This window comes from Mya arenaria, chromosome 2 (assembly GCF_026914265.1).
Source record: "Mya arenaria isolate MELC-2E11 chromosome 2, ASM2691426v1".
NCBI classification, from domain to species: domain Eukaryota; kingdom Metazoa; phylum Mollusca; class Bivalvia; order Myida; family Myidae; genus Mya; species Mya arenaria.
The window spans coordinates 54,373,782-54,445,669 of NC_069123.1; the positions used below are offsets into that span (position 1 = coordinate 54,373,782).

The window sequence follows — 71,888 nt, forward strand, 5'->3', positions numbered from 1 at the left end:
GATTTGACCTTCACAAGGGAAGTCCCAACATGCTTTCTGAATAAACGGATAAAATTCATAATGCGCAGAAAATGCATGGCTCAAATCAACTTAGTTTGGTATGGTCACTTAATTATTACTAGTTTTCTAAAACTGCAGGTGATACCCAACTAACACAAATTGCAGGGATCCTCCACCTTGTTCAATGACATTGACATTAAGCCTCCCACGTTAAATCATGTTTCATACAAATTCCTTTCATATGTGACACACAATTCTTCATCCTTGTATAGCGTCTCTGACCTTGAACTAACAGTTCAATGGTTTATGTACATCACCTGTATGAATAGAATACATTTCGTTTTCGTTTAGACAGAATGACGTTTACACAGTAAATCAGCTATTAGTGTTCGTAAATAAAATAAACCACACAAACAAATAAAGTTTATTATCTGAAACGTTTCGGCGTGACGCCTTCATCAGTAGATATAAACAAACAATATAAACAGGAAGTTAGGTCAATGGCATAGAACTGCGGCACGTCATTTGGAGCAAAATAAGTGACAATGCAAAAGATATATGTGTTTGCAAATAAATCTAGGAAGATGTTTTTGTAAATCAGTTAAACCAAACCGATCGCAATCTCTTCGAAGACAGTCATTTTGCAACAACTCAATGGCAGCTTCAGACAGTGAGTTTCAAACACTCCAAAGCATTTTTTTACAAGCGTATTTAAAGATTCAGATATATTGACCAGTTGAAGTGAAGTCAATGCAAGTTGCATGTATCATCGATGCTTTGCAAGATAATGAGTAATTTGTTGCATGCGCACCGTAAAATAATACGCCATTACTGACAACGACAGACATTTATTCTTTGATTTGTGAAGTTGATAAACAATTTTATATGGTGTATTTCTGTGGAGCAAAAGCCACGATCATTCAATGTTGAGAAACCTGGATGAAACAAACTTGTACATTAAATGATATATGTTGTTTATTTCATGTAAATAGAAATCAGAGTATAAACATGCAAAGTGAATATAAGTCAATTAAATCAACCTTAAAGCTGCACTCTCACAGATTTACCATTTGGACAACTTCTTTTTTGTTGTCTTGGAATGAGCCAATTTTTGCAAAGTATCTGCAAAGCAGTGATGTAATACTACTGACAAAGGATCAGATGGCAGATTTTCATATTTTTGTTCAAAAATGTATGTTTTATGGCTAAAAGCTAAACTAACACTCTAAGAAAAATGCATAAAACATCAACTTTTGAACAAAATATGAAAATCTGCGACCTGATTTTTGACAGAAGTCTTAAATCACTTTGCTGTTTGCGGATTTTTACAAAAAAATGGCTCATTCCAATACAAGAAATTTATATAAAAAGATGAATTTAAACAACTTTGGTAGATTTGACGCAAGTTGGTATTGAAAGTCTGTAGAAAAACACCCATAAGAAACATGCATTTTTTTGTGAATGGTCTTCAAAATCATTTTAGCCATTGCTCACATTAGTATCTATGATGTTATGAAAACCCAGTAGCTCGACATGAGCTAAGGTTAAAAAAAGATAAAAAAAAGGGTTAATTAAACTAAATATTCTCTTAACAACATTTATACATGTATCATTCACGACTGGACTACACTGTGTTTGCCTCATCAAAAGTTTCCCTCAAGCGTTTAATTTTAGCTCTGTTGTGTTCAATTTGTATTTTCAAATTATATCTCTGTACATTAATATCTAGAGAAGACAATTTTAGCTTTTCAATTTGTTGAAGGGCACGCTGAATTATTCCTTTCTTGGTTGGTCTGTTCAGCATTATCCATTTGATAGGAGAATATACCACCTTTCCAAGTTCAAGAAACAAGTTTGACATCTCATGTCGTCTTTTGCGTTCTAAGGAATTATGCATTACTCCTCTTAGTTCCCTGTCACCACACTGTGCTTGCTCCTTTTTCATTTTCTTCATTCTTTTTTCTGTGCATAACTCCTGGAAAAAAACACACAACATAAAGCAGGTTTAATAGTGCTAGTTTTTTTTGTATTAAAGTACAAAATTATAAAAACAACAACAACATTAATTACGACCTAGTAGGAAAAGGCCAGCCAGGCTAGTAGTTTCCCAGCCAAGAAATAACACTTAAAGCCGGAGCCATTTTTTTTTTAAAAACATTCATTGTATAACAAGAGCCCCGATTACAGTCATGACATATGCTCCTGATTTGGCTTTGTCAGAAAGCCATTATTATAATTATTACAGCACGAAATATATATAATTTGCAAATTATTTATGCTACCTAATGGCAATTAATTATTCATTTCGTATGAAAGGTAAATTTATGGCACAATTTAAAGGGACTGTACACCAAATTGGCACCAAAATAGTTTTTTCTGTAACTAATCTCAGGACAATTATTTAATAAAATGTTTTACTCTTTGTTATCATAAATGTAAAAAACACAACCTAAATGTAAAAACAAATTGAGGCAGTGACCGGGTTCGAACTGGTGTTGCCAAATTTGCAGTCTGGACAGTGTTGTATCCACTGTGCTATGAAGGCTTACCCTAAACAGTTGGAATATTTAAGCTATATACCTAACTGTATAGTAATATCACATGATAACATCAACTAGGCTAGCCAATCACACATAAGGAATAAATTCTACTAGGTAGACATTCCTAGTAAACTTTTTTTAAATGAAAACTAAGAAAATACTGCGAAAACAAATTAATTGTAAAATATGTGGTATTTCAGATAGTAAGGTTCAATGCATTGTACACATCAATACCAAGTTTATGTCATTTTTCGACAATTTTCCTCTCTTTTTTTGCTATTTCATCATACGGAGTACAGCCCCTTTAATGCCTACAAGCACTGTCTTAACAACCATGTTAAAGCTATCAACTGGACACACTCCCAGTTCAATGACTATTGACATTCTGACCTGAAAATCAGTAGAGTTCATCAGCTGGTCCTGACCAACATGCCTACCAAGTTTAAGGACAGTAAGACCAAGCATACTGAAGAAATCAATTGGATAAACTTTTGGTGTCCAAAATCAACAGAACCCTGGCATTTTTTCCTCTTCATAAATACATATGTAGGTGTTATCTGCTAGTCAGAACTAACCTCCATGCCAAATTTGGAAACCACTGGACAAAGCCTACTCTAGTTTTAAACTGAACAAGCTTTTGTTTTCAAGGTAATCATGACCATGACATTTAACCTACTGACAACAAAATATCAGGGTCATCTCCTTGAAAGGACAAGTTTGTGGACTGTAGGACCAAGTCAATTATTGTTTATTGAAGGATATCATATTATATTAGATGTATATTCAAATGCATGGGATTGATGCAAAAAAGAGTACTTTTAATGCTTAAGTTTGTCTTACCAGGTACTTGATTTTTATGATCAAAACAAAAGATTGTGTGAAAGAAGGATATTATAATTTGATATTTTGGTGTTTTGCCACTTGGCCGCATGTCATTACTTAAAAAAACACACACTAAATATTGCTTATATTTTTATGTGTACACATGCGTCTGATTTTTTTAATCATTTAAGGACAAGTTTAGCATAACATCAAACAAGAGGGCCCTGAAGGCCCTGTATCGCTCACCTGATCCAATTCAAGTGTGAAAGTGTGATCTATGAACTTTAGATCATATAAGTCAAAGTAAGATGGTGAATTGGTTGTATGGGCATTACCGCATACCAATTCAGGTTATATGGTGCCAAACAGGACTCAAGATTTGGGTTTCACATTTCATTCACATCTAAATATAATCAAAAATTAAAAAATATGTATTACTTAGATCCTTCCTAGTGACAAAGTTTTTTTTTAATATCACAGATGATTTTTTAATATCACAGATGACCCAGTTGCAAACCTTACCTTGCTGTAATAAGTACATTCTGACCAGGTTTCATATAGATAAAGTAGAAAATATGGCCTCAACAGTGTTTTAACAATGTTTTCTATGATTTGACTTCATGGCCTAGTTTTTGAACTCAGGTTACCCAGTTTCAAACTTGACATAGACTTCATAAACACAAACATTCTGACATAGTTTCATGGTGATCAAAGAGAAAATGTAACCTCTACAGTGTTAAAAGGTGTTTTTTTATGATTTGACCTAGAGGCTTGGTTTTTGACCCCTGATTAGCCAGTTTCAAAATCTACCTAAAGATCATCAAGAATAACATTCTGATAAAGTTCCATGAACATATGGTCATAAATGTGGCCTCTAGATTGTTAACAAGCTTTTCCTGTTATTTGACCTGGTGACCTAGTTTTTGAGAGCACATGACCCAGATTTGAACTTGGCCTAGAGCTAATCAATATTAAAATTCTGACTAAGTTTCATGAACATACAGTCATAAATGTGACCTCTAGAGTGCTAACAAGCTTTTCCTATGATTTGACCTGGTGACCTAGTTTTTGACCGCACATGACCCTGATTTAAACTTGACTTAAAGATTATTAATATGATCATTCTGACCAACTTTCATGAGGATATAGTCCTAAATGTGACCTCTAGAGTGTTAACAAGCTTTTCCTTCAATTTGACCTGGTGACCTAGTTTTTGACCGCACATGACCCACAGTTGAACCTGACCTAGAGATTAATACTATTAACATTGTGACCAAGTTTCCTAAAGATACAGTCATAAATGTGACCTCTATAGTGTTAACCAGCTTTTCCTTTAATTTGACCTGGTGACCTAGTTTTAACCCCAGATGACCCAATATCAAACTCATCAAAGATTTTATTGAGGGTAACATTCTGACCAGGTTTCATTAAGATTGTGCCCAAATTGTGACCTCTAGAGTGTTAACAGTCAAATTGTTGTCGACGGACGACTACAACAGATGACCCACAGGGCAATCACAATAGCTCACCTTGAGCACATCGTGCCTCTATTAAGTTTATCCATTTTAATCACTCTCATTTGCCCGATGTTGCGTGGTCATGTGATGAGAGGAAAACCAGAGTACCCGGAGGAAACGCACTTGTCCGACTTGGTGACCACAAAAACTATTTTAAAGTAAGGGGGGGAAAGATATAAATGCAAACCAAAGGCTATAACTAGGATGGTTGTGATGGTAACAGGTTATTACCTCCTTTTCGTTAGGTATATAATATGCATAAAAAAATTGAGTACAATATTTTATTTTTTTATAATTCTACAGAAGTGCCAAGTAATTTTAAAATCCTACAGTATATATTTTTCCTTTTAAGGTGGCAAATACAAACAATCAGTTGTCAGTTGTCATACCGTTGGCTATGGTTTCAAACTTAGGCTTAAAAAAAACAACATTTGGTTCGGGTTACCCGACCCTACCTACGGAATAGGTGCCGACCCTACCATTTTTATAGTCATTTTGAAAAAAAATAGTGAAAAACTAAAAAAAAATAAAAAAAAAATTTAAATTGCTTTTCACTTTGTTGAAAACCTTAAATGCATATACCGAAGATAACTTTAACACCATTATCCAATGATGAAAATGACATTCTTATATAAAGCCTAATAAAAAAAGAAAAAAAAAGCCTACCTATGTTTTAAAAGGATGTAACCCTAACCAAACTTTTTTTTTTTAGGCCTTATGTAAGGAAATGAGCAGAATTTCAAACACTTATATGCACAAGAACAAAACAGAACGGCTGATTGGTAAGAAAACGCAATGTAAGCTTTTGCTAAATTTTGTATTAACAGTGGCGACTCTTACCTTTCCATGCTGAGGTAATTTTGCAAGGTGATTTATCGTTTTCTTTCCCGAATAATCATGCTCAAGAGCAATCCATTGTTTCAGCATTTTTGACCTGAACTCCTTTGAACCATCCCAGTCTGTTAGGACATCAACATCAGAGTCAAATTCATCGTGAACAATTTTACACAGCTCGTCTGGCTGGTCAACTTGTTGCTTCTGTTTCGAGTTTGATTTTGCTTTCTTTATGTTTTTTTTACCCTTACTGATAATAATGGGTTTTTGCCTGGATTTTCCCACCTTACGAATGTGTCTACACTGAACCTTAAAAGATGAATAAGGATTTTCTTTGCAACCATCAGATGATATTTGTGAAGCAACTTGCTTGTCAGAACAATATGTTTTGCTGCATTCAAAGTCAAAGCTAATATTTGGCACATTTAAATATTTTTCTTGTTCCTCTTGCATTTTTCGATTTTTTCGTACAGTTTCATCGCCATCTACATTATTGGACTCGCCATCTACATTATTGGACTGAGTAAGGTCATTGTGGGATACAATATGTTCAATACATGGTCGTTTCCTTTCTCCTTTCGCTGAATCCTGGACAACAACATGTTTAGTGCTATGACGATCACTACGTTGATTATGTACTAGACGTATACCCTCGTCACACCTCGGGATCTGTATGAAAGGATTCTTTCTATCTTTATTTTTACATTGCAAAGAATGACACTGTCCAAACAACTCAGCAAAGTTTAAGTTAGCTAATGAGTCTAATTTCATATTAGTATTAACTCGCTGTATACCAAACTGAGAGAAGTTCTGTATTTTGTTTTGTTCTAAGCATTGCTTTATTGATGATATTTTGCCAAACGACTGATCAGTTGAATTGAGACTTTCTGAGTTTTTAGCTATGGAATCATTTAATTGTGATGCTGACAGGATGCCTTTGTAATTGGTGACTAATGGCTTGGTGTTTCCAATTAAAACTGTTCCATTGCCATTATCATAAAGATTATCATGTTCTTCTTTTATTTCGGGCTTTATAACGATATTGGTCCACGTTGGTTTGGCCCATTTATCACAATTATTTTCATCACCAATGATATCGGTAAGATAACAAGATGGTGCTGACGACTGTGCGCCTATGTGCATTTCATTTTCGGACTTTACAAGCTGATTACAGTTGTCAAACACTGTTTTTTCCTCATCTTTTAGTCCAAGATCTATCTCTTCATAATCAGACGAATCATAATCGCTGGCTACTTCAACCTTGAACTGATAGCGTGGGTCAAGGCACTCACTAAACATTTCATTACTATTGTATGTAGCCTGTGTCATGTTTAGATCTGAAAAGATATATTGATACAATTTAACATCAACATCTATGGCACAAGTCATCGAGCTAGAAGCTCAACAAGAAAAGTTGAAAAATAAACAAATATTAAATAAAATGAATGCATGCATTCTTTTATCAAGTTGCAAATATCGCTTTTAAAGGCAGGAATAATTTGAGATATATACATGTATCAAATCATGACTATATAGTTTATTTATGAAAAAATGGCAATAAATGTAATTATAAATGTACAAAACAGTCATGTATATATATATATAAATGCTGACAACCTTTGATTTAAAATTTAAACAAAGATTATGTTTATTTTTGCCTAACTGGTTGTTTACTACAAGCCCTCCAGGAGCATCACTTTACCGGCTAAATGGAAATATACCAGACTAATACCTAGAGAAGATATCTGCTCCTTGTTATATTATTTTTCTTTTATTACATATAACATAAAATAAGAAAAGCATATATTAAACAAGAGATGTTTGTCATACATTATGCCCCCCCCCCCCCCCGGAGCGCCATGTTGTCAGGATTATATGGACCATTTAAAGTGTGAGGATAGAGTGTAGAGTGTGTTATGACCATGACCTTTGACTCTATGACCTCTAAATCCATAAAAGTCCTCAGTTGGTCACCAAAAATCTAAATGTCATGTTTGAGGGCCCGATGACCCCATAAGTCAAGAGGGGTCATCTACTGGTCAGGCCTGACCTTCATGTCAAGTTTGATGACCATAGGTCCAGGAATTGTTGAGTTTGCTTTCAAGATCACTGTGGCCTTGACCTTTGACCCCTAATATCAATAGGGGTCATCTACTGGTCAGGCCCTAACCTTCAAGTCAAGTCTGAGGGCCATGGGTGCAGGCATTGTCGAGTTATCACTCAGACAACCTTTTACCATTCAAGGTCACTGTAACCTTGACCTTTGACCCAATGACCCCCAAAAACAATAGGGGTCATCTACTGGCCAGGCCCAACTTCCATATCAAGTTTGATGACCATAGGTCTAGGCATTGTTGAGTTATCACTCGGATAAACTTTAAAATTATTTTACCATTAAAGGTCACTGTGACCCTGACCTTTGACCTGATGAGCCCTAAAATCAATAGGGGTCATCTACTGGTCAGGCCCAGCCTTTATGTCAAGTTTGATGACCATTCATCCAGGAATTGTTGAGTTATCACTCGGACAAGCTTTGGTCTACCGACAGACGGATGGACGGACCGACCGACCGACATGTGCAAAGCAATATACCCCTCTTCTTCACAGGGGGGCATAATTACAGTCACATTACATCAGCATATTAACCCTACAAGTGCTCATGCTGACATCCTCATTATTTTAATGTAGCCTTATTGTTCTTGTAAGAACAATGTCAATAATTGTGCAAAATACTGAGTCAATTGAATAAAGGGTATAGAAGTTCCCAATTTGCCCTAAAACTTTAACATGCCCTGAAACTTTAACCAAAGTTCCTATGTAAATCAGGGGCCATAATTTGTGTTGAAGATAATATGGAGTTATGTTACCTCATTTTGTGATGATCATGAACTACTATGTGAAGTAGTACAGTAAGTGAATTGAATGAAGTGTATTTAAGTTATTACTTAATACCTCAACCTGCCTTTAACTTCAACTTTAGTCAATCAGGGCTGAGGGGCCATATTTTGTATTAAGGATAATATCGAGTATTGAAGGGTATTGGGAGTTATAAGTGAAAAGCCAACCTGCCTTACAGCTTCTTCAAATAGTCGAGCTAAAATGCTTGGTAGTAATGATAGCCATGACTGCATGTCATAAAGGGGGAAAATCTTCCTGTATAAAACTACAAGGCGCAATGCGGAACGCTACATTATAGCTTTGCCATTGACAATTAGGTTCTTTTTCCAAATGGATGTTTGGTTAGTATGCAGTAAAAAAAAGCTTTATATCACTTAATTGTTCTGTTTGGAGCTGACCTATAGTAAAAAAAGATCAAATATTTTAACCAAAATTCATGAAGGTAAAACTTTTGAAAGAAAAAAATGTGCATTCGGATTTGTGTTAAACTATTAATAGATTAGCAAGTGACTTAGCTGCAGGTTTAATTATTATGATGGGGGTTTGTGTCTCTTATATTTGACGTTATGACCTATATTTCTGACCAGATGTGATCCATATTCATAACTGTTCAAGACAACGTGCAGACAAGCAATCTTACCAAGTTAAATAACAAATGGATAACAAGAGCTGTCACAGAGACAGCGCGCTTGACTAATCCGTCGCTTTTCAGTGTAAGGATTGAAAAGTTATGGCGAAACATGCATGGATCACTTTAAAGTTGGATTAAAGTGATGCCCTTATTTGAATTTAATGCAAACTAGAGTTATCTTACTTGGTTATTTAAGTAGATTGGATGGTTGAGTACCATTGTATAAAGTCTCAATTACATCAAGTAGTTGCTGAGATATTAACCTAGGTATGCTTACATGCGAAACCTTAACCAGAAATTCCAAGTCAAATAATAAAGGCCCATAATATTCATTTTATTTTAAGTGTTATCTACCTTATTATTAATTTAGTAGGTAAGATAGTTGGGAATACATATGTTAAGTTTCAATGCAATACATGATGTATTTGCTGAGATATTGACTTAAATGTGGTAACATGCAAAACCTTAACCATAATTTCTATGTCGAATGAAAAAGGGCAATTATTTTGCGTTAAATGCAAACTAGAGTTATCTAAACTTGGTTAATTTTAGTAGGTTGAAAGGTTGAGTACCATTGTATACAAAGTCTCAATGCAATACATTAAGTAGTTGCTGAGATATTGACCTGTGTGTGCTTACATGCAAAACCTTGACCAGAATTTCTAAGTCGAATAATAAAGGGCATTTATTTGCATTAAATGCAAACTAGAGTTATACAACTTGGTTAATTAAGTAGGTAAGATGGTTGAGTACCATTGTATAAGGTCTCAATGCAATACATCAAGTAGTTAAAGATATTAACCTATGCGTGCTTATATGCAAAACCTTAACCAGAATTTCTATGTCAAATAATAAAGGCCCATTATTTGCATTATATTCAAATAATCTAACTTCATTTATTTGGTAGGTTAGATAGTTGGCAATACATTTCCAACGTTTCAATGCAATAAATGATGTATTTTCTGAGATAATGACTTAAAGGTGCTTACATGCAAAACCTTAACCAAGGTTGGACACTGACATCAGGTTGAGTAGTATAGCTCTTCTTATTCTTCAAATAGTCGAGCTTAAAACTATTGAAATATTGACTTGAATATAATCTTTAACGCAGAATTATTAACAATATCTGTCGGCCACCGAGTTTTTGGCATTTTATGACCCGTAATATTTCCTTGTAAAATCCAGTTAATAAAAGCACTGCATCAGAGATGTGTTTATTAACTTTGATGGTTTATTCTACATAGACACACTCGTCTAATGGTATTTATTGTGAATTCCTAAAAGTTGATGAGCATTTTTTTTCAAAGAAGAAAACATTACTCTTTCAGGCGTTTTTTTTTTTTTTCAGTTTATGTTTCAGCCCTTTTAGCATAGATTAAATCTAGAACATTATCTTCAAGAAAAGCTTTGGGGTACAAATTAAAGGCAAAGTTTCAGTTTTCCTTATACGCAGACCTATTATACCGACATTCTTATCTTCAAATATAATTTTGGGACTGAGATACTATTATTTTTTAATAAAGACCAATCCTTTTATATGCATCATTCTGTAGTTTACCAGGGCTTTTTCTATAGTACCCACGGGTCCGAATTTCGGACCCATTCCTAAAGCAAAATATAAGATTTTTTTAAGACTGTTAAATTTCCCAATTTCAGCATTTTCACGACAAATTATCCAAAATGTCTAGGGTCTTTTTCCCAAATTGGGCAGAAAAAGCCCTGTATACATGTGGTGAAAAATGAAATATAAATTATTTAAAGAACTATTATTTCCATTCATATGAAACATGAGATTTGTTTTCATATATAGCTTATGTGACAATGTAACGATTTTGATTACCATGAAATGTTTTTGGTGAGTGCTGTAACTGATGTTGGAAGAAGTTGTGGTCAAATCCTTACATGTATTAGTTTAGTAGGCAAGTGGCATCCCATGCCCCTGAACAACTCGTTTTGTTTGTTGCATAAATGATGTAGAAAATTGCTGTGTTTTTTTCATTTACAGAAAAAATGTATAAAATTTAAGATGGCCACCAAGATGGCCACCAAAAAAGGAAAATAAAGCCATTTTAAAAAGATGTATCTCAGGTAAACAGGCAAAAGGTATATATACTAAAATGTATACAACTTATATGATACTGCAATGTAAGATTAAGCCAAAAACAAAATTGTGTTCTTTGGGGTTCTTTGCCTACAATATCTTCCATATTAACTAGCCTGCAATACTTAATAGTACTGTATTTTTTTATACGCATTTAAATATGTTACATTGCCTTGTTTTCTGTTTCTGTAGTGTTTTCTTTGTCTTTTATATTGTCTTAATGTATTTGCATGCGATGAAGTATTTTCATTTAACTTGAACGCGAGAAGCAAATATTTAAAAAAAAAATGAACACAGATTAACACAGGAACACTGTCACGCTACGCCATGTGCTATAACCTCGAATTTGTGTGACAATTTTAATGACCGTTTACGTTTCAACTAGATCCATTCTATTTTTATCTGAAATAGAAAAATAATTGTCCTATAATACGAAAGACCTGAAGAACAACAATCATGCAGCGCAATTATATATTTACCTTGGTTTAATAGCTAAACCTGATCTTCTCACGCATGTCAAACTTTTGACTAGGGGGAATAACTTGCAATACTGTAGGGCAGCAGATTTCTGATTGTGTAGAACGTTTTTGACTTGTTTTGGAAAACAATGAGGTTTCGTTCAAAGTACAGTACGTACATGTATGTTTACTCGGTTAGTAATATGCAAATTAGCAAAGCCCGGGCTCTGTGTGGATTGAGTGTTTACTGTATATACTGACCAGCGGACCCCTTCAGAGTTGAGCATGCTTTTCTCTGGATGGATCTGTTGGCCTTGTTTGACGTCGCACGTAATACAACATTGCTTTCTTATTGCATATATACAGCCCTTACTGCCTTAGCCTTCTATTAAGTAATCATGATATCGAGATTTAAAGTCATTGCTCGAAAGTGAAAGAACATTTTTTTCTTCTTATTTAAATTCTGGTCCAGTGGTCCATTAATATTTGAGCATGCTTTTATGTTCTTACATTATTATAAAATGCACACACACACACACACGCACGAACGCGTGCACACGCACACACACACACACACACAACACACACACACACACACACACACACACACACACACACACACACACACATCAGTCATTCCAGAAATTTATGCTGTTTTTTATAAAATTGATGTCTTTAATATATTTCTTTGTATATATATATATATATATATATATATATATATATATGTGACAGACACACAACTTGTGCTTGTGGCACAAACTGGAACATGCATGTGCAAAATGATGCCTCTTTGCTCTGTTTTAATAAATAAATGGGCAATTTAATTGTTAAAAGGTAGCAAAACACCCTGTCGCAAACAATACGGGTTCAATTTAAACGAACCTCAAAATCGTATTCATGCTTTGATTCAACAAAAATAATGTGGAACCTTTGACGCAGACTTTTGACAATAAGTAATAATACCTAAAGCAGAAATCAAGCGAGAAAAATAATTTGTATGTTTAATTTTCGTATGTCTCAAAAAAAACGTTAACATCCGTTACCCATCTTTGATATCATATATATAATATTTGCATATTTCTTTAATGATCATTGTTACTTGTCTAGAAAAGTGTTCAGGTTCATACACGTAAGTATTGCTTTTTCTTAGTCTATTTTTAAACAGAAGTATGCATTGTAATAAAATATATCGATGATTATTTGATAAACTGCTTATTTATTGATGCATATATGCCTAGGTTATCCAATTTGGCTTATAGTGTACACTATTTCGGACATAACTAGAAGTTCGGATAACAATAACTCTTTCAGTAACGGAAGATATTTTTGGATACGGCAAACATTTTCTTGATGCTTATGAAAAGCATAACCAATAAAATTTAAATGTCTTTAATTATTTGTTATTTTAAAATGTTAAACTCATGTTATAGCATTACATTAGAAAGATTAAATCAACTAACCTAGCTATACTTAAGCGATGGTAACGAAAGTTAATAAGTGTAAAAAGACACAAGAAAAAGTTGTACCTTTGATCATTGTTGCAAACCATAGCAGCCTGCAAAGATTTTTACACATGTGTTGTAAAATAGAAAATATTTATTTTGTAGCTTAACCTTCTTGAATCATGAAAAATGAGTTAATCTATTTAAAACACTTTTGGTAACGGAAGTTAACAAGTCTCTATGTTTTTCTTTCTTCAGAATGTCGCAGTCAAGGGGTTAAATCCAGCGAAGATACAGAGAAAAGATAACAAGGAGTCGAGTGCCTTCATGAAGAAGGATAGAGAACGGAAGCAGACGGACTATGTAACAGAACTGTCAGAAACTAAAGCCAAAAAGAGAAGAGTGTGGCAATTATTGAGTGTAACTATGTTGTATGAAGTATGGTGATTTAGACATAAAATGACTTTGAAAGTGTTGATTATATGAACTCGTGTTCATGTTTTATAAAGTATGGTGATTCAGACACTCAATTATTTTGTGTTGATTAGATAAAGTTTTGTTTAAGGAAAAATATACTTTAAAGCTCCAATTGGTTATAAAATAATTACATTGTATGAATAGAACCATTACATGCATTTTCCAAGGAAACAAAAGCTAAATTTAAGTAAAGACATCAGTGGTTTACGTAGTCAAATACATGCTCGGTATGAGCCAATTGGATTGTCCAAAATAAAGTAAATCGTTATTTAGAAAAAAACAACACCTTTTTGTTCAAAAGATTAAAGGTTTGTGTTCTGCAAAGGAAGTTGATAAAGAAAAGTTGCATGTAAATTTATTAAACATTTAGACAGGTGGTTTTCAATTGATACATTTCTGATAATTTACATATAAGCTCTTTGCAAACAATTACTGTTAACCCCTTTGATGTCATTTAAAGCTCTTACAGTATATTATTTGCACATTGCTTACGTTCATATAATAAGCAAATCACAAGGTTTGCAAAATGATTTAAAATCCGTTACTTCATTTTGTAACTTGATATGCTATCGCAAAAAGACAACAAAGACATAAATTCTAAACTCTGTAGAAAGATGAGTTTTGGCAGCTAATCAGTCATCTTTCTTTAAGAGAAAGTGTGAAAAATATGGAATGAACATGAATGTATATATAGTCAAAAGTAAACATCAAACTAATTGTATCTGTTCACCACGATGTTGTGAAGTTCCAATATGTATCAGCTTTTCTTTTCTGAGTAGTTGTTGTTTCGGCATAATTCTAGTCTTTTTCACATCTTTTTCAAATGGGTTTGCCTTTAAATTGTTTTTTTCAATTGCAAAAACAGTTGTTTGTTCAAAGCTGTTAAACCATGTTAACATCCGTTACTTTTCACAAATTATTTGAAACATACAGAAATCATATTATATCAGGTGAATATCATGTAAAATTTACTTTACATTGGCATATACTAATCAAGCTCAAGCATCAAATGAACTGTTGTTTAGTTGTACACTGTAAGTTGTTTGTGTTGTCTCTGTTACAAAGCCGTTAATTATTGTTGCCAAGTCAGTCAACCTACTATTAATTCATTTTAACAGTTACGCAATAGCTTAGCTGTGTACTGGGTATTTTTGTCTGTGTACATGTTTGTATATGACTACTTTTATAGATGAAACCGTAAAACAAGTTTTATTTTTTGTAAACCAGTTTAAAATGTAAATTAATCATCTGAGCACTTAATCTAACATCCGTTACATTGAAACTGCATCGGTTATCTTTGAATAGCCGCATTTTGTTTGGCCGACATAATAAGAAGACACAACTTTTAAACTAGTTACCTGAGAACACGTATATTGCAAATTTATTATTACGGGTGATTTTTGAAAACATCAATTTCACTTCATTTTTTCAATCTTAAAATCATAATAACAGCATACATTTCTGGAATGTGCGACATACGCCTAAGGAAATAACTTTTTTGACAGATGAGGTATGAAAATATTTCTTACTGCTTATCAAAGACTATGCTATATTCTGCTTTCTTGTTTGTGCGTACAATATTTTATTATTATATTATTTGCTTGTATTCTAATAATCCCGCAAAATATATTGGCCAAAATTTCAGCGTTGTATCGTTCTACTAAATTCTGAAGATAATGATGGCACTGAGCTCAATCGTCCTTTAATTTTTAAAGGAAACGGATCTAAAGCTAAATCTTACCCTGACCTTAAACTTTGACCCACTGATCTCAAAATCAATAGGGTCCACCTGATGGTCACTACCAACCTGCCTACTAAGTTTCAGCGGAAAACCATCGCCAGGACGGACAGGCGTTTCGATAACTATATATTATCATATGTGCCGTCCTTCGGAGGGCATAACGTTGTGGGTTTTTTTTTACTTTCAATTGTAAAAAACGAAAAACGAAAAGACGGTATATACACGGACATAACAATAAACCAATTTTATCATATGAAAGACCATATGTACATAGTTAAAATGCAACAATAACTAAAATAAGTACAATATGCAAAAATAGTTTAATGCTATGATAAACATAGTGATACTCTTGCTGTCATTGCTTCAAAGTTCTAGATTTTATATAATGCATTCTTCATTTATGTGATCAACCACATATGTGGGTTTACGTAATTAACCAGATTCATATATGATATAGATCTGACAAGTATAATTTGTAGCTATACAAAGTACATATCATTATGTAGAGCTAGTCCATTTAAACAGCCGCTTCAGAGTCTTTGACGATTTTTGATTTTGCGTTTAGGGAAAAAGCTGAATATCAAAATGTTAAAAAAGTTACCTAAACGCGCATTATTGTGGCTAATTAATGTAGAGCTATCTAAACAGTCTTTGAAGCAATTGCAGCAAAAGTATCAGAACGATTTGTCATAGCGTTAAATTATGTCAAAGTTATTTTACTAGAACTGTCTATACAGTCATCCAAATTTTAAGTAAAACCGTAAACTGAGGAGATTATTTAAAAGTTTCAAAAAGTATCTAAACTCATTTCGGGTATAACACAATGTTGTGTGTTTGTCCAAGGGAAAGCACTTTTTATTAGTGGGACATCCTTCAGCACATAATTATTTCCCTTATTTTTAAATTTGTCATTTTAAATAAAGTTTTATTCATGTGTATATCAAAGGAAAACTATTTATAAGAATGCATGGCTACATATATATATGTAAAACAAGCCCAGAGATGACTCAAATACATGTTAATATTTTAGTTAGAGTTGGCACTTAGCATATCAGATAGCAAGTGTTATTTATTTTCTCATATCAAATAGCAAGTGTTATTTATTTTCTCATAACAAATAGCAAGTGTTATTTATGTTCTCATATCAAATAGCAAGTGTTATTTATTTTCGCTAAACCTGGGTCTTACTCTGACATTGTATACCTAGCTACAGGTCTTGCGAAAATATCAAATAGGGACAACACAATAGATTTTTGGGGACAAATGTTTCTATATTTTTCCTCAAATCAAAATTGTGTATGAAAATCCTAATTGGTTGATCAACCCATGACTAGTATTCATGTAATTGTTGTTACAGTTGTGATTTATAGAAAACGATAAAAAATGTGTTTCTATGGAGACGATATTTAATCTTTAATTGCCGACCTTTATTCTATGTACTAAACTTAAGGTAATTTGGCAAAATGCAAAACTACAGCAACGAGGTTTCCGAGTTGTTAAAAGTTGTAAGTCATGTTTGTTTACCTATTTTTATGACTTATATAATTTAAATAAACTAGAATAAGGTTTTTGTATATTGAAATACAGGGTTTGGGTTCATCAATATTATAAATTTTACGGAGCTAAATTTGATGTTATAAGAGCATATATGTTGGTTCGATAAGAAGTAGTACTGGTACTCCTAGTATGCTTCAATCTTTTGTCAACTAACTTATCAAGAACAAGATTTACGTTCATATTTTTCGTAGGAATTAAAAAATATACTGTTTTGATATCTTCCTTTTGTTAAAACTGCAGGGGAAAATCTAACAAGATTTTTTTTCATTATTTTCCAGTGTTCGCTTTTAAAGGCTAAGAAGTTAGAAGTAGCGGTTATAATTACGTGTCCAGACAGTGAAGAAAGCATCTTTGTTGGGACTGATTTGGGAAGAGCATTTCTTGAAACAAGAAGTGATGTTGCAAGTGAATTCCACGTTTATTGTAAGTGTCCATGTATCTACTTATAATTGTAATAATTGATTCAATGCATTACTGAAACAAATCACTAGCCAAAGCAGTTAAATGTATTTAAAATGGCATTAATTTTATGAAGTTATAAAAAGGTGTTTATCAGGTGTTTACGTTTGTTGCACGCTTGGTATTTTAATGTTACCCCTAAAAAACACTAGTTTTCTTTCCTTTTATTCAGGCCAAATAGTCAATGCGCGTGAGGTTCCCAATGTTGACATCGACGAGATTCATCAAACACATAATGACATTAACAGTGATGTTCCCAAATGTAATTTCTTCGGCGTTATTGAGAACCACACCGAACGCAATGTAAATGTAGCGGTTTGTTCTAACAGTGAGGAGTTTGATGCTGAAAAAGAAATAGTTGAAATGGATACAGCAGACGCCAATTCTGCAGTTCAATATCTTAAAGAGGACGGCGATCTAAAGGCTATGCAGAATAATGATTATAAGGCTGATGGAACTGTCTACAAAGAAGAACACAGTTTCAAAGGGAATAGCATTTCCGACACCAGTTTAAACATTGTTGAAAACTCGGACACAAATAGGGGACACAAGAGAACAATCCGACGGAATGTAATAGTCAGTGATACTACTTTGAAATATGCTTTTTCTGACGATAAAGGAAATGAAGTCACTGGAACGTTTATTGACATGGTACGGATATCTAGAAAACATGGGAAAACACTTCATAGTTGCAATCTTTGCAAAGCAAGTTTGGATGACAAAACCGTTACAGAGACACACTTGCAAAAACATCTAGTGATTAAGTGCTTAAATTGCCCAATCCAGTTTACAAACTACAAAAAGCTTGTACTACATTTAAGAGAACACATAAGACGTCCGTATATGTGTGATATTTGCTATAAAAACTTCTGGGACAAACAAGAAAAAGAATGGCATGAAACTCTTCATTCGGACAAGTTATTATGCTCGGTAAAATATATCTAGTATATCTATAATGACATTACAATTGTCTGTCCACTTGTTCACTTGTAGTAATATGAGTGTTGCTGGATTTTAATTGATCATTTTTTCAGGTATGCAGCGCAGAATTTGACGACCTGCTGAAGTATAAATCTCACATACGAAACTCCCATTTGCCAAGAAAACATAAATGCCAGGTATGGCTATTTTGATACATGTATATCGAATAATATCATTCTTTGTACATTTGTGTCTCTTGTTCAGTGGCCTTAGCCTGCCTGTCTAATCAGGGTTTATATTTTGAATACTGGTTTTCTCCCTGTAGTTTTCATTGTATTATTCAAACGTTTGATCGAGTTTGTAATTCAGAAGCTTCAATTATGTACTTGTATTATAGTATACAGCATAGACATTGTCGAAATTAAAACGATTGATATAATTGATTATTAAAAACGTATTTAACAAATTGTATAAACCAATAAGTATTTTTTTTCAGTTTTGTCCGTGTTCATTTTCGCAAACAAAGAATTTGAGATTCCATGAAAAGTGGAGTCATAGTGAAAAACAATTTCGTTGCGACAAATGCGAGTGTAAATTCTACACAAACTACCAGCTGAAAAAGCACACGGAAAAGAAGCATGTGGATACACGTGGCACATGGGCATGCGAGGTGTGTCAGAAAGTATTCAACGACAAAAGGTACCTCAGTAATCACATGCGAATTCACACAGATCCTCAGATTTGTGAAGTGTGTGGAAAGGCCTTCAATTGTAGGGGACAGCTGAAGCAGCATCTTGATACAGTCCATGTTGATGACCCGCCTTTTAAGTGTGAGATTTGTGAACAGGCTTTTCACTTATCTTCTCGCCTTAAGAGGCACATGCGCACTATTCACGGACCGGAAGATCTTAGGAAGGAGTTTACATGCTCCTTTTGTGGAAAAGTGTTCAAGACAAGTGGCTCTTTGAAAAGCCACGTCAACGTACATACATGTGGCAAGGTTTTCAAATGCGAACGATGTGATAAATCGTTTCTTAGACATTCTTCTTGGTATATACACAATCGAGCAGTACATTTTGAAAATTTTGAGGAAGGCAAAATTAAATCGTCGTGCAGATATTGCAAAGAAAAGTTCAAAAACTCGAACAGACTCTTTCAGCATATAAAGCAGAATCATTATGAACAAGACTTAGCCCATCCGCAACCATATATGCAAATGTGTTCTATTTGTTCAAAAGTTTTCCTGAAAGAACACTACAAGACACATATTAACATGCACAATGGCATAAAACCCCACAAGTGTTTAATATGTGATAAAGGTTTCACGGACCGAAGTAATTTACGTGGTCATTTGAAAGGTGTCCACAAAAATGGAGAATTTCCTTGTATTGTTTGTGCCTTAGTTTTTACAAACGGATACGACTTTAAAAAGCATGTCGATGAACACACCGATGTAGTTACAGTTTAACGCATGTTATCGTATTATCCATATTATCTATATTGATTTTGCTTTGCTCGTCACGTTGTTTTTTTCGACTGTGCGCTGACAGCCCCTTTCATTTAAAAAAGTTTGTGTAATGCTTGAACTAAATCTGAGTTTTGATACCCAAATCTGTTTTATTTTGTATGCAATTATTAAGGAATTAATTGCTAAATAGTCTGTTAGTTTATTCCTGTAATTACCAATGCTTATGTCGAATTTCACAAAAATGGTCTTCTCCGATAGAAAACTAAACAAAGACTGGCTTTATAGCGCTTTTTTCAAAACAAATAATTAACAGTGAATACTAGCTTGTACATAAAGCTGTTGTCCATGTTCAAGTTATTATATGTGAATATTGAAGATAGTCTATTAAGGATAACGGTAACTGTAGTTTGTGCAAGTCTTGAATTCGCCCCGCGCCAACATGCCTTCGAACAATTTGCCTACACAAAAACTTTAGTTCTCTTGGCTGATCTGAAATTATAAAGTGCCATGGGTGTTTTCTATTGAGCAAGGCAAAACTAACATGGATTTCAGAAGAACGACGTAGAAAATACGTGATATACGGTTATTTTTTTAGTAATACGGTATACTTTAGTGCACGTAATATTGGATAAAATGGCTCGTCTGTCGACGCGTACCAAAATGTATGAAAATATTGCCAACACCAGACACTCGGAAATAATAGTATCTTACTTGGTTAAATCAGTATTTATTTCAGACGATAACACATTAAACTTGTGCGTTGAATCCGATAAATAACGAAACATATATAGTTGGTTTGAATTTGATGAAGAGCAATGCTTAACAATAAAATATTTTATACAGAATCGATAATTAAAAGAAACACAGGCTGAATGTGTTCGCTTACTTTCCCAGAAAGCCAATAACTGTTTTACTCTGCATGTAGCGCTAGGGACGACGTCGATTGCCCGCCGGTCATAGTTGTCCTTCATTGTGGGATCTGCTCCGAACATCAACAACAGTAGGGCAATGTTGTAATCTTGTTGGCGTGCGGCGGTGTGGAGAGGGGTACTTAGTATCTTGATGGAGTTCACATTGCAGCCTATAAAAAGCGATATAGTTCACATTGCAGCCTATAAAAAGCGATATGAGTCGGATAAACATAGGGACATTTTACCACGGTAATTCATTTCTGTTCTGGGCTTTATGACGATACGTTTTTGCCCAAATCACAACATACAGGTGGCATTTCAGAACATGCATTCATATCCACTAGAAAAACACCACAACTGATACAATAATTCGTGCATACACTAGGCAAACACGAGACATCAACTGCAACCAGCATTCATTCGTAGTTCAACTAGGCACACATGAGGCATTCGTTACAGCAACCAGTACAAACATTCGTGCATCCACTAGGCAAACACGAGGCATTCATTACCAAAACCAGTTAAATCAGTTGTGCATTCACTAGGCAAATAGGAGGCATTCATTACCACAACCAGTATAAGCATTCGTAAATCCACTAGGCTAACACGGCACATTCACTTCAGCAACCAGTACAATCAATCGTGCATTCTCTAAGAAAATCGGTCTCCATTACAACAACCAGCTAGTACAGTAATTCCTACCTACCCTAGGCAAACAACAAAACCGATGCATCCATTCGAGTATCAACTAGGAAAACACGAGACGTACATAAGTATGACCAGTACACTCATTTGTATATCCACAACGCAGGCGGGACATTCACTTCAGCAACCAGTACACACAATTGTGTATCCAATAGGCAAACAAGAACAATATAAGGCTAATTGTCAATCAGTAAATGAACATTACTTGTATGTTCAACCTACATCGTGTATTTGAAGTTTTAACCTATAGACATTTAAAAGTTTAACATAAATTAATAGAACAGTATTCAATATAATTATTTGAACCAAATATACCAGACATAATTCGTCGTCGATAATTCGTGTAAAGAAATACAGAAACCGTACCTGCTTTAAGCAAAACCTTCGCTGAGTTGATGCTGCCTTTGAACACAGCCGCGTGTAGAGGAGTTCCGAAATGACAGTCGGTGTGGTTGAGGTTCGCACCCGCATCCACCAGCAAACTGGCACACTCCCATTTGTCTACAAGAAAGGAAACGCAGGGTGAATGTGGATCCAATGCTGATGATGGCAGTTTTGACAAAGGTAAGAGATGCCTTCCAGATCATATATAAGGACAAAGCGGAAACGTTTGAAATCCAGATTTAACCAAAAATCAGTATTCAAACGTGCTAAACGGACAGTTCACAATTTCAAATCTTAGAAAGTAATTGTCGGACTAAATAGCAACGGTCCACTTGCCTCGCAAGACTGCCTCATGAAGCGGTGATGACAGCAATAGTTGCGGGTTCACATCAGCTCCGTTGGTAAGTAACATTTGTACACACTCGACGCTCCCGGACGAACATGCGTCACTAAGGGGCGTGGCTCCGTCGATGTTGCGTCCATTAACCTAGAACACAAATGTGACACATCATTTTTATTGAGGCTATCTCATGCGTTCCGTTTACTGGAAGGAGACTACAAAAATACATAACCTTGAAGAAAAATGCTCAACGTACATGACTGTTATAAATGGACCGAGGTCGTTTTCACATACGTTAAAAGATTATAGTTTGATTGCCTATCAATGCAAATATGCCTATCAATCTAAAACAATTGACGTTCAATATGGGATTCTTCTAATCCATGAAGGATTTGCCATACAAAAACTAAAAAAAATCCGTCCAGGTAAATAATTTGGACTAATATGCCTACATAGTAGATGCATTATGTATACCTGTGCTCCCGCATTTAAAAGCTGTTGAACGCACTCTATACTCCCCCGAAAACAGGCCTCGTGTAGGGGTTGGACCAGGTCGAAATTGGTCTCGTTCACTTGGTGACCCGCATGAATCAAATCATTAACGAGTGCAGCGTCCCCCTTTGCACATGCAGCGTGTAAAGGATAACGACCTGCAACAGAAGAATACTCTGAATAGACAGACTGAAGAGACATAGCATATTGATTTTTCAAATAGTTTCGATTGCACAACATTCCGTTTTGCACAAATCTATTATACTATACCTGTTCATAACATGTATATGAAGTATGTTTGAGAGACCTTTCGACTATCCGATTTAACAACTTGTCCGCAATACGATCACATAAGACAAAATAAGTTTAAATGTTATTGCCGCACGTATTAGTAGTTGACAGGCTTAAGAACTATGTATTAATGTATCTACTTTTGTTAGGGGTGTAAACTAGTTCAGAGCGACCATACAGATGTCTTAATTGGTTAAAAGAATACCTTCACGGTCATCCATATCCCTTCTTCTGTGAAGAGTCTTTAACTTTCGCGGGAAAGTTCAAACCGCAGAAGATGGTGGATTTGACATAGTGCTAAACAAATCCGGCCGTGGTTGTGTGCATCCAGGTCTTTTTATTCTATGGATGTTCTGTGCATGCGGGAACAGGGGTTTGCAAAATTAATCGTGTTTGTTGTTGATCTTTTTCAATTCAGTACACACCCTTCTCATGAAAATTTGAGTGGTTTTGGCACAAGCATATCCAATTGACGTCTCGTATTTTAAAAGCTTATCTGTGTGCTCACATTAAATTATTAGAGTTCGAACAATGTTCATTCTCATGAATACGTGACGCTGAAATCCCTAGACAGGGTAACAATACATTATTGGGTGTGTCACGTTATAGGTTCAATTATCGGGATCACTCCCTCGCCGACATTTTGTTTGTATTATGGAGAAATGATGGTAGATTGACGATTGATTTGTAACTCAATTCAATTCAATTCAATTCTATCATGTAATACAAACGTGCGGTACGGATTCGTACCCGATATATGTAACATTCTTTGCCAACTCGGCCTCCATTCTCTTATTAATAATGTTCTCATCAATCCTTCTTCGTTACCTACCAAGTTGTTGTGGAAAAGGATTCAATTGTTACTATAAATGGAATGGGGCTGAAACAAATTTCTAAAGACGTCATTTCCGAAATGACATTTAGTTTGCATACAATTCGGCTACATTAACTGGCATAGTATAAAATAAAAACATATTTCTTCTAGATCGCAATTAATTTCACCTCGCGACATAACTTGTTGCCAACAGCAAAGCATAGAGTTTTTATATTCGGACTGTAACAATTTTTTCGGTAGTAAAACCATGTACCTGACATAGATTAGGCCTGATTTGTATACCTTTGTCAAGTCGCTTAGTGCCGTTACAAGTCCCGCTTTAAGGGGAACGCATTTTACAGAACCCTAGTTTGATTGTTGCGTTGTGCTATTATCTGCAGTGTGTGTATTTTTTTAACTCGCTGTTGTGTGCACGTCTTCAGCCGATGGAACCTGGAAATAGTCAAACGATGGCAGCCTTTCATTCTTTACAAAATTCTGGCACTGTGTGACATTCAGATTTCATTTATCGCGGCTCTAATGGTGTAATTTTTCCTCTTTGCATCGAATTTCAAATTTAGGTCACGCTGGTGGACGTGGCAGGATCAGGTCATACTGCAACCCTGTAGACGCGGACAGACGATCACACATTGCGCGATAACAGCAAACAAGCATTACAAACGGTTTCGAGTCCATGCCAAACAACCTGTTTATATCCTAAAGCTCGTTAAAATAATGTGCAGGCTTGGTTCTATTGGCATAAAGGAAGCAACGCTGCTGGACTTTTACCTCAAACCCATAGGGGTCATATACTTGTCGAGGTTAACCTTAAACTAATGCTCCATGGTCTGACACCAAAGCATTCTCAAGTGATTGCACGGATTATGCGTTCATAAGACTGTTGACCGTAAACTTGACCGACATACATATACCTAAACATATGGGTTTTCTAAGGGTAAAGGTCAATCTACCACTACAGTTTCATGATCATAGGTTCAAGCATCACCAAGTTTTTGTGCAGACAAAGTTTTCACAAGTCTGTTGAACGCGACCTTAACCTACATCACCTAATGGCCTATCTTCCAAGATTCAATGGTATAAAACGTTGGCTTTTTACCTTCACCTTCGAACTACTAACCCCAGACTATTAATGTGTCCATAGGAGTCGTAAGGACACGGATGCCCCCATATGTCGCGTTTGTCACAAAAGCAAGGATCCTTCCCAATAAATGTGCAATATCACTTCAATAAAATTCCGCCAAAAGTTCTTGACCTTTGATGAAATAGCTATGATCGCCAGAAGTCCAGGAATGCCATTTTTGGAGCAAAATCAGGTCAGTTTTCATGTCTAGATGTGTTTTTTTTGGCCAAAACAACAATTATGTCATTTACCGGTCAAGGGCGACGTACCTACTTACTTTCACATCTAAGGCGGTTTAAAAATTGAATACATCGTTTCACATGTCTCCGTGGCCTAGTGGATAAGCGTCCGCCTACGGAGCGGGAGGTCGTGGGTTCGATCCCTGGCCGCGTCATACCAAAAGACGTTAAAAGTTGGTACAAGTAGCTCCCTTGCCTGGCGCTTGGCATTTAAAGGGTAGTGCTTGGAAAACTGGTGTACTCAGTACTGGTTTAACCCAGGAAAGTTGTACCCCGTGTATCGGTGCTTTACACCGAGCACGTAAAAGAACCAAGGGGTCTCTTCGAAAAAGAGCTAGGGTCTCGAACCCGGACTTCCTTGTATCCCACCACTGTCTCTTCAGCGTGCGGTCCCTTCAGCAAAAACAAAGGACCCCGTTGGAAATAAGTGCTTGCACTTTCACGGGTTATCCTTGATCGCAAGGTCTAAAGAAAATACATACATACACATGGAGACGAAGTCGATGAACAGCCCGTTGTGACTAATCGACGAACAGCCCGTTGTGACTAATCAACAACATTTATTGTATACAGAATGCAACTTTATGAGAAGTCATTTTTTCGGCAGTTCTCTTATTGAAAAAACATCCAGCAAGACCAGTAAATTCACATCCAATAATTTATTCCAAAGAATACAGGAATTTACAAAGCAAGGTATTAAATCTAAAACTCCAAGACCGATGTTAGTGTCAAGGGGCAGAATAAAACACAGTAATGGCTTGTTAGTCTTCCATTTCTTGAAAGTTTAAAGCGGACAGTGGCACACAGTATGAAGACTCCAATGCACGGTGAAAATGAAATTAATACAATGATACACAATAGACACCTATGATGTATATAATATATACAATAACAGTTACACGGTATGAGTACTAAGGACTGTGCATACATGATAAAACATTGCATAAATGAAACATATAGCAAACAAGCTTATCAAATAATCTAGTGAAAAATACTTAACAACACTGAAAAACACTGCGTAAACAATGAAGAGCACTTATGATTTGGTACATCGAGCTGAACAGTATTAAATTCCTAACAAACGTGTTAATCAATATTTGGACAAACTAACTGTGGGACTATTTCCATAGATATTTTTTTTAATTTAATTCATTATTAATTTTTAATTTGCCTCAATACAACAAAAATTCACAAATTGCCTGAAAATGTCTAACATCACATTCTTAAACCCAGTACTTGATTACAACACCTATTCCACATTTGCAACACCGTGCATTTCAATAACAACATGATGACACTTCCTAGTCCGTACGCACTATGCCACTGCCTGCAGCCTGGAAGTGGGCATTAAGATGGCAACAGTTAATTGTTGAACTCAAGTCCAACACCGATCTTGCGGCCTCCAGCGTTCAATCCATCCAGGAGTGTGGACAGGGTAAGCTTCACTCCTGTAAAACAAATAAACAATGGGTCCACAAGGGTAGGGTTCTATGGTACATTATTTTTCAATGGCTACTATAAACTTTCCTTATAAAATACTTCAAAGAAAAATGTGAATTGTGCTGATCTGACTGATGTTAAATGATCTCATAACAGTTGAACCAATACCAAAGTGCCTAAAAAAGGCATGATATTATCTTATCATTGAAATTATTCATCAGTGATGTCACTTGTTCACATGATGGAGACAAGAGAAGTTCATACCAGGTCTGATGTTCTGTGAGTATCCAAGTCCCAGCTGTCCTTTGTTGTTGACTTTAGCCTGAAAAACACACAAGTCATACAGGTGATGACAAAAGGGTCACCTACAATGTCGTTCTTATAAAAGGCTTTTAAGCATAAGTTTGAATGCAAGCTTGTTTTGCATTCAACATAATAGTATTTGCAACTCTAATTTCATGTCACAAGCATTGGACGTGAGAGTAATATATCAACAAGAACTGAAAAATAGAGTAAAGACAATACTAGAAATACATAAATGATAATCCAGACAAAAGAGGGCAATGCTCGACAGATATCATCTGTGGACAACTTACATTGATGGCAGAGTTCCTATCAAGAGCATACTTGGCAGCAAGGCCAAGAGAGGTGGCGTTTGTTCCCTGTGTCCAGGACATCTGGATGCCGAGGTCAAGGTCAGAATTCACCCTGTTGTGGATGGAGCTCTGGAACTCCTGAAGGTCATTTCTGCAATAAGATTTTACACTTAGTTCTGTATTTATTCAATTTACAAAAGTTGAAGGATTAAATGATAAAGAAGTCATTATAGCAATTTCCATCAAAATATTACAAAGGTTCATTCACCCAAGATAGCATATATCAGTATTTTCATAAAATAGTCCATAAACATTTTTCTTGGATTAAAATGAATACAAGTAAAGCTGAAGTAAAACTTACACATTAGCATTGATGGCTAGATCACCAGCGGTGTAGCCGAGGCCAAAGTTATTCTTTGTCAGCTTGCTCTTACTGGTGTCAAATGCCATCTGGTATCCTGCCAACCAGTTGTTGTACCTGAAAGAAAATACAGCAACATTAAAAAAATGAAAAAGATCAACTTATGTTAATTACTGAAAAGTTAAATAAGGAACATTGTTTAACATCTCTGTGTATTACATTACAAAACATTACATTATTACCTGCTTTTCCAATTAAATATAACTGTCAACAAGACTTTTGATGTGTTTAAATTGGCAGGCCAGTTTTTGTACGAAGACTAATTGACCACAGAAGAGGTTGATTAAAAGACTGTGACAAGGGAGTATTCATAAGATTGACAAGATCCTTTCCAATGTTCACTACTGATGTTGTTTACATTGACAATATATTAGTGAAATATTCTAGGGAGCATTTGGATATAAATAAGTTACCCAAGAACGAGGGCTCCATTGATTGTTGGTCCAGCAAAGTTGAAGTCACAGTCTCCAGTAAAGTTCACATAGTCGTTCTTGTATCCAGTTTTCACCTGTCCACTCTTCTTTCTGCAATGTCAATTGATTTGCTACATTATTAGTATGTACGCACTAATTACTTAAGTATAAGATTGCAAACATTTTATACAATTGTTTTTTAATGAAATAAAAACAACAACAATACATTTAGTTTCAATAATTTGATGACTGAACAATCTTTGTAGCATCCAAATGAAAAGTCATTAATAGTTATTATCTAGCTGCATGATATGGAAGCAGACATACGAAGTTTGTGGCTCAAATGCTGTATCAAAGGTGAGTTTAAATCCCTTTGCTAGTTGATCTTCAATGGTAACTTCAGTGGACAGCTTATTTTCTGTGGTCCAGGTCTCCTTAAAAGTCAAACCTAAAAGCCAAGAAATGAATAACGTCTTATTTCCTGCTGGTCAACAGTTTTTATAGTAAAGACTTGAAATATATCAAATTTACATATGTAACAAAATGTGTAATTTTTTTAATACAGAGTAAAACATTAATTTCATTGCTTGTTAGGAAAATTTTATTAGTTTAAGAAAATATTTTCTGCCCTGTCAATTAAACTTGAACCCATTTCTAAATCTAACCAAATTTCACCACTCACTAAAGTTGGACTTTGAATGAACCAGTCGAAATTGTAACAGGTAATGCTTGGCATCAAACATTTTTACTCTACCTCATAATGTCATGAATTTTAGCAAGCACAATTGTGACCACCGCGCTTGCAGAACATTACTTCAACACAGCAGTCACCTGTTTTGTTTTTTTTAATTTTGCAAGTCTCCAAGGTTAGTGTGAATTTTTTGTTAATTTCAGTTAGGCTTTATCCCCTGTACATAGTTCCCCTTGTTTATGAAGATATTTGTATGATTAGCAATATAAACTGTGTACATACCATACTCATTATATTTATATTCTGTATTAAGTTCTCCTGAGATTCTATCAGTTTCTTTGCTGTGGCTTCCCTTAGTTGTGAACTTGACACCACTGTCGGTTTTGGTTGTAACTTCTAGTTTGTGGAATCCAAAATCTGAAATAAGTTGCATTGAAGTTAAGCCATATTCATGATATTTATAAACAAAAAAATACATGAGATTGAATGGCAAAGATAAAGATTTCCTTCATTAAACATCTATTACTACATGACTGATACACTGAATGTGATTGTAGCAATGGTAAATTCCAGGAAAGGACTTAGGGGTTTATTTGGAATCGAGCAAAATTCTTTCTATTTCTAATCATTATAATTAGAACAACGCACAAATGCAAGTAAAATGCTTATGGAGGCAGCCAATATCTTTATTTGCTAACAAAAATCTTTCTAATTAAACATGGGAGTTTGTACATACTAAATCCCTTGGAGAACAGGTCTCTTGCTGATTTTCCAAGGTCAGCATATGTTGGAGGTGCCATTGTGTACCTAACATCAATCAGATAAAATTATTAAAACAAGATTGGTCAAAATTTAAAAATAAGAAATATTACAATTGGCCAAATAGGTCAAAAGCAAGTGTCTTAGTTTCATTGTTAGAATGATTTATAACAACTTATTAAATCTGTTACATTTCAGGAGATTTGACATTTTTTAAAGTGTTTTCATTGTTTTGCGCTTAAGTTACACATTCAATGTAATTTAATAGGCACATTTTTGTGCACATTCATGCACATGTTGTTAAAGCCTCAGATTGTTTGCTTTGTAAAAGATATTAGGCCTAAAAAAAAAAATTGTTTGGTTAGGGTTACATCCTTAAAAAAAATAGGTAGGGTAGGTAGGCTTTTTATTTATTTTTTTTATTAGGTTTTATATAAGAATATAATTTTCATCATTGGAGAATGGTGTTAAAGCTATCTTCTGTACAAGCATTTAAGGTTTAATCTTAATATAAAAAAAACAATTAAAATTTTTTTTTTTTTTTTTTTAGTTTTTCAATTATTTTTTTCAAACTGACTATAAAAACAGTAGGGTCGGCGCCTATTCCGTAGGTAGGGTCGGGTAACCCGAACCAAATGTATTTTTTTTTTAGGCCCTATCATAATTCAATTATATACAGTACAGTGCTCCAGCTGGCCAGTTTTTTAAGGCCAATCCACTCCTGTCCCTTTTCTTATTGCCATGCCCACTTTAAACTGGGTAGAGCCTTTTCCCAATTGTTCTATTATCGCCTTCTATCCCCTTTTTATTATTGGTATCTTCACTTTAGACCAAGGGACCTTTAAACTGCTGTCATGATTTAGACATATTGCACAATAATGATAGTATTGTTTCCCCTACCATACATGCCATATCCCCCGGAGGGGGATAAAATCCCCCGGAATTTCGACCCATCCCCCGGTCTCCCGGAGGGGGATGAAAATCCCCCGGAATTAAAGTGTTTAAAATTACGCAAATTTATCACAGGGTTTAATTATATATGCCTGTTTACAGTTATAATGCCCTTCCTGTCTTGAAGCTTAATTGGATTATCAACTGATGGTGTGTTTTAACAACACCTATTGGGTGACACTTAATAAATCAGCAGGACACATTTCATGTATTGTTTTGATTGAAACTGACAGAATTTGCGTAAGAAATGTCAATTAGACTGGTCAGATAAAAGGACGATTTTCATTGGTTAAAACTATAATTTTTATCCAATCAGAGAGGATGTAACAAATTAAAGCGTTCTTCATAACATGTGTCATTGTCATCAAAAGGATTGATAATTAAAATGTGACAGTAAATTATTCATTAAAGAAAAGGATTATTATAACTAATAGACAATGCTGTTCTTTGTTATGCCTCACTAATATGTTTACATACATGACATTGACATATGTTTACATACATGACATTGACCTTCATCGCAAATATCGGAAAATAACAGAACTTCCAGAAGAGAAACTGAAAGTAGACAATTCGGATGAAATGACTTTTATTTATTTATTATGGTGGTGAAGTTTTTATTTTTTGACCAATGCCAAAAGAAGATATGTTTATGAACTTAAACAATAAATTATGCATTTGCTTTTTATCAGAAGCAAACAAATCTGACTATTTGGGAACTGAAATGAAAAATATTGATAATTCATTCCATTCTCTCTAATAGTCTGAAAGTCATCATTTATGATCATAGGCAGCAGATTTTGTATCCAATTTTAGAGGAAGGTAAGCCCATTAAATTGTCTCTGAAACATATTTTTCTGTGAAGTATTCTATTTTGCAAGTGAGTGATTTTATTATGCAATATGGTTGTGTCTCATAAAAATATAGATGAAGTGCTGGAAAAAGGGGTAAACAAGGTGAATTGGCATGTGTGTCATGCCCGTAATGCTACATGGCAATGATGAAAATCCCCTGGTATGTGACCAAAATCCCCTTAAATTCTGGACATAATCCCCTCAGGAGCCTTTCAAAATTATGGCAATTTGTTTTTTTTCGTACTTGCGTCTTAAAATACTTTGAAATTTTGCTGAATTAGATCTGCTAAAAAATCCCCCTGAATACTACCAAAATCCCCCTGAATTTTCAGACTTTTGAACAAATCCCCCTGAATGGTCTCCAGAAAATATGGCATGTATGCCCTACCCTAGTTTATTCAACACGGCATCAATACCATTCTACCCCTTTCTGCCCAAAAAAGTGCCATGCTGCCCTTTCTTCTTCCCATGTGCCTTGTCATTGTTATATGACAACTTATTGGGTTTAAATGTAATGAGCAGACAAACAGATTGGTAATTGGACATGTTTTTCAAAAAACTCCTAAAATATCACATTTTAAATCATAGTTTTACTAGATCAGACAATAATTGTCAGATTGGTAATTGGACAAGTTTTACAAACAACTCCTAAAATATCACATTTTTAATCATAGTTTTACTAGATCAGACAATGATTGTCAGATCGGTAATTGGACAAGTTTAACAAGCCTCTTAAAAGGCTAATGAAGCCACTTTGACACAGCCTGATGACGCAGCTTGATTTTGACTGCTTCCAGTGCTTCAGCCTACAACTTCGACTTCATAATCAGTACAAGAGTAATATTTTTTTCTGGCTGAATCAACAATTTGACGAATATTATTCGAAAAGTGTAGTTAATCGATCCAGCGTCCACTGTCATTACTGACTCCTGAGACCGTCAAATTCACTCGAAATAAACTAGTAATTATGTACTATTTGTCAATGTCATTGATAAATGTGAGTTCTAAACGGTATGGTTCGATAGAAAATAGTCAAAACAAAATGAAATATTGCTATAAAGTGATACATTCAATGACAAAACCATAATTACCACAGAGAAAGCTTCGTCCACTTTTGTTTTAGCCAAGGTCACCGGATCTGTGCAGGTTCTACAAAATGACTTTCAGAGAGCATACTACGCCGCATTGATCAAAGAGGACAGACAACAGTTTAACAGTTAATAAGTACAGTATCGGTGTATTTACAAGATACAAGAATCTTTATTTAAAGTCGGGTATGTGTTAACAAGAATCATTAGCTCAATGAGCTATTTTCCGACATTTTACAAAAAAAGTCTGTTTAAAAAGTCGTGTTTGGAATAAAGGACTGTTAAAATTCCATTATGTTGAAAGAAATTCCTTTATGATTTTAAAGGCCTAGTTTTAGGAATGTTTGGTATGACAATCCCCTGCTGTGCATCTCCTGCTTATTGCACTGATGTCACAGAAGGGACCATTTTCCTGTGTATTTGTTTATTGGCTCAGGGACATTTAGGGTCCATTTCTATTACAAAATCTCCAAGATCGGAGATCTGATAAGACAATTAGATTAAGATCAATACACAGAGGTTGTGGTTTTTGTTGTTGTTGTTTTTTGGGGGGGTCTCTTATAGAAGAAATAAACTAGGCCTGTAACAAAGATGCTGTGCACAGAATACGCATGTTCAAACCCTTGAAATCGGTAAGGTTTTTTTTATTGCTATAAATATTGTGTCTTTAATTAGTGCAAGATACAAGATACAAGCAAAACAATCACGTCGGATACAGTATACATTAATTACAGCACTAGCTAGCAGGGCTATTTTCCGACAAAATGCAAATTAAATACGACATCAATAATGCAACACAGAACATGGAAGATTGTAGATGCATAAAAATAAGATTAAATTCAAATAGCAAAATCAGGAGCGTAGCTAGGGCCAATTTGGGATTACGCAGATCGATGCCTGACAGCATATCAGCCGCTTCATCACCTACCCCCCTTCGGGTTTTATTTCAAATTCGGAGGTTTTAGTATGACAAAAGCTTCGACCTGTAAAAATTTCATCGCAACTGCGTATTTGCTTGCAGTCAGCTACGCGCCTAAAAATATAAAAAAAGTCATAAAATTATATCATAGTTATAGTAAATGATTATAAATAAATTGGTTTTCAATAGATAGAATATTTTGAAGAAGAAAGAATCTTAAAAACTGTCTTTCTTGACTAGAAAACGGTGTTGATGAAAACAATGCTAACAAAATTATTCAGACGTTACTTAGAGTATATGCTTATGTTTGAGTTTAACATTGAACAAAGATAGTTTGAACTTACATCTAAAAATGCAAATAATATTTATACGAGGGCTGTCCGAAAAGTTTTGAGACTGTGTTTATAGAATAAAAAGTTAAAAAACGATCTTCAAATAACTTCAGCACAATGAATATGAATATATTGTAGATCTTTCCTAAAAATTTCAGAGAAATACGACGAATGTTGGATAAATGGAAAGTACTTTCTTATTACTATATATAGCAGCCCACGGATCGGTTTGCATTAAAAACCGGATTGCGAAAAAAAGCAATCCAAAGCATATATGGCACTGGATACATACATAAATCTGAGGAAACGGTGACAAATGAACATAATAATGCACTTCTAATTTATAGAATAAAATTAAGTCTGAGTCAATAACCAACTAGTATTACTCCCAGATCAAATTTAGGATAGATATAGGGTTGAGTATGCTAAAAACTACAAACATTGAATTATGAGACACGGGGTTTTAAGCATAAGGTAGCTATAGCTAAGAATTTTACACATACACAATAACGCCAAAGCACAACAACATTAAATTTAGAGCAATTTCATGCAGATTAAATAGTGTCTTTAGGCCATGAACGTAGAAACGTTTCTAGACTTTCAGTTCTTGAATTAAACTACATGTTGTACTTATACATTTGTCAATATCAAGACACATTTTCCCGAATTTCAGAGCTTAACGACGCCATTATAAGCAACAAAAAGTACTGATTTAGAGGTTTAACTAAATACGTTCCTTGCACATCATGGTTTTCAAAAGAGAAAAAATGATATTTTTATTTTTATTGAAGAGCGCACCTGTTGCGTTATTCTCGTGTTAAGTACGGCTGGAATCTTTAAACGAAGGATAGGCGCCGTTTTGCTCGATTTTAGTAAGATATTCGTTAAGGTGGCTCACCAATGTCTTTTAGGCAAGTTGAGAAGTACGGCGTGCACGAGTATATCTCCTGGACTGGACTACATGACTCAGTTCATTCTTCTGATAGTTATCCATCAAATTGCAACACCCAAATATAGATTTTTAATACCATAACGGACCTATAGAAAATGAAAATAAAAAATACCATCGCAATGGGCGTGGACTTAGTTTTTGATACAAATTGTAAATTTATACTACATAAGGAATCATTCTTCCCGAGAACAACAAGGCCCTTGAACGCACTGCCAGCTTAACTTGTTGCAGCCAATAACACCGATGATGTTAGGGCTGGGCTGCCTGTCACCTTCGCATGAAAATCTCACATCGGTTTTTATGTACCATAATCTGTCTATTTTATCGCACTTATCCTCAACGACACATGTAAAGTTACCAAGTTCGAGACTACTCTCAATGAGGCCATAAAGTTAACTGGGAGAAGAAGAACGTATTCTTTTACGTACCCTATGGAACTTACTAGTCAGATGCATATACATTGTGTGAAGAAATTTATGTTCATCCCCGGTAAGCATTTAAACATGTACAGTGTACATACAGGTTTCACTTCAGCCTACCAATTTAATCAAAACATAAGATTGCGCTAGCACGAACAAGGCATTGACAATCGAAACTCTTTGAAATGTTGCAACTGACTGTTCAAAGCCGGTGTCTGTGCATTACAATTTGACAGAATCATCAGTGAAAAAATACAGGACGACGCCAATAGCTTATTTGTTTCTAGCGTTCGCCTCGGTAGCAGAAGGCCCAGTGACATAAAACATGAGCGACCCAAATACTGTCCCTTAAATGATGTGAAATATCTTATAACATGTTTCCAATCTAATAATCCATACCATAGCCTGCATATCGCTTCCTAATAGCCAGTCTATTGTTAAGACGCAACTCTTTTAATGGTATCATATCCTTGCCTTTTTCCAATCAAACCGAATCAGTGTTTTATGGTTCGTGCAAAAAGTACATAGTACCATTAAACAAACAAGGTTGTGACAACGTTGTAGCAACGTTACCGCTAATGTTGTCTTACTTTTATACAATACCGTTGTCAATTAAGGAATACATTGCGGGGTTGATGCCATAATCGTGGTATGAACGCAATTGGGTAGGTCAATGTGTGTGGAGTCCGAAGTATTACTTTACTTAATAGACATGTTGGTGTTGGTCATTTAACTTTCAACTAGAGGGAATTATAAAATGTGTTGTCTGCTGCTTGGTACATGGGCAAAGCAAAGTCCATTTTCAAGAGAAATCGATTATTAGTTTATAGATCTTTATATACGGACGCTATTCTCTTCGGTAAATATATGCACTGTCCAATGCCAGTCTTAAACATGTTGTGTATGTTTTGTTATTATCTTTTCCGAAGTGTAATGATAGTGCACATATATTTCGAATATATGTTTCGGATAATTCTTAAATTGTGTCTTATCTAAAGCACGGACCTATAAACCAGGTTTATAGGTCCGTGTCTAAAGCTAGATATGCCTTTATTTCTTTCATAATTAAAGAGAAATTCAGCTCCTGTTTTAATTTTATTGGTGTATATTTTGTTTTTTTTGAACGTTATATGGTGTAACAGTATGTTTTTAGAGGCACATAATCGTATAATTTCAGATTCTCATAACCGTTCTGACCTTTAAATGTTCTGATGACTTTTTGCTTTTGCGTTTTGTTTTGCCAAATAAGTGTCAAGTGTTGTATATTATTGTAAAGGTTATGAATGAGCTTATCAAACATGCAGAGTATTATAAGATTTTTTAGGTTGTGTAAAAGAATACTGCGATCAAATTTGGCTTACCGGATTTAGGCATGTCCATAGGGACACTTCTTTTGTTAAGGAAAGTATTAGTGACCAAGCTTTTTTCCAAAGTGGTTATTACTGTCAGTTTTTGGTGTAAGATGACTTTAATATATAATTTTAGATCAAACAGTCAATTAACTGTGTGCTGATCTAGGAGTTTATATCATGTAAATACATGTTTACTGGCTAAGGTCACAAATCCGAACACTTTTTGAGGTTTTTCACAATTATCTTGGAGAGTTTTTGTTGTAGTAAGTTAAAACTGCGTATGAAACATCTTTGGTTAATGTGACAAAATCTGTCAAAGTACAGATTCACGATCTCATCGATTTTATGTCCAAAATCGTTCAGTTTATGGACAGTCAATCACCCTTAAATTTATGCTATGGAGGGCACAAACACCGAACACTTGCAAAGCGAAAATACATGGTCATACAATTATAATTAATAAGTATGCTATATTAAATAAACACTTAGCTGTAAAGTTATTTATTGTTGCCGATGTTTTTCAAAACATGCAATTCAAATGTAAAGCGTGATTTCTATTTATAAATATCTTGAATGTGGGTCAACATAACTGCAAAACCTAAAGATGCGCGTGCGCCCTCTGACGTCATTCCCCCATGTGCTACATTTTGATCTTTAAGCGTAAATACTTTGAATGGCATTTTTTAGAAAAATACTTAACAAAACAAGATGAAACTTTGCAAGTGTGACCAAGGCAAGCCTCTGTATTGATCTAGGTCATTGAATAATCGATCACGGTAAACAAACGCATGTTTTAGCCGGTGTTAGGGATTTGTGTCCTGTTCGGAAATGTACCGTCAACCAGTAGAGTAAATAATAAACAAAGGCATATTAATTATTTAATTTCATTTTTTTTTTATTTGATTATGCCTCTTCAAAGAAGGGAGGATATATTGCTTTTCACATGTTGGTCTGTTGGTAGGTTGGTAAACCTAACCTTGTTCGATTGATAATGAGATTATGATTTGTCCTGAGGTCCTCAAGCCTGGTAGGTAGGTTTGTCATGAATATCAGATGACTTCTATCGATCTTTTGGTCAGTAGGTTAAGTGTCACTGTCACGGTGCCCTGGAACACACAAAGCAGATGATCCCAATTGATTTGTAAGTCAGTATGTCAAAGATCATGGTCAAAGTGACCTTGGACACAAATACCGGTAGATTGTCTTCTCAATTAAGAGATGCTTAGACCTAAGGTCCTCAAACTTGGTGGAGATGTTAATCAAGAACTGTAGATCTCTGTTGATTTTTGTCCTTACTTTATATTAGCGACTTGTCTAATTCACTGCTGTTTGAAGAAGCCATACATTTTATTCTAAAAATTATAACTGCTTCAACAACATTTAGAACTACATAAAGTCAATAACTATACCTACTATCCTAAAACATGAAGGGTTAACCTGACAGAAATGTAATGTGAGATGGCTTATTAGTTGCAAGGGGGTCATAGATATTGTGCAAACATCTTTTGTGCTCTCATAAACGGCTATAGCAACTAATTGAGAAACAAATTTGATATCTTACCAGCTCTGCGAATGTACCTTTAAAATGTGTTGAGAAAGATGTACAATGTTAACTGTGTATAAAACTGCTAGTATCGGCAGCCTGTCAATAAAAAAGAATAATTAGATTTATGGACTTTTATGCTTTAAGGCAAGCTGTCAATGAAAAAGAATAATTAGATTTATGGACTTTTGTGCTACAGTAATGATATAATAGTGATTAATACCTGTGAATGTCATGAATTAAACACTAGTATGTTTTCTTTTTCTCCTACAGATTTCTGACATGGCAGATGGTGACCATGATGTTGCAAGTTGGTCAAAGGAGCAAGTTGCTTCATGGCTGGAAAAGAAAGGCTTGGGGGACTATGCAGAAGTGTTTCAAAGACACAAGATTGATGGCTCTGTTTTACTGATGATGAAGGAATCTGATCTTAGGCAGCCTCCTCTAGAAATAAATATCCTTGGAGATATGAAAAAACTAGTTAACTATATAGGAGAACTACAACACAGGGCACAAAGCGATAACCATGTTTGTCATTTACACAACACTGTAGATAGAACATCCCTTAGCACTTGTTCTACTCCAAGGCACAATTTGTATAGGGTTAGTGCAAATGAAAATGTTTCTGATGATGATACTGATGAACTAATCGAGGAGGAAGTAGAAAGAATAGTAAATAGAAGTGGTCGTTATGCTCAAAATGTGGAACCAGAGATATTCAAGACAGTTCTCAGCTTTGTCTACATGTTTTTTGTGTTTCTGTTGACATCATTTATCATGACAGTGGTTCATGATCGTGTTCCAGATCCAAAGAAATATCCACCTTTGCCAGATTTGTTCTTAGACAATATGCCTTACGTGCCCTGGGCTTTTCAAGTCTGTGAAATGATTGGTGTCACAATGTTTTGCATTTGGGCTTTGTTACTTTTCTTTCACAAGTACAGGTTCGTAGACCTCTGAGGTATAAATATTTCTTTTTTGATAATTAGTTTTTTTTTCCATTTTCAAATTTATTTTGTTTCTAGATAATTTGTTGAATGCGTAGTAGAGTTTTCATTTTCCCCCATTCATTTGGGTACTTAATGCACTTGCAGTATTTCAGCATTTATGATCCACTGGTGTAAATTTAGATGTAATTGAACTATAAAATGACATAGAAAAGAATTATGCTGGTATTTACATTTTGCATTTTAACACAGTAATAACAGTGAGTTAGATTAATCTGGCTCTATTATAATTAAGACTGTCCGGCAATGTTTGAATGGAGCGTTCTTTACCTGTTTTAGAAAAGAGAATGTTACCAAGAATGAGTTTTGATGATGTAAGTATGACAGCTCCATGTTGCAGGTTTACCTTGATGCGGCGCATGTTTTCTATGCTGGGGACCATTTTCCTGCTGCGCTGTGTGAGCATGCTCATAACCTCCCTGTCTGTACCAGGAATACATCTCCAGTGTGATCAAAAGGTTCCACATTTCAAATATGAGTTATTTTATGTTAGCATCATGTCTTTTTTGCGTTTGCATCATGTGTTTAAGTTAGCATGATTATGATTTACATGTAGTGATAATTCAAAATATAATAGTATTCATATTACCAATTCTATTTATTGTTGCATATTACCTGGTCACAAACTTCGAAGAATACCCGGTAGGTGGGCTATACTACTCGCCCCGGCGTCGGCGTCCGGTTAAAGTTTTAGGGCAAGTTGGGATTTTCACTTATAAGTCCAATACCTTTCATTCAATTGAGTTAATACTTCACACAGTTGTTCAGGGCCATCACATGATGAGGTTAGATAACTCCATATTATTCTTTACACAGATTATGGCCCCTGATTGACTATGAAACTCCGGTTAAAGTTTTAGGGCAGGTTGGGATATTTATAAATAACTTCTATACCCTTTGTTCAATTGACTTAATACTTCACACAGTTGTTCAGGACCATCACACAATGAGGTTACATAACTCCATATTATCCTTAATACAAGTTATGGCCCCTGATTGACTTAGGTTAAAGTTTTAGGGCAAGTTGGGATTTTCACTTAAAACTCCAATACCATTCATTCAATTGACTTAATACTTCACACAGTTGTTCAGGGCCATCACATGATAAGGTTAGATAACTCCATATTATCTTTTATACAAATTATGGCCCTTGATTGACTATTGGACTTAGGTTAAAGTTTTAGGGCAGGTTGGGATATTTATTAATAACTTCTATACCCTTCATTCAATTGACTTATTACTTCACACAATTGTTCAGGACCATCACCCAATGAGGTTACATAACTCCATATCCTTAATACAAGTTATGGCCCCTGATTGACTTAGGTTAAAGTTTTAGGCAAGTAAAAGTTAAGGGCAAGTTGGGATTTTAATAAAAAAACTTCTATACCTTTCATTCAATGCACTTAATAAAATTCAGAATTATTTACGACCATCTTACAACAAGAAACATAACTCCATTTTAACCCTAAATACAAATTATGTCCCTTGAATATGTTTTTTTTTTCTTTTGACAGGCACATTTTTACATTCTTAACCAGTTTTTTAATAAGGGAAAACAAGGAGGGCTATACTATATGGTCATTGATTTTTTTTTATTAATTTTTATTTTTTATTTTATTTTAATTTCTTTTGAAAGGCATATTTGTATATTCTTTACCACATTTTCATAATGGGAAATCAATTTATTTGAATGACTTGCGTCATTTTTGGGGTGTTGGGAGGGCAGCATCAAAGTCACCATATTATGTATTGAATAATTTTAATTAGGTTTGACATAAATATTACATTGTTATTGTATTCACTTTTAAGTCAAAGCGGCGAAGTCGAGCACGCTGTCTTACGACGGCTCTTGTTTTTAATTATATGTACAACAATCAGCCATATATTTGCATGGTTTGAAACAAATTGATAAATTGGAATTAAACACACGCATATTTCCAGTTTGAAACATGGTATGCCAAGCTGACACGGACATACGAGATATGGAGCGGTATGGGAATGACGATCCACGGCGTGAACTCTTGTGGGGATTACATGTTCAGTGGACATACCTCATGTGTCACTCTTCTCAACTTTTTCATCACAGAATGTAAGCTGTTTAACTCCAGGCTCATTAAAGAGATTTCTGCGACATTTTTTAAAAAATACAGGAGGGTTTAATTTAGTATTTAAACTTTTGCACTGACTCTATTTATTTCGGTGTAAGGGGGTGAGGTAGTTAAGAAGTTTAATTTTACAATGATAGTGATAAAAATTACAACATTATATTAATCACTGTACTTATGATTGCGTTCATAGAACGCAAAAAGCCAATGTATTATACTTTCACCCGCAGCGTACATACAGGCTTGCAGGGGGACGGTCCAGTATGTTTCCGATCAACAACTTTAGAAGCTTTTGTACATTAATCACAAGTTTAGTCAGAATGTGTATGATCATAACATTTCATACAGGTTTGATAACCATAGCCATATCACTATAGTCACTCGAGAGTTATCAACCTTCAATTAAAGAAATTCAGTCTTGTCCAATCAGTAACTTTAGACACCTTTTACAATCCAATCATTACAAAATATGGTCATAATGCGTATGGGAAAACGTCTTGGCCAAGTTCAATAACCAGCCTTATCACTTCACTCACTAGAGTCACTAGTTATTGCCTTTTAATAATAGAATATACCTAAAATCCGTCTTGTCCAGTCAATATCCTAAGAAGCCTTTGTCCAATCATTACCAAATTTGGTCAGAATGTGTATGGGCATAATATCTCAAACTACTTTGATAATCAGCCATATCTCTAGAGTCACTCAAGAGTAATCGCCCTTTGATTAACATAATTTCCTCAAATTGGTCTTCACTCTTGTCCAATCTGCTATCACAGTATTGTCAGCAGATTATATTCTAAAGCTCACTGAAAAAGATCACAAGACGAAATGTTTATTTTGTCATGAAGTTCTTATTCAATGATTTTTCATAGAGTTATGGCCCTTTAATTTTTACTTAAGGTGATATAGGTCCATTCATCGTTTATAATTTTTACTCTCTGGGACCATATATCTTTTATAATGATAACCTTGTTAATGTGGTCTTTGAATTTGACAGTTTATCATTCAAGAATATGAAGTTGGGTAAGTGAAAGTGTTAAAACACAAGTTAATTAAAATTTGTTTGAATTTCACAGATACTCCCCGCCGGATGCTCCAGCTACACACCTTCACCTGGGTGTGTAATCTGTTTGCCATTTTCTTCCTACTGGCAGCCCACGAGCACTACTCCATCGACGTGTTCATCGCTTTCTATATCACAAGCCGTCTCTTTCTGTACTACCACACGCTGGCCAACAACCGCTCACTGATGGCGAGGGACAAGCAGAGACGTAAAGCATGGTTCCCACTCTTCTCGTACTTTGAGTCCAAGTGTGATGGAATTGTGCCTAACGTGTATGAGTGGCCTTTTCCATATCCAAAATCGCTAGTCAACTATTTTGAAAAGAAGCAGAAAAAGCATTGAATGTGTGATTAAATTTTGTGTCAACATGCTGATGGACTTTCGGGTAGTCTTTTTCAATGCAATGTTGTAGCAGCTGTATTACTGTATAAAGTTTCACATTGTAATTATATTTTTACAAATTTTGTTTGTTTTCTTTTCTTTTTAGTGTGTAATGTTATGGTATAATTATACTCAATTTTTGTCTCATTCTTCATATTATGTATATTATTTTTCAATATGGTTTTTCTTGTTTATGTTTTGAATCTTTTTCAAGGGAATTTCCACAGTATCGAATACAAATAAATTGCAAATCTGCAGGTATAAGTTTCACTGTACAAAATTAATTACATAGTACATTTGTCGATCCAAATGATTGTGACTGAAAGCTTATAGATATCATTGCTTTCTTTCTTTGCAAATGGCCTTGCTTGAATATGAAATAGCCTTGAAATTTTTGATTGCATCCATGACAGATAACAAAAATATAAAAATAATTCAATGTAAGATCAATGCCAAGTATATGTTGCTACTCGTCAGCATTGAAAACAGATATTTATGTGTAACTTCATTTTCGCCTTATTTTATGACATTGAACAAAATACTTAACATGTCATTGTGTTAAAAATGTGTGAACAATTGATATCTCTTTTTATTTATGATGTATTACAAATCCATGTCTTGCCTTGTACAAGCTATTTCCGATGCAACACGGTCTGTGATAATCAAGTTAATGTGTTCTTTTTCAATCTGACACTCTACTTCGTATTTATAAAGCTCATTTTGTTATGTGTATTGATTTGTTGTTTTTGACATTATTATATGATAGCAAACAAATGTTTTACACCCCTGAAATGTTTAAAAATGATTATTCTTTATACATTGTATCTATTTTTCAAATCAACCACCTTTTTACAATGTTTTTCAACTGACATACATTTTGGCTACAGCCAGTTGGATCCACAGCTTATCTTTTGACCAGTTTAAATAATTGATGTGTCAATAGTAATTATTGGATAAATATTGGCCAATCAATAAAATATATATGGCATATAGTGATCACATTACTGTCCATGTGTATGTGCTTCAGTTTCCCTCCATCACATTCCTGTCAGGGCGCTAACTTTATGATTGATGAGATTTCTCTTAAACTCCACAAACTTGTATAGAACTGTAGTTAGGTGTGTTCCTAATAATATTTGTGTGCTTTCATCTACAAGGTCAAGGTCACACTTGGAGGTCAACAGTATAAAATGTGGATAGCAATGATTTGTGTTTCAGCCATTACTTATTAACTAATAATGGGAATTCAACTTCACAGAATTTTAAAGCATTTAATGAAGGTGTGTCCTGTTTTTGATTTGTGCTTAATGTTTAATAATTCATGTACCGTATGATATTTATAGCACACTTTGTTTCTCGTTCATAATTATTTTTATTCTTAATGGTAATTCAATCAAGTTGTACCGCATGATTTTTGTGCTGACATCTCAAAGGTCAAGGTTATAGTTGGGAATCAGTTTTACACAATAAGTTTTTTTTTAATGAATTGATTAATATGGCCTTGATTAACCGTCTCCGTGGCCTAGTGGTTAAGCGTCCGCCTACGGAGCGGGAGGTCGTGGGTTCGATCCCTGGCCGCGTCATACCAAAAGACGTTAAAAATTGGTACAAGTAGCTCCCTTTCCTGGCGCTTGGCATTTAAAGGGTAGTGCTTGGAAAAGTGGTGTACTCAGTACTGGTTTAACCCAGGAAAGTTGTACCCCGTGTATCGGTGAATTACACCGAGCACGTAAAAGAACCAAGGGGTCTCTTCGAAAAAAGAGCTAGGGTATCGCACCCGGACTTCCTTGTATCCCACCACTGTCTCTTCAGCGTGCTGTCCCTTCAGCAAAAACAAAGGACCCCATTGGAAATAAGTGCTTGCACTTTCATGGGTTATCCTTGACCGCAAGGTCTGAAGAAATACATACATACAGATTACTTATTTACTGAGTTATTGTAAATTGATTAATATGGCCTGGATTACTTATTAACTGAGTCATTGTGAATTGATTAATATGGCCTGGATTACTTATTAACTGAGTTATTGTGAATTGATTAATATGGCCTGGATTACTTATTTACTGAGTTATTGTGAATTGATTAATATGGCCTGGATTACTTATTTACTGAGTTATTGTGAATTGATTAATATGGCCTGGATTACTTATTTACTGAGTTATTGTGAATTGATTAATATGGCCTGGATTACTTATTTACTGAGTTATTGTGAATTGATTAATATGGCCTGGATTACTTATTTACTGAGTTATTGTGAATTGATTAATATGGCCTGGATTACTTATTTACTGAGTCATTGTGAATTGATTAATATGGCCTGGATTACTTATTTACTGAGTTATTGTGAATTGATTAATATGGCCTGGATTACTTATTTACTGAGTTATTGTGAATTGATTAATATGGCCTGGATTACTTATTTACTGAGTTATTGTGAATTGATTAATATGGCCTGGATTACTTATTTACTGAGTTATTGTGAATTGATTAATATGGCCTGGATTACTTATTTACTGAGTTATTGTGAATTGATTAATATGGCCTGGATTACTTATTTACTGAGTCATTGTGAATTGATTAATATGGCCTGGATTACTTATTTACTGAGTTATTGTGAATTGATTAATATGGCCTGGATTACTTATTTACTGAGTTATTGTGAATTGATTAATATGGCCTGGATTACTTATTTACTGAGTTATTGTGAATTGATTAATTCTGATAAAAATTTGATCTGCAGATAATGAATGAAGGAAAAGAGATATTAATTAAACCTTTCCTATTTTGCATCACACTAGTATAACTAAGCTGTGCTTGTTAATTCAAGTTTTATTGTGCTATATGATGGTTTGTGTTTTTAAGGTTCTACTTGTAACATTCAATTGCATTGAATCTTGGTGAAAAGGCAATGCTTTAACTGAGGGTTGTAATTGGCTTTCTTTTGGTTCATGCCATGCTCCAAAGACTTTCATTGATTCATGGCCTTTTTGACTTTTTTTGCTATTGCTTTATTATAGCAGACATTATTAGCTTGGAGGTCAAAAAGCTATCTCTCTGACAAGGCTGAGTTGGGGGCATTTGTCATGTTCCCGTGACCGCTCTTTAGAATATTATATCACTATAACCACTCTCTATGAAATTCTCGTATCATTTTGATCATCAGTCAAGCCTTTACAGATCTGATGGGTGTTTGTAAACCTTGCAGGTCATGGCCATACATATAGGTCTAAGGAGTTTTTGCCTCTATACACAGTGTCAGATGGATGTTTGTAAAACCTGCAGGTCATGACCATACATATAGGTCTAAGGAGTTTTTGCCTCTATACAGAGTGTCAGATGGGTGTTTGTAAAACCTGAAGGTCATGGCCATACATATAGGTCTAAGGAGTTTTTTGCCTCTATACACAGTGTCAGATAGATGTTTGTAAAACCTGCAGGTCATGGCCATACATATAGGTCTAAGGAGTTTTTGCCTCTATACACAGTGTCAGATAGATGTTTGTAAAACCTGCAGGTCATGGCCATACATATAGGTCTAAGGAGTTTTTGCCTCTATACACAGTGTTAGATGGGTATTTGTAAAACCTGCAGGTCATGGCCATACATATAGGAGCTATGCCTTTTACCCAGAGAATAATTTGCCATTGCTCTGAATGGCTACCAAACTCTCATAGAATTTGTTATAAATAACAAAAAAGAAAAAAGTCACACCACACTCTGGCTAGAATATTAATGGAATGTCCTTGATCAAAATGTTAGACATTCATGTGATGATTTACAAAAAAAAGTATTACCAGTTCCATATTATAGAGCGAAAAAACAACAACATGTATTTTGAAAGATGATTTATATTTTTGCCATGTAGGGCTTGTGCATCTGCAAGTTGGGACATCACAAGTCCGAGAGGCTTAGTAAGCACAGTTGTTCTCATTGGTTGCTGTGTGTTCTGTATATGTATTATGCATGGCTTTGTGCTGGATATTATATTTTTTATGTAACTGTACAAGATAGCTTGTTAACATTATTGAGTGATACTTCTGGATACACAATAAATGTGGAGGAAACATTGCGTTCTGTGTTTATCCTAATCATCTTGCATACTTTATTTTTAAAAGATGACCAATCTATCTTACACATTTAATTGTGGAAGTTCACAATAAAATATATTTAGCTCTACTGGCCAAAGGCAATTGCAATGTGTATGTCGTATGTGGGTCCATGCGTCTGTAAACAATTGCTTGTGAAAACGATATAGTCTTCAGTTTTGAATGTATCTCGATGAAACTTGTACAGTAGTTAGATATCCATCAGAGCTCGGTTCCTTTCGAAAACCAATCCCATGCATGACTAGATTATGGCCCTTGAAAGGATATATTTTTGTGTCGCCTGAAAAGGTGACGTATAGGGGTTACTTTTGTCAGCGGTGGCGGTCGCGTCCCGTTTTCACTTGTCCGGGGCATATCTCGTAAACTGTTAGTGGTATCAACTTGAAATTTCATATGTAGATAGATCTCATTGAGGGCAAGTGCAGAGCACAAGAACTGTTACTCTTGCTTTCATATTTTCAAAGTAATTGCCCTTTGTTAATTTTCATGCTTAAAGTTTTGTCCCGGGCATATCTAGTAGAACATAAGAGTTATCAACTTGAAACTTCATATATAGATAGATCTTATGAAGGGCAAGTGCAGTGCACAATAACAGTAACTCTTGCTTTCTTAGTTTTAGAGTAAATACCCTTTGTTAATTTCCATGCTAAGAGTTTTGTCCGGGGCATATCTGAAAGAATAAAAGAGGTATCAACCTGAAACTTCATAGCTAGATAGATCTCATTGAGGGCAAGTGCATTGCCAAAAACCAACACCGATGCTTCTGTATTTTTAGAGTTATTGCCTTTTGTTTGCGTCCACGTCCCATTTTCACTTGTCCGGGGCATATCTCGTAAACTATTAGTGGTATCAACTTGAAATTTCATATGTAGAGAGATCTCATTGAAGGCAAGTGCAGAGCACAAGAACTGTTACTCTTGCTTCCATATTTTCAGAGAAATTGCCCTTTGTTAATTTTCATGCTTAAAGTTTTGTCCAGGGCATATCTTGTAGAATATAAAAGGTATCAACTTAAAACTTCATACATGTAGCTAGATAGATCTTATTGAGGGCAAGTGCAGAGCACAAGAACCGTAACTCTTGCATCTATATGTTTAGAGTTGTTGCCCTTTGTTAATTTTCGAGCTTAAATTTTATCAGGGGCATATATCGTAAACTATAACAGGTATCAACCTGAAACTTAATAGGTATATAGTTCTCATTGAGGGCAAGTCACTGCACAAGAACCGTAACTATTGCTTCCATATTTTTAGAGTTATAGCCCTTTGTTAATTTTCGTTGTTAATTTTTGTCCGACTTAACGTTTTTACCTACAGTTCAAATGCCACCTACACTTGAAATTTAAATGGCAACATCATTGTCTGTAAATGAATAAAATGCCAATCCAATAGCTATAATGTCAACAATAAATAATATGTCAAGTGACACATCCGACCTGCGGAGTTCTAGTTTAATATTCTTAGCAGTCTACAGCAAAGTCTAGGATTAAAGAGAGACAACTTTTTTATACGCCCATCTTACGATGGCCGTATTATGGGAACACCCATGGCAGGCGGGCGGGCGGCGGGCGGGCGGGCGGCTCCACAATGTTGTCCACTCTCTAACTTGAACATTTCTCATCCAATTTCCACCAAACTTCATGAAAGTGTTTGTTGGTGAAATATCTAGGTCAAGTTCGATAACCAGCCAAATCGCTTTAGGCACTCCAAACTTATGGCCCCCTGAATTTGTCAAAATTGGCCATTTTAGCTTTGTCCGCTCTCTAACTTGATCATTTCTCATCCAATTTCCACCAAACGTCATGAAAGTGTTTGTTGGTGAAATATCTCGGTCAAGTTCAATAACCAGCCAAATCGCTTTAAGCACTCCAGAGTTATTGCCCCCTGAATTTGTCAAAATTGTCCATTTTAGCTTTGTCCGCTCGCTAACTTGAACATTTCTCATCCAATTTCCACCAAACTTCATGAAAGTGTTTGTTGGGGAAATATCTAGGTCAAGTTCGATAACCAGCCTAATCGCTTTTGGCACTCCAGAGTTATGGTCCCCTGAATTTATCAAAATTGGCCATTTTAGCTTTGTCTACTCTCAAACTTGAACAGTTTTTATCCGAATTTCACCAAACTTGCTACTATAAATGTTTGTTGGTATATATTCTTGGCAAAGTTCTATAACCAGCCAGGCTCTTCAGGATTATGGCCCTTGAATTGGTCAAAATTTGCCATTTTTGCTTTGTCCACTGTCTAATTTGAACAGTTATCATCTGATCTTCACCAAACTTGCTGAAAATATTTGTTGGTAAAATAAATCGGTCAAGTATGATAATCAGCCAAATGCCCCGAAGCACTTCAGGATTACTGCCCTTGCCATTTAAGCTTTGTCTACTCTCTAACTTGAACAATTCTCATCTGTCCTTCACCAAACTTGCTGAAAATGTTTGTAGCTATAAAATCTTTACCAAGAATGTTTGCCGGTATAAATGCTATGCCAAGTACACACTGATTGTCTCTTGGGTACGATTAAGGATGAATCATCTCTTGGAGACGATTTTTACTATGAAAATTATAGACATTTTAGCACCTTTTGAATCGAAACCCTCGAATTAAAATAATTTTGTTCTACTGTTAATGCCATATTGTGCCAAATCATTTGCTTCTTGAAAAGCTTGCTCCTCAAAGGGCCAATGTGACAGTAAGTTGTCTTAGAATCCAAGAAATTATTGATGGGCGTATTTTGTGAGTGTCACTCTTGTTTAGTTGTGCAGTTGTTTTATGTTATACTCTCCCTTGCCCATGTTAAAAAGAGATCAATATTACAGTTTTAAGGGATTGGTTGATTTTTAGACTATCTGCGCATGCGCGCAGGTAGTCTTAAGACCGCAAATTCCAAAGAACTACTTCTATTCATGTCGTTTTAACCCATTTTTTTTGTCTCAATGCGCTCTTTGTTTAGCAGAATGACGAGAAAATCAGAAAAATAGATTAGTTGTATTGCGTTCCGAGTATGAGTTTTCGCTTGTTCGGCTATTTCCGCGCTGTATTTCTGTATCCCGGCGTTTTTTTTTTAGCAGGACCTAACTATTTTTAGATCGTGATATTTACAAGATTAATGGGTCAAAATAATGGAGGCTCTGGTAGGCAGTTAACATACTGATATCCACTCTGAGTTTAGCCCAAGATGTATTACCGACCGCAAGTGTCCCATCGCCTGCATGGTATGTTATTATAACCTGGTGTGACACTGAACCACTCTTAATTGTAATGGTGTATTTTTGATATTACCGTTTCATGAGATAAGAAACAAAAATGATTGTCTCAAAGTCGAAATAGTTCTAACTCAGGTTTCGCCCTGCTAATGCTTCAAATACTATGATTTGCCTGCTATACAATTACAAAATACTATTCATTCTATGATTTTTAGGCGTAAACTTTTCTATTAAGATGTTTTCATTTTTTTTGCGTAGTAGCTTCGTTCCGGTGTATTCTTGCCATTGTTTTCGACATAAGGCTTTCAATTTATTCTAACACACATGCGCTGATACGACATTGAGTCATTCATATGTTTGATGAAGCAAAGTAGTTCGGATTTAACCTGTAAAACATCTAAAGTGTGCGAAGCCTTCATAACAGCACTAGTATTATTTCTACACAGATATTTACGTAACACATAAATCACATTTATTTATCAATAAAACTTGAAAAAGCACAATCATATTCCCATTCTTAAAACAGACAATTTCCGATAATCTAAAAATAGTTTCAACATCATAAACTGACAGATTTTCTAAAAATAGTTTCCACATACATTAACTGACCACATGTTTGTCCTCACCGCGGGAAAACGACCCATCTGATAAGCTCTACATTTTGATAAGAATTATTTCTGAAGTTGCTCGTAAAAATAAAATCATTTTCCTTAAACAATTAGAAGCGATTGAAAGGGACATGCATTGTAACTTTAAATACATGGGGATACGTCGACTGAAGTGATACGCTGTGCATTTTGAATGGAATTATTGCTGAAGTTGTTTGTAAAAAAATGATTTTCCTTAAACAAAATATGTATGAAAAGGAAATGATATATACGATGTAGTGTATTTTCCAATCGTATGATAGTTAATCAAAGCAACGAAAACCCTTTAGAAACGATTGAAAGGGCGTGCATTGTAACATTAAATACATGCGGAAGGGGTATTACGACGATTAAAGTGACTTTACATAAATAAAATGACACAAGACGCCATATAATAGATACAGATATGTTTGTTTCCTCGACCAGTGTGGGCACAAGCGCTCTTGGCCCTCGGCACATTTTCACTTTTATCTATGTGCCCTTCACCCCTTCCCATAGTTCAAATAAAATTTGCAACTCTCACATATTTGCCCGCAGATAGTCTTTCAGCGCCTCGCGCTTTGATTAGCTCTATTGTCAATAGGCCATTTTTGGCTGTATTGGCCAAAGACCAGAAGTGTCTATCGTTCGTGCATCAATCTAAACACAATTGCTTGTGAATGTTTGTTCAAATTATGCCCCTTGGGTCATTACTGACCACGCCCCGGGGTTCACAGGTTTTGTATACTTATTTAGGGAAATGTTTGAAAATCTTTTTGTCTTTTTGTAGGCAAACCCTTGTTATTTTGAATAAGGCATCATTTAGTGGTCCGCTACAAAAATTGTTCAAATTATGCCCCTGGCGTCAAAACTGGCCCTGCCCCGGGGGTCACACCTTTCCTACAGACTTATATAAGAAAAATTTGCAAAATCTTCACGTATCATACCAAAAAGGCTCATACCTTTTGTGTGGAGCATCTACCAAGACAGTTGAAATTATGCCCCTGGGGCCAAAGCTGGCACCACCCCTTCTGACCTACTTTTTTCAAGCACACTGTGCTCTGGTGAGCTATTGTGATCGGTCTTTGTCCGTCGTCCGCCCGTCCGTCAGTCCGTCCGTCAACAATTGCTTAAAAAACATCTCCTCTGAAACTACCTTGCCAAATTCACAGGAAGCTTCCTTGGGTGTCCCTCGACAAAAACACAACAAGGGGTCACGATTGATCAACAACAACAACAACAACAAAATGGCCGACTTCCTGTTTTGCTTTAAAAAGTATCTCATCTGAACAACCAGTCCAAATTCAATGAAACATTACAGGAAGCTTCCTTGGGTGACCCTCTACAAAAATACAACAAGGGGTCACGATTGATCAACAACAACAACAACAGCAGCAACAAAAATGGCGGACTTCCTGTTTTTCATTAAAAAAAACAACTCCTCTGAAACTACCAGTCCAAATTCAATAAAACTTTACAGGAAGCTTCCTTTGGTAACCCTCAACAAAAATACAACAAGGGGTCATGATAGATCAACAACAACAACAACAACAACATCAACAAAATGGCCAACTTCCTGTTTTGCTTTAAAAAAACATCCCCTCTAAAACTACCAGTCCAAATTCAATTAAACTTTAAAGGAATCTTCCTTTGGTGACCATCTACAAAAATACAACAAGGGGTCACGATTGATCAACAACAACAGCAACAACAACAACAAAATGGCTGACTTCCTGTTTTACTTTAAAAAACCCATCTCCTCTGAAACTACCAGTCCAAATTTAATGGAACTTTACAGGAAGCTTCCTTGGGTAACCCTCTACAAAAATACAACAAGGGGTCACGATAGATCAACAGCAACAACAACAAGAACAACATCAACAAAATGGCCAACTTCCTGTTTTGCTTTAAAAAAGCATCTCCTCTAACACTACTAGATTCAATGAAACTTTACAGGAAGCTTCCTTGGGTGACCCTCTACAAAAATACAACAAGGGGTCACGATTGATCAACAACAACAACAAAATGGCAAACCTCCTCTTTTGCTTTAAAAAAAAAATCTCCTCTAAAACTACCAGTCCAAATTTAATGAAACTTTACAGAAAGCTTCATTGGGTAACCTTCTACAAAAATACAACAAGGGGTCACGATTGATCAACAGCAACAACAATCTGGCCAACTTCATGTTTTACTTTAAAAAACATCTCTGCTGAAACTAACAGGCCAAATTCACTGAAACTTTACAGGAAGCTTCATTGCAAGACCCTCTACAAAAATAAACAAGGCATTGAGATTGATCAACAACAACAACAAAAAAATGGCCGACTTACTGTTTTGCTTTAAAAAAAAATCTCTGAAACTACCAGGCCAATTTTAATGAAACTTAACAGGTAGCTTCATTGCATGACCCTTTACAAATATAAAACAAGGCATCATCATCAGTAAAGATATGCTTAAATTGCAACATTTTTATTAATGCTATATCACAGAGTTGTGGCCCTTTGCTTAGGTGAGCGTTTTAGGGCTATCATGGCCCTCTTGTTTATTTTTAAGCTACAGCAATGAAATTTTGACCATGCGTACAATTTTGCAACGAGCATCAATGTTGTCCTCGCACAATCTTGACTGTGACCTTTTGACCGATTTTCTTATTTTTGAAGCTACAGCAATGAAATTTGGACCATGTGTACTGTTTTGTAAATAAATATTTATTGTTTTCTTTGATGACCTAGTTTTTGACCTCCTGACCTACTATTTTAATTGACCTTACGCCATGGCTCGATAGGCCACGCCTCCGATTATCAGGGGAAGTTACTCTGCTTTTGTCCGACATTGACCAAAGATGGCAGATAAACAAAGGCGTCTCGGTCTCCGGGATATTCCTGACAATATCAGCTTAGAATACGTAAAAGAACAAATATCGCTGAAGAAAAAAGCAGAAAGCTTCTGCTTTTTTATCCGGCAGCTACATTAAAGAAATACAAATATTTGCGGGGATTGAGATATCGGTCCTGATTCGAGGTAAAGTTCACCCGAGTCAACGGAAATCTGATCCTTGCCATGTAGTTAATCTGGAAGTTGGCACTTTGAAAAAAGCCTATACTAGACGCCCACTGCAAGGGTATGCATATTTTGTTCACTAATCGTAAGTCTTATATACATTTAAGACTAATAGAATCATCCCTCTTGAACAAAAAGACGCTGTACACTATGTGAAGATTAATTTTAATTCTGTAAGTTCTATATCTGTTATTTACAGATACAATAGTGTTATTACTTAAAAATTAACATGTTAAAATTTCAGGAACGATGGAACATGTTCACATGTACTTGCTGTGATTTTGGCCTAAGAACAGATGAAGGTTCAGGGTTACAAAGAAATTCCATCAATGCTGACATGTACCAGCCTGCCGCAGCAGTGGGACAAACCGCGTGGAGAAAAAAATAACCGCAGAGTTAGAAAATTTTAAATTTATACAATAACATGTATAAGAACAAAATTGGATTCTTTACATTTAGGAAAATCACAGTTGAGAAGGATGATATCTCTGCTTTGAAGAAGTTGAAGTCAAGTTTGATATCATATCTCATAGAGGAAAACACGAAGCCATCTAATACACTTTTCCAGGTTCCTGCCCGGTTTTGGAAATGGATAGAACTTTATATTGTTCTCAAGTCTTTCGAGGTATCTGCTGTCTGTGTTGCAGGTAACATAACTGCATCTTTTCACCATTTTTACAGCGGAAAAAACATTGACGACTATTGACGGATATAGCTTGTTTGTCGGACAAAATGGCGGATAGTAACAAAGCCGATGCAGGCTTATCAGCACGGCTATCTGATTGGTCAATTGACCCGTCAATCAAATTCCTGGCGTAAAGTCAATTTTGAAGCTACAGCAATAAAATTTGGACCATGTGTACAGTTTTGCAAACAAGTATCAATGCTGTCCTCGGATGACCTTGACTGTGACCTTTTGATCTACTTTCTTAATTTTGAAGCTACAGCAGTGAAACTTTGACCATGTGTAGAGTTTTGAAAACAAATATTAATTTTGTCATCGGATGATCTTGACTTGGCACCTATTAAAATAGTTCATGCAACTAATCTGCTTACAGCATTATCTGTCCTGAGAAGTTGAACGCGCAACGTTTTCAGCTTACCAAAATACACAACATGAACTATATGTTTGCTGCCTATTATCCATACATACATGCTCTGGATTGAAAAAGACCACAAAAGACTCATGATTAAATAAAAGATTGTTATCCCCATCATTCTGCAGAATATCCCCTCTTCCACTGAGGCCCGTTTTAGTTACGATCTTAGTCATACATTGAAATGATCTTAGGGTCATTATTTTATTATTGTGCTACAAAATTGATTGAATTGAACTTTAGCCATGTTTACAGATAAACACAGAGGGATTATCACTTTGTTGGCATTTGCAACATTTTTTCCGATTTAAGATTATTTAAATTGCGACTATTAATAGAGTTTAAAACTTAGTTTCCCTGATCGGTCAAAGTTCATAAATGCAACAATTATTTTCGTTTGATTTTTTTCAAAAAGTGGTGACACCAGTACTCCTCATTAGGTCAAGGTCAAGTCCAAAATTTTAAGGAAAACTGGTCTATGTGGTTGATGTCAGTGATTGGTACCTGTGCCTAAGATTTGTTATTGGTCCGGGTTGATACGATGTTTCATAATGAAATTTCAGAAATAATTGACCAATTAACAGATCATGATCACTATTCGTTGTTTTGGTCAATAAGTGTAGGTCACAGTCAATACTTTTAATGAGAAAACTGTGTCTGTTCAAAAAGGATGCAGCATCTTGCCCCCACAGTGTGTCCGACATTTATAATTTATGAGAAAACTTGGTCTGCATTGAAAAAATATGCATATTCAACCCTCATGTCTGAGTCTGAACGTCTTATATTTTAAGAGAATACTTTGTCTGTGATAAAGAAGGGTGCATCTTTGTTCCAAAAATGTGTCTGAAAATAATAATTTTTGAGAAAACTCAGTCTCAGTTTTGAACAAATAAGCTAATCAATGATGATTCTGGATGTTACATTTACTCCCTATCATATGCATATGTTCCAAAAAAACTTTAAGGGCTAAAGGGTGCACGTGTTCCCCCAAACTGGTTAAAGGGCCATGAAAGGACGAATCTTATTCAAAAAATGATCAGGGGCAAATTGAGGACCTTAGGTTAGATGGGTCGAAAACTGAGGGGCGCAAGTTTAGATGTGTTCCCCTTTCCCGTTACTGAATATTATATGGTACAAATGTGGTCATTGGTGGTATTAAAAATGTTTTTTTTTTTTTTTTACTATTTTAAACCATAAAAAGGTGCCTCCTTAGTACTGATGAGGATCATGATGATGATCATATGGTGACGACGACGACGATTATGATGATGATGATGATGATGATGATGATGATGATGATGGTGGTGGTGGTGGTGGTGGTGGTGGTGGTGGTGGTGATGATGATGATGATGATGATGATGATGATGATGATGATGATGATGATGATGATGATGATGATGATGAAGACGAAGAAGACGACGCAAGAGACGACGAAGACGACGACAACGATGCTGCTGCTGCTGCTGCTGGTGATGGTGATGATGATGATGATGATGATGATGATGATGATGATGATGATGATGATGATGATGATGATGATGATGATGAAAACGATAAAAGCGATGAAAACCATGTTGATAATGATGATAACGATGACACGGACACGGATGACTTAAGACTGCGATGGCGACAATATTCTTCGTCTTAAATAAATCAAAATGGCGAAGCATCATCCTGATTTGATTTTCTGTCGGAAACAACCTGGCGTTGGTGCGTTCACTGACATATAATAACCTTACTAAGGGCTTTAAGTGATAAATCTTAAAAACATGTTTTCATTGTAGTTCATAATCAATGTAAAGTTAAATTTCGTAACAAAATGTGTAGAACGTTTATAAACGTTTATCTGTTTTCTTTATGTGTCTAACGTGGGTGGGGTAGTTTTGTTGTTGTAAATTGATCATCTTCCTTTATTTACTGTTTCTACCTGGTCCAATTCAGCTTAATTTTATTTGGTGTTAGTTTTTTAGAAACACAGTCCCAAAGGTGTCCATCACATTGAGTGAAAAGCTTGTACAGTAGTTTGGGGTATTCCGGATCAGTAACAACCTTTTCGCGTATTTTTAGTTCAAACCCATTGGTATGAATTATATTTTTTATATAACATGATGTACTTAAATCGCATTCAGTGGAATAACCAAAAACATGGGAAAACCCCGTAAATGTCCATAAGTATGTACAATAGAGTATGCGAGGTGGTTTGTTCGCTGGGGTTTAATACTGCATTGTGTTTTAGTGGGTTGTATGGTGATTGAGGTTGGTTTGAGAGGGGTGGGGAAGTCAGAAGAGTGGGGGGGGTCGGAAGGGTAGGGTTGTGGTTAATTTAAATGGTTTAAATGATACAGCGAGTAAACACCATGCAGTATTTAAGCCTTTGCGTACAAACATCCTTGCGTATTCTAGTATTGTATGTACTTATGAAAATGAAAGGGGTTCCCGGGTATGAAAATGAAAGGGGTTCCCGGGTTTTAGCCACACATCCCCAACCCTCCGACGACTTCCCCAACCCTCTCCAACCTCCAACAACTACGGCATACAACCCACGAACGCAATGAAGTATTAAATCCCGGCGTATACAAACCACCTCGAATACTCTATTGTATATATACTGATGAAAATTTACGGGGTTTTCTGGTTTTCTCAGGTTTTCGGGTATGGTTATTCCAACGACCCGTTAAATCGAGATGGCCTTTAAAACGGCACCCATCCTAAAATAATGCGGATATTGTGAAGTGTATATTCAGTCATTATAACATATCCATGATAAAATGCCAGAAGTGCTATTGTATGGAAAATAAATAAAATCATTTGTTTTCATTCTATTTATATCCCCTGCCAATAATTTTCAACCTGTTGAATGTGGCCAGTATCTGGTAGTAGAAGTAAAAGTTCTCATTAAATTTTATAATTATAATATGCCATATTCCCAATAATGATACATTTTTTTACTAAGTTGACACTCAGCTCTTTTGTTAAGTCATATCCTTACTTATAAATCAGTCATAGAATAACAATTTCTTCTTTCAAATAATAAGCAGGGACTGGGTTCAATCTGGAGTTTCACACACAATAAGGCAGCTCCAGGTTTTGTTCAAAATATTTTTATATTAATCTGGGAGTAGGATATTATTGGTCCCAGTATTAATTTAGGAACCTAAAATTGGCTTAATTATATGTTTTAAAAAAAAATAAATCTATGTACAAAATATGTTATGGCATTCTTTCTTAATTCTTACTTTTTTCACTTTCAGCCATTGGTAGACTTTGTGAAAAATGTAAGTAAATGATTTTATTTAATGCTACTATATACTTTTTACAGATCTAAACTTAATATTTGAAAGATAAATGATCCTTTTTTATTAAAGGTTAAGCACTGATTTGAAAGCAGATGAAACCGGTCAAAAACAATACCTCACCACTCTACAACATTTAATTTGACTTAAAGTACAATAGTTTGATAACAAGCGTGTACTGTTGACCATCTGGTTTTGTTCATCAAGTTATTTTTCTTTCAACATTATAAAAATATGTATATTATTATTTATAAGTATTTATTTTTTTCTATTTATGTTTGTCAGGTGATGGGAAGTGTGTTATCTGTGACTCCTATGTCAGACCATCTACACTGGTTCGTATATGTGACGAGTGCAACTATGGGTCATACCAGGGCCGGTGTGTGATATGTGGCGGCCCAGGAGTGTCCGATGCCTACTACTGCAAGGAGTGCACCATCATGGAGAAGGATGTATGTTAGACCAGCCATGATAATGTTTGATTCAGCACATGATCAGTGTTATACAGTAACACTACCATATTTTGCACCCTAATCGGAGTACTCACTTACAAGTTTTACGAGTCCAAGACATAATTAATTATTCCAGGGGTTAAAGAAACCATACAGAAAGGAACACACACTTTTTATGCATTATTAGAAAACAAGATCTATTCAAAATAACATTAATTACTGCATGCCACCAAGTCTAATACTCCCTTTAGTGTCAAATCTGAATGATTTGTGTTGAGCTAAAAGGTACTGGTAGTTTTTTTCTATCTGGTCAAAATTCATGTGAATTAATCCAACTCTATAGAATTTATGACTTTTAGTCAAGTAATTATAATTTTCTGATCTTGTTATATTTTTACATACAAAACTATTGGGTCTTTCAAACAGCTTTGTAGTGATTATGCACCAAAACTATGTGCATTTATAAGAGCAGGTTCTTTTGTACTGTACTACTATTGAATACTCTCTAGTACGCAAACTGTAAATCCAACTGTTATATCTTTCAGAGAGATGGATGTCCCAAGATAGTCAACCTCGGCAGTGCCAAGACAGATCTGTTCTATGAGAGAAAGAAATATGGTTTCAAAAAGAGATGATAATGGTGGCAGATTTTAATGACTTCTAGCAGCTATATCCATTATTCTCATACAGGTTCTTACATTTTTGACTTTGAAAGTGTCATTGTTTTGTATCATTTTAAGATTGTATGTAATAAATATGTTTCACATCGTTTAAGTTAGTGTATGTAATAAATATGTTTCACATGGGTTAAGTTGATGCAACTAAATAAAATAAAAAACATGATGATGGAAGTTGTATTTTCCTTTTCATCATTCATGTTTTATTTTTTGTTCCTTTTTATATGGAATATGAATTGCTGAAATTAAAAATGCATAAACTATATATACTTTGTCAGTGTCACTTGATTGCTGTATTACATGGCTAAACGAAACATATGATATATTGAATCTAGCCTTTGGCATTATGTTGTCATTGTTAAGCTGTAATATACATGCATAATTTGTTCATCTGCATACACATGCATTTTTTATTGGATTAAACTGATACAAATATGTGTCTCTGTCGAAGGCCTGATAAAGTTTAAAAGATTAATCTTGAATCTTTAGATTTCAGACCTTCCTTCGGGCTAGTTTTGAGCTCTACTGGCCAAAGGCCAGAAGAGCTTTTGCGATGGCATGTTGTTCGTCATATGTGCGTCTGTAAATGATGCTAGTGAACACGATAAAGTCGATACAGTGTTCGGTTTTGATTGAATCTCGATGAAACTTGTACAGTAGTAAGGTATGCATCAGAGCTCGGTTTCTACTGAAACCAGCTAGATCCGCCCAATGCATGCCTAGATTATGGCCCTTAAAAGTATAAAAAAAATCGTATTTTTAGCCAAGTCTAGGCTTAAAGCGAAAAGAGAAACAACTTGTTTTTTGGTTGTGCAGCTGGTTTTGTTTTTCTCTCCCTTGCCCTTGTTAAAAAGAGATCAGAATTACAGTTTAAAGGGGTTTGTTGATTTGTAGCTCTATTGGCCAAAGACCAGAAGTGTCTGTCGTTCGTGCATCCATCTGAACACAATTGCTTGTGAATGTTTATTCAAATTACCGGTATGCCCCTGGGGTCATTACTGGCCAAGGGATTCACAGGTTTGGTATACTTCTATAGGGAAATGTTTGAAAATATTTTTGTCTGAAACCGCTAGACCCGGACCTTTGATATTTTGAATAAGGCATCATTTAGTGGTCCTCTGGCCCTGCCGTCGGGGTCACAAGTTTCCTAGTGGCTTGTATAAGAAAATCTTGTCGTTTCAAACCACATGGCTCACACCTTTGAAATTAATATTTGTTGGAGAGTATCATACAATGGCCCTCTACCAAGACAGTTGAATTTATGGCTGTGGTGCTAAAGCTGGTACCACCCCTTTTGACCTACTTTCTAATTTTTAAAGCTACATCAATGAAATTTGGTCCATGCGTACAGTTTTGGAAAATATTTGTTGTTCTCGGATGACCTTGACTGTGACATTTTGACCTACTTCCTTATTTTTGACTCTACAGCAATTCAATTTGGACCATGTGTACAGTGAAAATAAATATTCATTTTGTACTTCGATTACCTTGTTTGTGACCTTTTGACCTACTATTTTTGAAGCTACAGCAATGAAATTTGGACCATGTGTACAGTTTTGATAACAAAAATTAATGTTGTCCTCGGATGATCTCGACTCTGAACTTTTGACCTACTTTCTTATGTTTGAAGCTACAGCAATACAATTTTGACCATGTATACAGTTTTGCAAACAATTATCAATGTTGTCCTCGGATGACCTTGGTTTTGACCTTTTGACCTACTATTTTTATTTTGATATTCAGTGATTCCTTGTAGCATGATTGGTTGATTGCCATTATCACGAGATGTTATCATGGTAGTCCTCAATGGTCAAATTATCCATCGACTGATGTATATGTCCTTGTGGACTAGTGCTTTAGTCGTCGGTTTTCAATTTTTCCTTGGCTTAATCGGCGTTGGTTCGTACCCCACTAAAACCCATTTTTTGTATTATTGTGTAAAATAATGATAAAATAAGTGTTTTCAGATGTAATACCGAGAAACCTAATTTTTGGTCCCAAAACATGAGCGAGTCCCTTTAAAACATATGACTCTCTTTAACTGGCATGTACATGATTTGGATATGAACTACTGTCACTGGCACATATTAAAATAGTTCATGCAACTAATCTGCTTAAAACACATTTCCTGTCCTCAGATGTTGAACGTGCAACGTTTTCAGCTAACCCAAACACAAAACGTTCCGAGTGAACTATTTGTTTGTTGCCTACTACCCATGCATACATGCTCTGGATTAAAAATGACCACAAGAGCCATGCCAGTAGAGCATAGACACTCGTGGGCCTCTTGTTTTTTGCTGATGTGTGCCCTTCAATAGCTAATTGTCCGGTTAGCACACTCACTTCTCACTTAGGCGACCCGGGTTCGATTCCCGGCCTGGGCGTATGTGAGTTTGGATTGTGGTCACCAAGCTGGACAAGTGGGTTTCCTCCGGGTACTCCTGTTTCCCCCACAACACAAGACCACACTCTCGCGTAACATCGTGCTAACGAGAGTGGTTAATATGTAGTAATTACTTGTTTCAGAATCGTTGTAAAATAAATGTTTAAACCAAATTAAAATAGCAAGAGTATCTTGAAATTGATATGACACATAAATATGTCTGGTCAAAATGTAGGTATTTTGTCTTTATGTTCAACTAGATCACAAGGTCAAATCTTTGGGGATAAATCCCCGTTACAAATTCAATAGTTTTTATCCAATTGTTATGAAACTTGGTCAGATTATTTGTCTGCATGTAATCCTTACCAAAGACAAAAACAATACCAGTCCTATAGTTGAGCTCCAAAAAATACAATAAATTTAAGAAAAGGCAACTTTAATTACCTCACTATAACCATACATCCTATTTATTGAAAAAAAAGTCATTTAAAAAAAAAAAGATATAGTGCGGCGTTCCGCATTGCCACTTGCTTGTTTATATATTCATTCAGTCCTAATTAAATTCGTTTTTCTCAACTTAAACTCAAGAAGTTGGGTTGGTCGTTTTTCATATAATTGAGCAATAACCGGAGCACTTTTGTGAACAAGAATGTCTCGAGGGCCCTTAATCGCTCATCTGATATATATTGAACCTTTAGGGGCCGTGTTATTATCGCGTTTAGTGAAAATTTTGAACTAAGTATAAAAAACAATGTATTTCAATTACCCTCTATTTTTCATTAAATTTATCCATATAATGCCTTGATATTTGGATCTTTTTCTTACTTATTTGCATATTGTTAGAGTAAAAGCATTGTTATTTTCATTAAATTCAGCTTTGGAAAAAATAGTGTCACTTAATTGCACATTTCACTAAAAAGCTTTCTGAATACAGTCCCTGGCCATGGTCAGATTTGGCCATATATCGAACTTGGACGTGATTTTAGGGTCATGCAGATTCATTTTGAAATACATGTATTAATTAAGTATTGGTGACAAAGGCAGGTGCTAGCTACAATGTAAACGAGTTTAGAATTAAAATAAAATGAACAAGGGATATAATAATGCTATAGATGAAACGAGCTGGTTGTGAAACACGGGCACATTGCGATTACAATGGCATACCTTTGACCCCTTCGCATTCAGTTGAGCTAAAAACGTTAATGCTTTCAAAGCATGTGAGACATATACGTATGCCTTGTCAGGCGTCGTTGTCGGCGTCACACTTTTGTTTCATAACAATAACTTTTGAATGACTTGTCGAAGAGTCGTCAAACTTGATAATACACAGACAATAGTTGACCATTTTGATTTGGATCGGTAGGTCAATGGTAAAGGTCATAATCAGAGACGTTATCTAGGCGCTCATGACAGTTGGCATTTTATTGTTACAAGCTATTTTGACAAATCTACTCGTTTCAGCTTGAAAACAATTGTATGAATTTTAAGAAGATAATACTTGAATTTGTCTGTTCCTTGCACTCAACTTGGCTTTTAATGGCCTTGTGGCGTTTGCAAAGTGTATTATCGCTATAAATAGTATTGCACACACTCGCGATAAATTAACATCATTAAACTGATGAGTAAGCTGACGAATCTTTGAGAATATGGAAGCTTTATTTCACGGATGTCTATCCAAACGAACTAAGTACATCAAAGCAATAATTACCATAACCTCTTTGAACAAGAACATATTTGCAATGACATTGACGTGTCTACCATAGAATAGGCTTAGAATAGTTATCGCAGAATCGCTTACAAAAAATACTGAAAAATGTAAGTAAACTTGACATAGACAGAACTGTTTACGACCGATTTATTTCAGCGATTATACACACATTAAACACTGCTCTAATTAAAACGCAAGAATTTCGTTAATTAGTATAATGAAAATCGCCCGATATCGATGGCGACTGTTGAAGATTTGGGACTCGCATTTTTTTGGCGCCAGTTAAATACTATGAACGCGAGGAATAGAGAAATGAACTTCGAAATTCGGAGATTAATTCTCGCAGAAAACATATCAGAAATAAAAGAAAAGGAAAATCAAACGACTAGTAAGGCTTTTACAAAACTTCTCATCTTTTGAAGGCGAGATGGTGAACAGGATAGCAGAGGTTTACCGAGTACGCTCAACGTTCCAATGGGATTTTCCCAACGTATGGATTCTTAATAATGAATAGTGATATAATATGACAAAGAAGACTACAAATAATACATCTTGACAAAGAAGCACCTGTTGGGTGTGTAGACGTAAAAGAAAGTATTTATCACTTTAATATATTTTATTAATTTCCATACAGACGTGAGTCGGTTTGCCACACATTCAATGAGTGCATACTGCCATATGGGTAATGTTGCCATATATCTTAACCAACATAGAAATTTAAGCATGGACTCGTCAAAGTGCTGATGCAGTTCATTTTTGTTACCGTGCACTGACAAATATAAATATAGCCGACCCGAGTACATACTATTTTTTATGATGATTGAAATGAATTATTGATTTGATGAACCAATGAAAGGAAACCTATGGTGTATTGTATGCTGGGTTTGCCCGAATGCCCGACGTAAATCCTTTGATACGGGGCAGGATGTCTTAGTATGTTTGCCGGTAAATTTCTCAGACTTGTGTACAATACCTTCAATTGTGTGTCCGTTCTCTGGTTGCGGAAGAATGGCGGCAATGTCTCAAAACTTCCTGCTAAAAGACTCATTGTTCATTAACAGAGACCACTGATTGTTAAGTAAAATCAATAAAGAACGAAGAAAGAATAGAGTAATTATAAATAAATATTTGTTTCGAAAGTTTTTAGAAGTAAGCCCATTCCAGTTTTACACATAGATAGGTTAGCATGTATTGTACGGATATGGGAATTCGGATTTAAATTCAAAACACGGTATGTCTATAATAGAATATACCTAAAGAACTAAATGTTCCAAACTGTCAGTTACTTTCCTTATTTATAAATAGGTATTTAGTGAAACAAAACAACATGCTCAAAACCCAGAGCAAGAATTTTGACAAAGTTATTTACTTATAAGGCTAGGGCAATGTTACGCCGTTTTTTGATAGCGACGAATTATCTTGGTCACATCTCGGTTAAAATGGGCAAAGTGACCGAAACACGGAAGTCATGACAAGGGGTTGATGTAATATAACTACAACAAAAATAATGATGTTAATGATAATAAATAAAAATGATAATAATAAAAATAATAATAACATTAAAACAATAATAATAATAATAATAATAATAATAATAATAATAATAATAATAATAATAATAATACTTATAATAATAATAAATAATAATAATACTATTAAATAATAAAAATATTTATATTGTTGTTGTTATTGTGTTTTTTTTCACGAAATCAAGATGAAATACCATGCTTTTCACATACAATTTAGAGGAAAAAATGCTTCTGTAGTACATCATCATCATAAATACAAAATGACAAATAAACGTGAAATGCTAGAACATTGCCAATTTAGCAACTATTTCTGCCAAGAAGTTTGTCTACAAACATTTTATATATTTTCTGACAAATAGAAATAAAGCAATGTTAGATCATACATGTGTAAAACAAACAAAAAAATAAATGACGGCTGTATTTAATCGAAAATAAGGAAAAGCATGTGATAAAAGGATTTCCAGCATGGCCAAATTTTTGGATCTCCTTATAGATATGGGATGAGATAAATATCTATCATGAAAACATGTATCATGAAACAAACTCTAGAACTTGAAAATTGTTTTTAATCCAATGTTGATTGAGGAATGTTTATAAGTGTTTATAATGTCTGCACTGTAACACGAGAAAAGACTGAACTTTAAAATAAAATCTTTGATAACTATATCTCCATAAGCCGGGGTTTGGAACGACAACCTACGTCATCGGCGATCAAAACTGCTCGCGAAGAGCTCCCGTAGGTGGTCGGGTAGCAAAGGGGTATTCCAAAAAGGGGGTATTTAGAAAAATGAATTAAAATACCTACTAATCTACAAAATTAAGCATAAAGGAAGAAAAAAAAACTGTTGTTTTCAGTGAACGATCTGACAATGAAATATTCAAATAACCTCTTTATAACGTTTCGGGGTTAAGTGCTTTCATTAGTAGATGAAAAAAAAAACAATCATAGAAAGGAAAGGACGTCAACGCCATACACTGTTTAATGACGACTCATCCTTTTGCACCCCCCCCCCCCCCAAATGATATTGATAGAGACGGAAGTATGATAAAGTCAAATATTTATAATTATGATAAAAGTTATATGGATAACTAGTGATATAGTCTATTACAACTTGTGTACTAAACACATAGTAATAGGTAAGCAAAGTTTATTATTGATACCATTCGGTCGCATTCAACAGTAACGGTGGCATAATTGACTTAATTAGTAACTTAAACGAGATAGTTAGTCGCTTAAACAGTATAAGCAAGTCGTTTAATCGAGATATTAACTTGTTTAAACTAGAGTCGTAAGTTTTATAAACGAGTCGTTAAAACAGTATATGCAAGTCGTTTAATCGAGATATTAACTTGTTTAAACTAGAATCGTAAGTTTTATAGACAAGTCGTTAAAACAGTAAAAGGAAGTCGTTTAATCGAGATATTAACTTGTTTAAACTAGAGTCGTAAGTTTTATAGACGAGTCGTTAAAACAGTATAAGCAAGTCGTTTAATCGAGATATTAACTTGTTTAAACTAGAGTCGTAAGTTTTATAGACGAGTCGTTTAAACGAGATTACGTAAGTCAAGAAACGTTAGTCGTTTATCGAGTAACATAGCCGTTAAAACGAGATATGTAAGTCGGTTAGACGAGATACATGGGTAGTTTTTAAACGAGATACTAAGTCGTTTAAACGAGATACTGAAATTTACGAGATGCAAAATCCCTTTAACGAGATACGCTATCGCTTTATGATGATTATATTTTCAACATCTATAAGATAAACATTCATAACTCATGACCCGAAATGGGAAGCAACATGTGAAATAGAAATGGTGATTTTTTGTATTAAATTTGAAGTCCTTCTACGACTAGTTTACCCGACATATTGTATAATACATTGAAATGAAATAAGAGACAACACGTCAATGACAACCTACTTTTCTCATTTGTATTTTCAAAAGAAAATGAGTAAATTTCTGAAAATCTTTGAATGCAGACAAAGTTATAGACCAAAACAATGTCTTCATAAAACTGATAAACATATAAAATAGATATACTCACGTGATTTGATAAGTTTATATTTTAGTAAGCTTGTGTTGTTTTTGTTGATTTACTAATCCGCTCGAGCGTACGTTCGCTCGCTCTTTCATTTTATATTTATTTATTTTTTATTTATCTTATTTATTTTATTTTATTTATTTATTTATTTATTTATTTATTTATTTATTTATTTATTTATTAATTTATTTATTTATTCATTCATTCATTCATTCATTCATTCATTCATTCATTCATTCATTCATTCATTCATTCATTCATTCATTCATTGTTCGTTCGCTCGTTCGTTCGTTCGTTCGTTCATTCACTCATTCATTTATTTTCATTCGTTCGTTCGCTCGTTCGCTCGTTCGTTCGTTCATTTTTTCATTCATTTATTCATTGGTTGGTTGGTTCGTTGGATCGTTCGTTCGTTCGTTCGATGGTTAATTCATTCATTCATTCATTCATTCATTCATTCATTCATTCATTCATTCATTCATTCATTCATTCATTCATTCATTCATTCATTCATTCATTCATTCATTCATTCATTCATTCATTCATTCATTCATTCATTCATTCATTCATTCATTCATTCATGCATTCATTCATTCTTTCATTCAATAATTTTACTTCGGAAAGGTTTCGAAGTACATAATGTATATAAAAAAATATGTATATATCCGCGAGCGTGCGTTCGTGCGTGCGTGTGGGTGTGCGTGCGTGTGTGCGTGCGTGCGTGCGTATGTGTGTGTGTGTGTGCGTGCGTGTGCGTGTTTCCCCCCCCCTCGATCAATCCGTTATCAGATTTGCTAAGTCAATTGGTAGTTTCATTATGAGTGAAGTGACGGCAAGGAAACCCACGGGAACAGGTGTTGACGTGCCCAGAACACTTGACGTAACAAAGTTCTGAAGTCCAAGTTTTCAATCCTTCGAACTTTTTAGTACTAGCAATATAAGTTATTTCTTTTCAATCAAAATAAGTATCCATGTATTTACGTGAGCACTTTTTCTGCAAAACTCTTTGATACTCTAACATCTGTCGTAATAATAGTGTGTCTACAACCAGGGGAACTACCCGTGCACTTATCCATTTGTTTCCGGTATGTAACTGTGCGATGGCGCGCCTGTTTCGCACGTTAAACCCGTGCTTTCCCTCGCCGGTCATCGGTGACTACTTATGATGTCATTTCTGTTTGTATGTTCCAAAGAAATAGTTTGTTTTATTATTTCCCCAGGGAGTATTGCGAAGTTGCGGGATTATCGGGGTTATGATTGTTTCATTGCAAAGAAATATTCCAAGAAACCTTTGATCCGCTGTGGTATTCATTAGATCACAACTCAAAAAGTTACGTAAAACAGCTTTGGAAATTTGACACCTGTCGATTATATTCGTATCCCATTTAACAAACACTAAAAACACAAGAAAGGTTCCGTTTACTTTAAATACGTCCTGTATACGAGTTGGTGTCCATTCAGTGCGGCAATAATGACATCGGCGTTTAAACTAGGTGACTTGATCATGTTGTTTTACCTCTGTTAATTTATTTTATCAAGATAGTCTGAATATGTTATACGAACGACACCCTTGTACTAAATGAAGCATACATACTGTGTGTTGGCACTTTAAACGTCTATAAGAAAGTTAGGTGCACATCCATTGCAATGTCGTGTCCTTCATTGATACAAAGGTACCTCACTATAATCTAGTTTTCAAGTATATTTAACATAAATATTTAAAAAAGAAGACAAAGCCCGATTTAAATGTAACAGATCATGGTAGAGGTTATGTGTACATGCATCGGATTAAGGTCACTTTTGGGCCTTGTAGTCTCTCAAAAATAATGTTGCAAACATTTATTTGTCCTAATTTTGTCTTTTAAACATTATATTAAACGTATCTATTTTTCAACGATTGTGAAACAAGTTATTACAAAAGTATTTGAATCCCCCTTGCTTCAAACGTTCAGTCAGTATCGCCATAAGGTCCAGTAAATGTCATATTAACATTCATTGTTAGGCTGTAGGCCGCAGGCCTAAATACTTGTATACCGCAAATCGAAATCAGGTATCTTCATATCTACATTTTAATACGATATGTTAAAAGAATTACTGCGCCGGGCTTACAAAATGGGCTGCATGGTGTTATGCGGTTTAAAATAGTGCGAAAAAAATATGGTCATAAGCTTGCAAGTTTAATGTGAATTTGAAAGCAAGCCAAAGAAGCTAGAATAAATCTTTGTGAGAAACCGATGGGAAATATAATTATAAATACTTACGCACTCGACAGGAAATTAAAAAGTGTTGACTAAGGGTTTTACTTTACCTACAACAAATAGCCAGAACGACCCTAGCCAATGTCCGACATTGTCCGGTTTCATTTAATCATCTTTACAGTAGCAATAAAGTTGCGATATGAAGACAATGCTCATATTTCCTAGTAACATATGTTTAAACATGTAAGTTTATCAGTTGCTGTTTTAAATTAAGCTAATTGTACTGCTGTACATAACCTATTCTTAGGTAATGATAGGCGCTTTAAGTATCGGTTTTAGTATGTGGCAACTCAAAAGATTTTCGGGATTCGATTTGTATTGCCTGTGAACAGAATGGTAAAAAAAGAAGTAGAATCATGCTAGTCGCGCCTTCAGCTTTCAACGCGTTCAGCGCTTTCTTTAACATTCATGAAGCGGTAGCCTATGTACCACGGCTAAAAATTATAAGTTAAAGCATATCATGTTGGACTCCAATACATACACTTAAACATGTCATGTGATTTTTAACACATCAAAGTTTAGCCTGTCATATGATTTTTAACACATAAAAGTTCGTGAATTTTAACAAATAAAAGTTTGTGAATTTTAACACATAAAAGTTTAGCATGTCATGTTCATTTTGAACACATTAAAGTTTAGCATGTCATGTTCATTTTGAACACATTAAAGTTTAGCATGTCATGTTGTCAGATAATTGTTGAATACTTTTACAGCAAATGTATACCTATTTAACATATGTTCATTGATTTACTCTGCAGCATGTCTGGAGGAACAACCAAATGTGTACACTTATAATTTGCTACACTGACATGAAATCCCATTCTCAAGTTAACCGAAAAATATATATAATATATATATAAAATGCATTTTCACATTTTTCTGGGCTTTACCGTGGTCGTGTATTGTTATCTTTTCCTATATGACAATTCATTAATGAGAAATATAAAAGTCGGAAATTCACAGCACAATTTTTAACATGATCACACATGATGACCTAGTTTTAACGATTTTCAATATACAAATAGCTGTGTGGGGCCATATTTTTCACAGAAAACATTATTCACGCCTATAAAGAATAGGCTTCTATTTTTGGTAAATCTTTAGGTGTAACTAATGTGAATTCATTTTCACACAACAGTCACATTTTTCACACTTCTTGTGAAAATATGTGATTTTTTTTCTTATCCCCCTACAAGTGAAGTGAAGTCAATTTTCCTTTTATTTCACTCATTCCAATACAAACATGGATAAATGAGGCAATAACATGTGATACGCATCACAGGGGCGAACGAGTGGCATGCATGTACGTATAATTATAGATTTCATTTCTTACATTAAATGTTTTTGACAATATATTTTATAAGTAGTAAATTACCCTGGTATTTTAGACTTTTATATATTTACTGTTAGTTTCCACGATTCGAAGTATTGTGCGTATGCATCGAGTGCATTTTGTAAACCTGCTGGAGTCTCAGACATTTTAACTGTATCATCAGCATAAAAAATGGATGAATAATTTTATGAAATTTTGCAAATTTCGAATATGGTCTGGATTGGGTAATTGTACACTGCTGTATGTATTGTAACTTGTAAAATACTAATATAATAATTTGACAATTCTGAGTTAACTATAACACAGAATTTGATATTGTTGTACATGTTTTTAAGACAGTTAAACATTTGCCGTCGAAATTTGAGTTGGAAAGTTTCGTCCCAAACCCTTCTCACCGGACAGTGTCAAAAGCTTGTTTAAGATCAATAAACACACAGATTAGCTTCTTTCTGTTACTGTTCAAATATTGAATTATGTGGTTTATGACCAACATGTGATCTGATTTCGAGAAACCAGGTCTAAAATCTGCCTGACTTTCATGTATAGTATGATTAGATGCGACATAATGTTTTAGTTTATTATGTATTACGCAAGTTAACAATTTCCCCATACAACTAAGAAGAGAAATTGGTCGATATTTTCCGGTTTTGTTGGGTCACCCTTATTTTTGAAAATAGGATTAATTAGCCCAACAGTCCAAATTTGAGGTAAGACTCTATGTTCAACATCAAGTTAAATAATTTGACATGTATGTTCTTAAGAACATCAAAAGTATTTTTAATACGTTCGTTGTTATTTTTTGTCATTTTTAAAGTCCATTAATTTTGTCATTTTTTAATGATTTTATAGCTTTTTCAATTTCTTCCAATGTTATTGGAATATTAATTTTATCATTTTGACCACAATTACTCCTAGTATACTAGACTGGTTTCTTGTGGATTATCTGTATAATTAACGCTTTTATATAGCCAGATCTTCAAGATCTGCTTCGCTCTTGCTCTTACTTTTATTATTTAGAACTTTCCAATATCTATGAGGTTCTGTGACGTAATTTTAATGTATTCTTATTTGTATGTTTACTATGAAAAATTATCATTGTATTTTTATACATTTTACGTTTTTCGTTTAAGTTAGTCCTATTTTTTCTGATTTTATAAAGATATCGTGCTCTATGGATTTTTTCTTGCCTTATTGCATTTAGGACCAAACCATCCCTCTGTAGTGTTGTTAGCAGTGCTATCACGAAACGTTTTGAAGCCAAATGTCGTTTTGAAAAAGAATTTACAAAAAAATGTCGGAAATGCTATTTACAATTTGATTAGCATCCTCATTCTACACTTATGTCACATTTCAAAATATGGCGAATATGATCATATTCTTCACACAAGTGTGAACAATGTGACCTGTGAAAAAATATGTGGAATAAACAGCTCATTTCATGACGTTTTAACCCAAAGGTATTACACCAATACCCCCTTTAGGCTTCCTAACTGTTATTTATCTGCGGTTTCTTATCGATGTATCGTAACGAATCTCAATTTCTCCCTTTACATCAAGACCTTCGAATCACAGATAATCTAAAGTCTCAGCGGAATTCTCTATATCTTACAAAGTAATTTAATTTTATTAGTTTTCGACCACGTTAATT

The 71,888-nt window shown here is 34.9% G+C and overlaps 6 protein-coding genes across 8 annotated transcripts; 3 read left to right on the top strand and 3 right to left on the bottom strand.

Moving 5' to 3' along the window:
• Positions 1-412: 412 nt before the first annotated feature.
• Positions 413-11,877, bottom strand: LOC128219180 (uncharacterized). The gene is made up of 3 exons (XM_052926997.1): positions 11,823-11,877; positions 5,720-7,050; positions 413-1,975 (listed from the first exon to the last, which is right to left on the bottom strand). The coding sequence occupies exons 2-3, from the start codon at positions 7,040-7,042 to the stop codon at positions 1,625-1,627; spliced, it is 1,674 nt and encodes a 557-aa protein (XP_052782957.1). The 5' UTR covers positions 7,043-7,050; positions 11,823-11,877; the 3' UTR covers positions 413-1,624.
• A 4,500-nt stretch (positions 11,878-16,377) lies between these two features.
• On the top strand, positions 16,378-20,010 carry LOC128244840 (endothelial zinc finger protein induced by tumor necrosis factor alpha-like). 2 transcript variants are annotated; one of them, XM_052962938.1, is made up of 5 exons: positions 16,378-16,969; positions 17,300-17,444; positions 17,653-18,410; positions 18,515-18,598; positions 18,898-20,010. In XM_052962938.1, the coding sequence occupies exons 1-5, from the start codon at positions 16,928-16,930 to the stop codon at positions 19,867-19,869; spliced, it is 2,001 nt and encodes a 666-aa protein (XP_052818898.1). In that variant the 5' UTR covers positions 16,378-16,927; the 3' UTR covers positions 19,870-20,010. The 2 variants fall into 2 exon arrangements, with proteins under 2 accessions (XP_052818898.1, XP_052818907.1); XM_052962947.1 differs by having other exon boundaries at positions 17,653-18,131.
• Positions 20,011-20,143: 133 nt separating this feature from the next.
• LOC128244852 (ankyrin repeat and SOCS box protein 13-like) lies at positions 20,144-23,232 on the bottom strand. Its single transcript, XM_052962957.1, has 6 exons — positions 23,198-23,232; positions 22,684-22,859; positions 22,206-22,356; positions 21,852-21,986; positions 20,756-20,950; positions 20,144-20,358 (listed from the first exon to the last, which is right to left on the bottom strand). Exons 1-6 carry the CDS (start codon positions 23,211-23,213, stop codon positions 20,219-20,221), a joined length of 813 nt encoding a protein of 270 aa, XP_052818917.1. The 5' UTR covers positions 23,214-23,232; the 3' UTR covers positions 20,144-20,218.
• Positions 23,233-25,830: 2,598 nt separating this feature from the next.
• On the bottom strand, positions 25,831-32,506 carry LOC128221663 (voltage-dependent anion-selective channel protein 2-like). Its single transcript, XM_052930267.1, has 9 exons — positions 32,403-32,506; positions 29,484-29,554; positions 29,030-29,164; positions 28,384-28,504; positions 28,057-28,167; positions 27,584-27,700; positions 27,223-27,373; positions 26,891-26,948; positions 25,831-26,634 (listed from the first exon to the last, which is right to left on the bottom strand). The coding sequence occupies exons 2-9, from the start codon at positions 29,545-29,547 to the stop codon at positions 26,549-26,551; spliced, it is 843 nt and encodes a 280-aa protein (XP_052786227.1). The 5' UTR covers positions 29,548-29,554; positions 32,403-32,506; the 3' UTR covers positions 25,831-26,548.
• Positions 32,507-35,780: 3,274 nt separating this feature from the next.
• On the top strand, positions 35,781-46,672 carry LOC128225094 (sphingomyelin synthase-related protein 1-like). 2 transcript variants are annotated; one of them, XM_052935118.1, is made up of 5 exons: positions 35,781-35,880; positions 38,190-38,860; positions 39,264-39,381; positions 40,868-41,015; positions 42,108-46,672. In XM_052935118.1, exons 2-5 carry the CDS (start codon positions 38,199-38,201, stop codon positions 42,434-42,436), a joined length of 1,257 nt encoding a protein of 418 aa, XP_052791078.1. In that variant the 5' UTR covers positions 35,781-35,880; positions 38,190-38,198; the 3' UTR covers positions 42,437-46,672. The 2 variants fall into 2 exon arrangements, with proteins under 2 accessions (XP_052791078.1, XP_052791077.1); XM_052935117.1 differs by having other exon boundaries at positions 35,791-35,922.
• A 9,506-nt stretch (positions 46,673-56,178) lies between these two features.
• LOC128219307 (PHD finger-like domain-containing protein 5A) lies at positions 56,179-59,425 on the top strand. The gene is made up of 4 exons (XM_052927120.1): positions 56,179-56,276; positions 57,818-57,841; positions 58,145-58,311; positions 58,857-59,425. The coding sequence occupies exons 1-4, from the start codon at positions 56,225-56,227 to the stop codon at positions 58,944-58,946; spliced, it is 333 nt and encodes a 110-aa protein (XP_052783080.1). The 5' UTR covers positions 56,179-56,224; the 3' UTR covers positions 58,947-59,425.
• Positions 59,426-71,888: the final 12,463 nt, after the last annotated feature.

What these genes read in the sequence shown, in the direction of transcription:
- LOC128225094 (XM_052935118.1), top strand. Translation starts at nt 38,199, where the DNA reads ATGGCAGATGGTGACCATGATGTTGCAAGTTGGTCAAAGGAGCAAGTT. An exon ending in ATCTCCAGTGTGATCAAAAG is followed by an intron (nt 39,382 to 40,867) that starts GTTCCACATTTC and finishes GCATATTTCCAG; the next exon opens with TTTGAAACATGGTATGCCAA. An exon ending in CAACTTTTTCATCACAGAAT is followed by an intron (nt 41,016 to 42,107) that starts GTAAGCTGTTTA and finishes TGAATTTCACAG; the next exon opens with ATACTCCCCGCCGGATGCTC.
- LOC128244852 (XM_052962957.1), bottom strand. An exon ending in GAAGGTTTTGCTTAAAGCAG is followed by an intron (nt 20,951 to 21,851) that starts GTACGGTTTCTG and finishes CGCTTTTTATAG; the next exon opens with GCTGCAATGTGAACTCCATC. An exon ending in GTTATTGGCTTTCTGGGAAA is followed by an intron (nt 20,359 to 20,755) that starts GTAAGCGAACAC and finishes TTATAATTTCAG; the next exon opens with ATCAGCCAAGAGAACTAAAG.
- LOC128244840 (XM_052962938.1), top strand. Translation starts at nt 16,928, where the DNA reads ATGCAAAACTACAGCAACGAGGTTTCCGAGTTGTTAAAAGTT. An exon ending in TTTCCGAGTTGTTAAAAGTT is followed by an intron (nt 16,970 to 17,299) that starts GTAAGTCATGTT and finishes ATTATTTTCCAG; the next exon opens with TGTTCGCTTTTAAAGGCTAA. An exon ending in CAAGAAAACATAAATGCCAG is followed by an intron (nt 18,599 to 18,897) that starts GTATGGCTATTT and finishes ATTTTTTTTCAG; the next exon opens with TTTTGTCCGTGTTCATTTTC.
- LOC128219180 (XM_052926997.1), bottom strand. Translation starts at nt 7,042, where the DNA reads ATGACACAGGCTACATACAATAGTAATGAAATGTTTAGTGAGTGCCTT. An exon ending in AATTACCTCAGCATGGAAAG is followed by an intron (nt 1,976 to 5,719) that starts GTAAGAGTCGCC and finishes GTTTTTTTCCAG; the next exon opens with GAGTTATGCACAGAAAAAAG.
- LOC128221663 (XM_052930267.1), bottom strand. Translation starts at nt 29,547, where the DNA reads ATGGCACCTCCAACATATGCTGACCTTGGAAAATCAGCAAGAGACCTG. An exon ending in ATATAAATATAATGAGTATG is followed by an intron (nt 28,505 to 29,029) that starts GTATGTACACAG and finishes CTTGGCTTTTAG; the next exon opens with GTTTGACTTTTAAGGAGACC. An exon ending in AATGGAGCCCTCGTTCTTGG is followed by an intron (nt 27,701 to 28,056) that starts GTAACTTATTTA and finishes ATTTTCTTTCAG; the next exon opens with GTACAACAACTGGTTGGCAG.
- LOC128219307 (XM_052927120.1), top strand. Translation starts at nt 56,225, where the DNA reads ATGGCGAAGCATCATCCTGATTTGATTTTCTGTCGGAAACAACCTGGC. An exon ending in TGGTAGACTTTGTGAAAAAT is followed by an intron (nt 57,842 to 58,144) that starts GTAAGTAAATGA and finishes TATGTTTGTCAG; the next exon opens with GTGATGGGAAGTGTGTTATC. An exon ending in GCACCATCATGGAGAAGGAT is followed by an intron (nt 58,312 to 58,856) that starts GTATGTTAGACC and finishes TATATCTTTCAG; the next exon opens with AGAGATGGATGTCCCAAGAT.